The sequence below is a fragment of the Pollicipes pollicipes genome, unplaced genomic scaffold (genome assembly GCF_011947565.3).
Source record: "Pollicipes pollicipes isolate AB1234 unplaced genomic scaffold, Ppol_2.1 Scaffold_4219;HRSCAF=4965_pilon_pilon_pilon, whole genome shotgun sequence".
NCBI classification, from domain to species: domain Eukaryota; kingdom Metazoa; phylum Arthropoda; class Thecostraca; order Pollicipedomorpha; family Pollicipedidae; genus Pollicipes; species Pollicipes pollicipes.
The window spans coordinates 14,157,391-14,227,404 of record NW_023596448.1 but is presented as its reverse complement, the minus strand read 5'-3'; the positions used below and the strand labels follow the sequence as shown (position 1 = coordinate 14,227,404).

At 56.8% G+C, this 70,014-nt stretch overlaps 4 protein-coding genes across 9 annotated transcripts; 2 read left to right on the top strand and 2 right to left on the bottom strand.

Moving 5' to 3' along the window:
* Nucleotides 1-13,074: 13,074 nt before the first annotated feature.
* On the bottom strand, nt 13,075-48,757 carry LOC119095864 (CBP80/20-dependent translation initiation factor). Of its 6 annotated transcripts, XM_037218721.1 has the most exons (13): nt 48,613-48,757; nt 45,902-46,022; nt 42,506-42,574; nt 37,374-37,466; nt 23,343-23,421; nt 22,578-22,852; nt 19,920-19,988; nt 18,759-19,005; nt 18,117-18,283; nt 17,617-17,739; nt 16,106-16,234; nt 15,603-15,749; nt 13,075-13,444 (listed from the first exon to the last, which is right to left on the bottom strand). In XM_037218721.1, the coding sequence occupies exons 2-13, from the start codon at nt 45,977-45,979 to the stop codon at nt 13,367-13,369; spliced, it is 1,554 nt and encodes a 517-aa protein (XP_037074616.1). In that variant the 5' UTR covers nt 45,980-46,022; nt 48,613-48,757; the 3' UTR covers nt 13,075-13,366. The 6 variants fall into 6 exon arrangements, with proteins under 6 accessions (XP_037074616.1, XP_037074618.1, XP_037074619.1 ...); XM_037218723.1 differs by lacking the exon at nt 19,920-19,988; XM_037218724.1 differs by lacking the exon at nt 37,374-37,466.
* Nucleotides 38,167-40,098, bottom strand: LOC119095866 (uncharacterized). Its single transcript, XM_037218728.1, has 3 exons — nt 39,330-40,098; nt 39,030-39,092; nt 38,167-38,615 (listed from the first exon to the last, which is right to left on the bottom strand). Exons 1-3 carry the CDS (start codon nt 39,912-39,914, stop codon nt 38,505-38,507), a joined length of 759 nt encoding a protein of 252 aa, XP_037074623.1. The 5' UTR covers nt 39,915-40,098; the 3' UTR covers nt 38,167-38,504.
* Nucleotides 48,758-51,807: 3,050 nt separating the features above from the next.
* Nucleotides 51,808-56,331, top strand: LOC119095863 (zinc finger protein 160). Its single transcript, XM_037218720.1, has 4 exons — nt 51,808-51,860; nt 53,163-53,249; nt 53,799-53,988; nt 54,681-56,331. The coding sequence occupies exons 2-4, from the start codon at nt 53,184-53,186 to the stop codon at nt 55,628-55,630; spliced, it is 1,206 nt and encodes a 401-aa protein (XP_037074615.1). The 5' UTR covers nt 51,808-51,860; nt 53,163-53,183; the 3' UTR covers nt 55,631-56,331.
* Nucleotides 56,332-59,380: 3,049 nt separating this feature from the next.
* On the top strand, nt 59,381-67,490 carry LOC119095862 (cytochrome P450 3A13). The gene is made up of 2 exons (XM_037218719.1): nt 59,381-59,470; nt 65,020-67,490. The coding sequence occupies exon 2, from the start codon at nt 65,126-65,128 to the stop codon at nt 66,587-66,589; it is 1,464 nt and encodes a 487-aa protein (XP_037074614.1). The 5' UTR covers nt 59,381-59,470; nt 65,020-65,125; the 3' UTR covers nt 66,590-67,490.
* The last annotated feature ends 2,524 nt before the right edge of the window (nt 67,491-70,014 follow it).

The following is a 70,014-nucleotide window of genomic DNA, read 5'->3' as shown; positions in this document are numbered from 1 at the left end:
ACTAAAAATAGGTTTCTTCCGAGTTGCCGAACTTTCCTCTCAGCGTAATGGAGTTCGATTTTCACCCAATTGAATAGGAATAGGAAACCACAGGACTGCTCTGATACGTTTCCTCGCTCTGGCTCGGCAAAACATATTGCCGTTGGCATCATTGCCATTTTGACTGGCGTCGGTCTTTGAAACCAGGTTTTGGCAATCGACGCGGAGTCGATGTTATCTGGCTTCGAAGGTTGCTGGACGTTTGCGATTTTGGGAGTGAAGAGCGCAGGTTTATAAGCGCGGCTATTAGAACCTGTCACGGAAACCTCCGGCTGGTGGCCGTCAGGCGGGCTGTTAGGCAGGCTCGACACGGCTAGCCATGTCTTGGTGGCCACTGTCGGCTGGTGGCCGTCAGGCGGGCTGTTAGGCAGGCTCGACACGGCTAGCCATGTCTTGGTGGCCACTGTCGGCTGGTGGCCGTCAGGCGGGCTGTCAGGCAGGCTCGACACGACTAGCCATATCTTGGTGGCCACTGTCGGCTGGTGGCCGTCAGGCGGGCTGTTAGGCAGGCTTGACACGGCTAGCTATGTCTTGGTGGCCACTGTCGGCTGGTGGCCGTCAGGCGGGCTGTTAGGCGAGCCCGACACGGCTAGCCATGTCTTGGTGATCACTGTCGGCTGGTGGCCGTCAGGCGGGCTGTTAGGCAGGCTCGACACGGCTAGCCATGTCTTAGTGGTCACTGTCGGCTGGTGGCCGTCAGGCGGGCTGTTAGGCAGGCTCGACACGGCTAGCCATGTCTTGGTGGTCACTGTCGGACGACTGCCGCTATAGTCGGCCAGTGTCGATCGCTGAGTTTTGAAAACTGTACCATCGAATATTCACGTCGAGTTGGGGGTTGGCGCATTTCAATGGTTCTTTCGAAGGACGCCGGCTAAAAATTTGTTCACGTTTTGGGTGCCAACATTTGATCGTTTTTTTAAATTTCCAATAAGACATCGTATTGTATCTTGTAGAATTAAAGGAGCTTGTTGCGGTCTGCGAATCTTAAAATATCATTGAATGATGCCAAAACACACAGACAATAGCACAAAGATGTCAATATTAGCAAAGCGTAATGATCGTGTAACTAAAAGCGTGCATCATGCAAGAAAAGAAAACAGAAAACTACTCAAGTGAACACTGTACGAACGCGGAGGTTTTACAGCATGAATAGCTGAGTCATCTGCACTCAACTGAACATGAAATCGCAGTTTTCATTTTCTTTGCTCCCTTTACCTATGAAAGAAATGGTGGAAACCTTTAAACAAATCGATACCAGTGACGAGCGGTATGTCCCATCACGGAAGCGCGAGCGTGAGTCAGACATCATGCTACAGGCAAGTTGAGGAGTTGATCTAGAAACTTTAAGATCTCTTCAGTAGATGAGACAGCGCAAAATGCGTTCGCTGCGTTCTCTTATTATTATAATTTGTTATCTTATTATGATAGAGAGAACGCCAGCTGCGTTGGCGCCTGGTGCTCGACGCAGACAGCTGACGTCAGTTTCTTCCTGTGGCTGAGCCGGTCGAGCCCAGAGACCTCGAGCACCATTTCCCAGCTCAGCCACAGAGCTGAGCACCATTTCCCAGCTCAGCCACAGAACTGAATATTATTTCCCAGCTCACAGACAGCTGGGTGCGCTCATCGCGCATCAGAGCCTCCGTTCGCTACCGGAACTGGCAATTAACCGGCCGGAAAAGTAATGTGAGGGTACTGCGTAAAGTAATAACCTGTGCCTTCAAGTGGGATGGAAAACTCCACGGACGCGGCGCGTGGAAAAACGCATTTCTGTAGACAGATGGCGGAAGCGAGTTACGCGCCGAGTTGCCGAGCAAACGAGTGCAAACTGAAACCGGCGTATCCTGTGACCTGTGTAGGGATAGACCCAGACCTCGACCTAGACCCGCCTCCCCTTACGCCGTCCCTGGGGCAGAAGCACGGAAATCACTACACACGGAGAACTCGTAGCTCTTCGGTGGAGGATGGTACGATGGCCGTACTCTTATAACGGATCTACTCACAACAGTCGGTGAATCGTCTTACCGGGCCCCAACCCCAAAGCAGAGCTGGAGTCGGGCCTCCTGGCGCAGGGGCTGAGTATAATCAACATTAATTACTTCCGTGGATTCAGCTGCCACTGCCGCTCGCCAACGGTAGGTCGGAAAGCAGTGTGGACACAGTCATACTTCACTTCACGGATTGAACTTTCAGAACCTGGTCCGTTTTGATGCAGCCCTGTGGGATTACATTCACCTGCAGGCTCTTTGAACTTGCTTTCTTAATCCAAGCCGGTCTGGTCTGGCTTAAAAATATACTTTATATAAACGCAACCCAATGCGTATACAAACATTTGCTTCCGGCACCATACACGAGCAAATATGGTACATAAAAGTGTTGTCAGTTGCTTTCCTTTAACCATCCTATGTAATCATCCTGACTGGTTACCACAAAAACCGGCAACCAATAGGTCAGTTTGAAGCATTATGACTGGTCGCAAGAATCAGCTGCTGCCATTTGATGTGCTTCATTGTTAACCTGGCTTTCATGGAACTATACTGCAGCGTATGTTTATTTGGGACACTAACCATACATACTAAATTCTGCATTCATTTTTATGACTGCATTCCCCAGCACAATGAAGGGTTAATGAATAGCATTTCATGTTTCCTGTAATTGAACTACATCTGGCAGTTCATAAGCATTCGTGGCATTTAAATGTGCTGCGATATATTAAATAGTTCTGGTAACAAGTACCTGTGCAAGCTCTTAGGATATCTTTGAATGTTGCACGTCCTGAGAGCATGGAGCCACAGGCAATTCGCTTATCATGCCTTGATTCCTATCGTTGTAATGCCATTGGGGTAAGTAATACAATTTTTCATTAACAAATGGGAACTTAAGATATCTGCCCCTCTCCTTCCCACCCATTCACCACCGTCCCTGGAAATTAAGACCGATATCAGGGGCAGGAACATAGGCACCTTGTTCATCAGAGACGGGAGCCTTGCAGGGGTCTCTATTAGGAACATGGATCCATCACTGTTTCAGAAACCCCAACCCATTTAAATCACGGGCCCCAACCTTGTCCCTGCTTAGGAAACTGGTGCCCAGGGCTCAGACCGACGCGGAACTAATTGTTCGGTGTTGTTGGTTTCTGGACCAAAATAGAGGCTCTCATCATCTCAGGAGGCCCCCAATCAGCGTTTAGGGCCCTCACACTGGCATTTGAGGGCCCGGGCCCCTTAATGTGACCTCTAGCCAGCCCTTCTGGCCCATCGGTCCTCACTTTGAGCCCTGAGCCGCCGGTCCCGAAGAGCAGGTCCCCTCAAGACCTAAGCGGTGGAAGGGGGCCGCGGGGGGGGGGGGGGGTACGGCGGGCGCACGAGACCCCGAGTTCTCTGCTTGCGCCCACTTCAGTCATGAAAATGGGCTAGAATGCCCGAGGCATTTGACTCAAAATGTTTGCATGTTTTTACAATCTCTTCAGGCAATGCAGCTAATGTCCCAGTTATGTTCAGCACATCAATAACCGAAGAAGTAGCTAATGGTTGGCCGTAATCGAAACCGCGCAGATCGGTAGCTGATGCGAGAGCTCCAGGCACATTTGCATTGGTAAGGGAACGAGGGGCTTTTCTTGATGTGCAGGATGCATTGTGATTTGTATTTGCTGACCGTCTGAGTTGCTAAATCTCACGAATCCATTACCCGGGCAGTCCATTGCTGCCTGGTGGATTCAACGTAGCACTGAGTCGAACGAAGCATGCCATGGAGTGCAACAAAAACCAGACTTTGGGTTCTGTTTTGAACTTCCGCGACCAAACGCCGGGCTTAAGCTCATCTTTCATATGACCTTGGGTGACCCGCTACCGCCGAAGTTCTCATGTCCAGGCGTTCTCTTATATGACTGCTGTGGGGACCCAATGTGACTGTTCGCGCCTGGGCTGCCACTGTGGTCCAGGCCAGTCGGGGAATGGACCGGGGCCGTGCTCCCCCAGCCCCGGACCGGCCGCCCGGCCGCCTCATGACACTGAGGTGAAAGCCATCCATTCGTCTGCGGACCCAATGTCAGGCTCCTTGTCAGTGTCAGAGGGCTCAGTGTCAGTCATACCAGTGCGCCGATAGACTATCTTCACTGTAGATAAACGCTCGCTGTGGCCTGGGTGGGCTTTAAAACAGATCCGTTCGAGACCGGACGGCGTCATGATATGGAGGCAGCTCGCCCATGCACAATCAGCCATGTCATGGTTGTGGCAGTTGTCGCTTATTTGGAGTTGCGACCATCACCGGACAGGGGCTTTTTATTCACGCCGTCGGCAGAGGGTAAGCATTCCCTCGCCATACGACCCCAAACTAGACCAAGGTCACGAAACAAAAACCAACAAAGGCTTTGCGCTGGAGGAAGCTAGCGATATCGGCTTCACGCGCTCAGGTTAGCTGATGACCCTCCAGCTGAGGTCAACCCAAAGCTTCAGCACATGTCGCAGAACAAAACATACGCAGCTTAGAGCGTCGCTCTCGAGCGAAATACGCACATCATCGTGCTCTAGATCAGGTTAAATGAAAATAAGTGATTTGAGACCGATGAAGTCATGCAATGTCGTCATAGGACACTGGCATCGGCTGTCCATGGACAGGTCACCAAACTTTAAAAAATGACCTGAACGCCTCCATCATTTCATTTTTTTTTAACATCTTCTTTGTCACCAATCAACAGTAAAAAAGCATCCTCGGTCGTGGAAATGACTGCATATTGGTTCATTACGCGGGCCCGCTTTAACCAGCCGGAGGCGCCTTCGGGACGTGGCGAACCCCGTGGCGAACCAGATCCAGGGCGGGCAGCCTCCCATGCGTTGCCCTGTGCGTGACCCGAAATGGACCCGACCGGCGGTGGCTGCCGTCACCAGCACGCGCCGGCTCCCACCGCCGCCCGCGGCCACCCACCTCCGAGACGTTTACGAGCGCCGCGAACGCTGGCCGACAGAGCGCTTGCCGGTCCGACGGCGGGCTGTAATGGCGAGCCCGCTCCGCAGCCGTGCGGGGGTCAATCGTGATCGCCGGGCAGGCAGGGTTAATTTGTTTGTTTGTTGGACGTTTCTGACGAATAAATGACGGCAATTAGAGCATGGCTGTGCATGCGTGTTGTTTGACTGCGGCCGACGGATGGGGTAGATCAGCTGGGAGAGCGTCCGACTGCGACTGTGGGCCGTCATGTGGGCGGGCTTCAATGTAGTTGCCACCAAAGAGTTTCGTCATGTTCGTAGAAATCGGCGATGTCGGCGCCTTGTGTGAGAGATGTCTGCGCTCCATAAACATATGGTCAGATGTGCCTTAAAGTAGCCCTAAATAGCACTGCATTTGCTAGCTTGACCTACATTTATACCGACACCTATGATAAGCGCCTAAAAGAATCAGTGACTTACGTCGGAACGGAGGCATCGGAAGAAAGTTTGTCTCATAGCAGAGAAACATGACACACACACAAACTGCATCTGAACGAGAGGTGACATGCAAACAGTATCCAGTTTTTTCCAGTACAAACCCCTTCCGTTGGAGTAATCGCACAGCTTGTCTTCCCTTCCTGCAGGCGCTTCCTGCAGGCGCTTCCTGCAGGCACTTCCTGCGGGGCCCGAGCAAGACATCCTTAACTTACGGCCGATCCCGGTGCACCAGTGTTCACTTCGGCATCCCCTGCTTGCTGCATCGGTTGCAAACAGGAATGCAAACACTCTCAAGGGCCTACACCATGAGGCTACGGTTATGAGGCCATGACGACTGGCGTGCCATAGCAGGCTGGGCGTCGGTGCCGGACAAAATGAACATTCTCGTCGGCTGTAGGAATTATCAGTATGCTTTGGACCTCATAGCTCTTTCGGAGGCCGATAATGGGTCTTTCACGGAATTCATTATCATGTTTGCGTCATAGGAACACGGTGAAATCTAACGTGTTTCGTGCAAGATCAGTAGCTGAAAGTTCACTACTATCAGAAAGGTGGTCAGTTTGCTAGCCGTACTTGCATGGTCTCAGACCGCTAAAAAACACAGACACAACACGCATAACTCGACTAGCTCATGCACGCTTCGGACGGTAAGCCGTTTTTTTTTGGGGGGGGGAGGCAGCTTCCAAAGCATGGCGACAATTAAGCTCTTTCCCACTCCAGGTATGACCAGTTTCGCTGCCCCGCTTCTCCAACATTTCTTGCAGCCTCCTGCACCGCTGTTCTAATGGGCGTGATCGCTTTTTTGTCTACATATACACGTGACTGCGGCCATCCTGGAACAACGATCAAGGATATTAATATTTTGGTGGGTGGCTCATATATATGATAGTCCGACGTCCATGTATCGTATCCTCTTATGCTGATGTAACATGTGTGCATCTGTTTGCGTGAGGTTCAGCCGCACCATCCGCTCGTAAAACTCCGTGTCAACGGCCGAGTTTTGAGGTGAAAGTTTAATGTAGCGTGAGGCTCGATATGGTCCGTCCTACGCTCAGCGGCCGCTGCCACCGGCAGAAGGCTATGTCTGTCTTACCTCCAGCAGCCGCTGACACGGGCAGAAGGCTATGTCTGTCTTACCTCCAGCAGCCGCTGACACGGGCAGAAGGCTATGTCTGTCTTACCTCCAGCAGCCGCTGACACGGGCAGAAGGCTATGTCTGTCTTACAACCAGCAGCCGCTGCCACCGGCAGAAGGCTATGTCTGTCTTACCTCCAGCGGCCGCTGCCACCGGCGGAAGGCTATCCCTGCCAGTGGCAAGTATCGAGCGCTTAAACCGACCAGAACTTGTCCCGACATTGGTGAATGAATCGAAAGGCATTCGGGGCACGGACATCACCCAAACATATTAATGATTGATGAAGCCTTCATTCATAAATCTTAGCAAAACTAAAGTAGCTAGAGTATAGTAAGTTGTCCTGCTTATCACTTACAAACTCCTGTTACGTGGAGGCTTATGATTGCGTTTTTTTGCGGATAGGAAGGCTGCTCCCCACATGCAACAAAGGCGAAACGAACACCGGTCCTACCGGGTTTTGGTTGCATTTCCCGGGATTGTCCGCGGCCGGTGGCGGCGGCCGCGCTAAAGGTCAGGTGACATCGGTGTGTAGGGACATACCTTGGCCATCCACGAGCGGGTATGGGGAGAGGAGGAGGGGGGGGGGGGGCTGACTTACGCAACAACCACCCCGCAGCGTGGAGATTGGTTCCAGAAATGCATTCAATCAAAAGGATTCGGAGGATATCGGAGGATTCCGAATCCTCCGAATCAAAAGAATTCGGAGGATTCAGAGGTCCTGCCCTTCTTAAGACCGAAGCCACTCTAGTTTCTGAGCTACACGCCCGCAAAAACGGGGAAGGTATATCGAGGAGAGTATTTTAAAGTCACCTTGACATTCATGACATCATAATGGCATCATTTAAATCCTGACATTCCATAAACATGCGGCGATGAAGACCAAGAAAACTGCAATTGTCGAGGCATTCATATCTGGCTTTTATGAGCGCGGTTTCCAGATATAACGGCCGTCAATTGGCTCTCAATCAATAATGTACAAGGTGAAATCATGCAATCAAACCGTGATGCGTTCAGGAGCATATTTACTAAACAGAGAATTTTGTTATCTATAGCAGTCTTTTCCACCTTAAAGTATAACAATATTTATGCCTGAGGCTGTTATCTGATATCTGATGCTTGCTTCAATCCATTCAAATGTGAACCATTGAATTTTGAACCTAAAACCCTCTAGGCTCCTAGCTGCACGTCCCGCGAAGATGACCAGACTATTTCGTGTATACAATGACGCGATAGCAACGTCTTTCAAATCCTGCCACCTCATAGCTCATGTGGTGTTTAATAATAATCACATTTTTGTAGAGACATTCAGATCTGGCGTCCGTTAGCACGCTTTCCAATCCTAATCGACGTAATCTAAGAAATTGGACATGGCTATCATTTTTTCACGGAAATGAGACTTAAAATCAAGTGGCTTAAGAAAAGCGCCATAATCGAGTATGTAAATGCAACTAAACTTCTTGAGCTCACAGCTAAATGTGCGAGAACACCACGAGAAAGGACCAAAACGCAAGCGCATGACGGTATTTGACTCAGCGAGCATTTCCAGCACCGCTATTGCCATCTTTCGGCGAGTTGAGGTACCACATATGAGTGCTGCGGTGGAAATCTGGCACGGCTAGCTCAACAGCAATAACGCAGTCAAGCAATGACACGCTAAAAAGCGCATTTACTGAATTTATAAATTTTGTGATCTAGAATAAGCTGATGCGCGCGACTAGTAAAGGTCGCCACGGCAACTCCCGGCTGGTAGCCATAAGGCGGGCTGCAGCGTGCAGCGCAGCACCCGTGTCAGGCATGTTCGACACGGCTACTTCTCTTTTGGTGGTTGCTGTCGGACGACTGCCCCCATCGGTTTAGTCGGCTGGTGTCGATCGTCAACTTTTTGTAACTGGTCCATCGAATATTCACGTCGAGTTGGAGGACGGTACATTTCAACGATTCTTCCGAACGTTACCGGATTAAAATTTGTTAACGTTTTGGGAGTCAACCTTCGGTTTGTTTTCAGGTTTTAATTTGACATCGTGTCGTATCGTCACAAAAATAGCGCAACTTGCCGCAGACCGTGAGTTTTAAGACATCACTGAATAATGCCAAAACACTCATACAATACCATAAAACTTTATCAAAGTCAATAAGACACATCCATCGTATACGCTTTTATCCGCCTTTTCGTTAGGCGGACAACCTCGCCCAGTCAAATTACTCAGGACATCCACCTTATTACACGCACAAGATGTTTGTGACTCAAGTGTTTTAGTTATCACGGCGTACACCTTTTCGGAATGCGTTTATTTTACATAGCCTGGGCCTCCGGGAATGACAAACGACGTGTCACTTCCAATGCAACAATTTCTGTTCTAAGCAGCTTTGAGCGGAACGCGAAGCCGCATCTTGTGTACGCGAGCCGGGCACTGGCGTTCCTCACCCCTGTAGTCCTTTGCAGTGTAGTCTGGAGGCGAACAATACCCGCAGGCGGCGCATCTTTGACATCGATCCCTGGTGTGTCCGAACTTCTAACACGAGAAACATTTAAAGGATTTTAAATCTAGGGACCAATACTATTTCAGCATGTCGGGCATATTAAACGGGAGGACGAAGCTATCCGCCTGGTCTTCGGTTCCGGCGCGTCCAAGTACGATCCACCCTGCTCGTGCGACGCCTTAGAAGACTAACACTGCGGTCACCTCCTCATTGGTCACCGCCTGTAGTGCTCGGCAGAACACGAAATCTTTCCCCTGGCTCAGGGTGTGGTGGGGTTTGCCAGAGCTGAGCATATCAACGTTTTTTCCTTGCGCGCGGTAACAAGAGTTAATTTGACATGGTTGTTTGATGCCAATCTCCTCGTGGTACCCTACTAGCAAAAATCCATCGCGTTGACGAGTGGCGTTTCTTGGCTTGCCGGACAATGAGAGAAGTCCATGGAGGCGACGGAACGGATTCAAGCCTGTGAACCTTCTGCTCGCTCCTCACGATCAGAGAGTAAGGCACGGTCTGAGGTTGAAGACTCGGTCCCTGCTGGAGGGACCGGACGCCACACCCATGGGACGGGAGCCGGTTGTGGTGTTCCATAGGTGTTTGTTTTTAGGTTCAGCGCGCAGGCTGCCCACCCACCAGACCGAAGCCCTATAGAGACGGTGCACCGAGCAATTACTGTGCCGCCAGGGACTACCTATGCGCCATATGCGGGTCAGTGCACGAAGAGCGCCGCTGCGGACGTCGCCAGTCACGGGTCTGCAGGAGTCAGTGCGACAGGAGTGCCGCTGCGGATGCCTCCAGCCGCGGGTCTGTGGGAGTTAATGCGATAGGAGTGCCGCTGCGGACGTCGCCAGTCGCGGGTCTGCGGGAGTAAATGCGACAGGAGTACCGCTGTGGATGCCTCCAGCCGCGGGCTCTGCGGGAGTTAATGCGACAGGAGTGCCGCTGCGGATGCCTCCAGCCGCGGGTCTGCGGGAGTTAATGCGATAGGAGTGCCGCTGCGGACGTCTCCAGTCGCGAGTCTGCGGGGGTCAGTGCGCCAGGAGAACCGCTGCGGACGTCTCCAGTCGCGGGTCTGCGGGAGTCAGTGCGCCAAGAGAACCGCTGCGGACGTCTCCAGTCGCGGGTCTGCGGGAGTCAGTGCGCCAAGAGAACCGCTGCGGACGTCTCCAGTCGCGAGTCTGCGGGGGTCAGTGCGCCAAGAGAACCGCTGCGGACGTCTCCAGCCGCGGGTCTGCGGGAGTCAGTGCGCCAGGAGAACCGCTGCGGACGTCCCCAGCCGCGGGTCTGCGGGAGTCAGTGCGCCAAGAGAACCGCTGCGGACGTCTCCAGCCGCGGGTCTGCGGGGGTCGGTGCGCCAAGAGAACCGCTGCGGACGCCACCAGACGCGAGGCTGCGGGAACCAGTGCGCCAGGAGTGCCGCTGCGGACGCTGCCAGACGCGAGGCTGCGGGAACCAGTGCGCCAGGAGTGCCGCTGCGGACGCTGCCGGACGCGAGGCTGCGGGAACCAGTGCGCCAGGAGTGCCGCTGCGGACGCCACCAGACGCGAGGCTGCGGGAACCAGTGCGCCAGGAGTGCCGCTGCGGACGCCGCCAGACGCGAGGCTGCGGGAACCAGTGCGCCAGGAGTGCCGCTGCGGACGCCGCCAGACGCGAGGCTGCGGGAACCAGTGCGCCAGGAGTGCCGCTGCGGACGCCACCAGACGCGAGTCTGTGGGAACCAGTGCTCCATCATGTCTACTCTGCATATTCCACGCCCCCACTAAACAAGCAAGGAAAACTTGATCTGTGAACCAACGGTCTCGCGGGTCTCGATGAGGTTTGTGTGGTGTATGGGGATATCTGATCGGGCAGCAAAACATAGTACTTTAAGTATTCATGTCATTTTCGTATGAAGTGATGGCTCACATTAACTGAACGCTAATACCCGGTTTAACTTCAAGGGATAAGCGACGGTTGTTTTCCATGATACGCTCGCGGCAGAAATAGCTCAATGCTTGAAGTGAAAAGCACCAGGAGCGCTCTCCTAACAATGGTTCATTATCCATGTTTCTAAACCATCAATAGGATTTCGACGTGAAAGCAACGCATTAAAAATCGCTTGATTGTTGTTCACTGGATTCCTGAATTTTATTGACTGTCAATTCGACGGTCATCAAGAGCGAGCGGTGCGGGACACCCTTTGTTCAGATAATTGTCTAGCGCTTTCTCTGCGATATGAGCGGAGCAAACAGACGAAACGAGCCTTGTACATTACGCCGGTAGGTGTCAGCTGTGGCAGAGTGAAATGCGCTGTGTCAAGTTTGTTGAAGCTCTTGTTTAGATCCGGCATGCGGGAGATCATCGTGCATTCTTTGAAAAGTTAAGTTTTAACCTTCACCCTTCGAGGGGCCTCCGTCACGTAAGGTCACGCTTATAAAAAAACTGACGTTTGTCACCAGGTTTAACCGTTTAAAGGTTGTGCGTCTTAAATCTCGTTGCCCCGTATCTCACGGCTTGGGAAAGTCTTGTAAAGAGTGCTTTCCCCATCGCTGTGGCTTCTTTAGTCCTTCACATATCAGGACGAGCCAAAACAAAATCGCGTCCACCTCTGACCTGACACATCTCACAGATCACGTGTGTTCACCTTCACTAGTGTCTGGTCAGTTAGCATGTTCAGCGAGTTATTTAACGCCGTCTTCCTCACTGTCGTAGCACGCTTATTTCCTGAGATAACAAGAGTGGTTTATTGAAGTGTAACCGGGGGAGGGAGCTGAAAAATTACTGGCAATGCGTAACGTAATTTGTGGACGGATGTATCGTCAGGGAAGGCACGGCACACCATGTGGTGTAATGACGTCATCGTTAAGTGAAATATGCGAAATATCAATGACCGTGACAGGGCAACCTTGCCTCACTGAGCCAACTGATGGAAAATGTGCGGGAAAAGGACAAACCAAGCTTTATTGTGATGCTCAGGACCAGCGCTATAAAACAATACGTTGGCAGTGGACTAAGGAGAATAAATTGCGGTATTAAGAGATAATCCCGGCCACTGCAGTGGCTGGAACGGAAGCTTCTGTTTATGCCCATGGATAACGTCATTTTACGTTTAGTTAACGTTTAATTTACGTAACGTTTAGTGAGAACATTGTTATCATGGCGGGCACACGGTTCGGCAATAGCCGCGCACTCTCTCCACACACGTGGCCCAATGAAACAAGCTGGAACCTGTGAGCCACTTTGTGAGAAAATGTTTATTTCGAACCGACTAGAGAGTTACACCAGTCCGTCAGCTGAAGGACAGAGTAGGGCCAAAGCACCGTGCAGGCCTCTGACAAGGCCGGCGGGCTCTTGCCGTCACCCAACAACAGGACCAGCAGCAAACGCTGCCTCTTGCTCAGGATTTGAATCAGCCGGACACGAGCGGCCGGACCTGCGGGGCTCACGGCCGGACCTGCGAGGTCCACGGCCGGACCTGCGAGGTCCATGGCCGGAGCAGCGAGGTCCACGGTCGGACTTGCGAGGCCCGCGGTCGGACTTGCGAGGCCAACGGCCAGAGCAGCGAGGTCCACGATCAGACCTGCGAGGTCCGCGGCCGGACCTACGAGGTCCACGGTCCGACCTGCGAGGTCCACAGCAGGACCGGCGAGGCCAACACTCGGACGGAAGGCCGAGTGCTCGTCCGCGGACGAGCGAGCGCCCCCTGACGGGAGACAGACCCCGGACACCAGAGCCAGTCTGACCCCTCTCCTCTCACAGAGACGGGCAGCGGCGCTCAGGCGAGACGAGGCACGTCGTCTCCGACGGCAGACGAGGCCCCACACACCACCGACCAGGCGGAGACCGGCCCTCCAGCTCCGAACACGGCTCAAGGCACTCACACACACACACACACGCACGTGCGTGCGCGCGCGCGGTCTGCCTGCCGTTGAGACCGCCGGCCGACGACAGTTCGTCGCGCGCGATCGCGCAGGGCGGACCGCATGACTAGCCAACAACTCATTCCATTCCGCCTTCCCGATCGCCATCAATCATCAGTTCATAAATACGGTAATTCAAATAGCAACAGAGTGAATACAATAGCGCGCGGGCGCGCGGTCGGCGGCGGCGTCGGCGCGGCGCGGCTCGTCGGTCTCGACGCGTCGGCCGACGCTCGGCTCGCGCCGGCGCTGAGATCGTCGCCAGGCTCGGCCGACGCCCGCGCCGCGCGGCGGCCAACGAGAAACGGCGCGGCAACGGCGCCAACGCCAACACGGAACACACACTCTCTCCCGGGCGGAACACAGGAGCGGCGATGGCGGCGGCCGGCGCGCGCCCGTCACTTGGCCGACATGGGGTAGTAGTACATGACGGTGGGCGCCGGCAGCTGCCAGCGGGCCGCCTGCAGCTCCACCAGCTGAAAGAGGGAGCAGTCGTCACCGGCGGCCAGCAGACGGGTGCCGCGTCCGACACACGACTTGTCGAGACACGCACATGTTTGATGGCACGCTACCACCCACACCACGCACGCAGGAGCGCTGCTGAAGGACACATATGATCACGAGAACAACTTAATATACATAGCACACTTAGCATTTGTGACGATCTTGGTCGTTTGTTGGAAGCTACGCATAGTGCACACCTCGTTTTCGGTTGTCGATATAGAATATTACCATAGGTCATGTTTTTTAACCGAAATTTTGCTTTTTGGCAACGTTTTAGTCAACTCGATGATAATTTCAAGACGAATTTTACATTACAAAGAAGCAGTCACGCACCGCACATATACAAAAGCTCGGTTTTCATTTGTGTCAAAAACACTCCCGAGGTATCTTCCAAAAAGTCACAATTGAAACGCCTAGTTCAAGGCACACTTCTGCACGGCCGAAAGCTGTCTTCCATTTTCGCCATATCAAGTCGGAGGATTACTGATCCGGCAGTTTTGCATTACGGAGGAGGAGATGGGTCCTCGGCAGTACACTCGAAACAGCAAACTATACTGGTCCGTTTTAACGTATCTCTGATTTGGTTGGCGCCATTTTTCATAACCAAAGAAGATGTTTTGGACTTCGGTAGCATATCATAAATCGTAGTTGTCTTCCGTTGATACGAAAGGACGAAGTGTTTGCGGACAATGCCACGTAATGCCTGCTCATCTGTAATCTAAAACGGCGTCATCGTACTTCTTATCAAAAAGTTTCAATGTCTCAGGAAACTTCCGAGGAACATTATTTTGTTCGCATCGTTTTAGATAGTCATCGAATAAATACTTCGCGACATTGTCAAAACCAGTTTTTATGTATTCGTCATTGATGACCGTTTGGCGTAGCCCGTCGCATCCCGTCTTCTTTTATTTAACGCATCCGGTTGAAAGCACTCCAGGGGAAAGAATGTTTCTTAAAAAATAAACTACATCTCCTGCAGACTGAAGCACGCAGGAGAATAGGTTGGAGAGGCCCTTGTACCCTGACGGCAGATCTGCAGCGTGCAGCGAGGGTGCTTTGTCTAAATAAAACGACAGTCGTAGTGCAGGAAGACAAGAGCTTAACTTTCGAGATGCCTGAGCAAAGATTAGTCCAGAAAGTGAGGGATGACTTGTCGGATGATCGCAAGCTTAAGCGGATTTATAGAGACCCAACTGCTTCCCTGAAAGCTTATCTTAACAAACTGATGGATGTGGTCAATGCCGAGGCTGATGGCGGCCATTCCCAGAAGGTCGTTGGGCAGCACGGTCAGGACTATTTGTACGGGAACATGAAAACCCGTAATAAAGGAAATCCCACCAGATCTACACTATCCTAAATTCCTGCTACGACATAGCAGACAGCCAAAAGGCTCAATGCCATACTTTCTCCATTTCTGCCATTGGAGTGCACACTTCGACCCACTGAAGAACTAGTAGCTATTCTTAACGCAAAAAACGACATGCTCCTTGTCATCACTAGACGTTGCAACTTTATTCGTGAAAGTCCCCGAAAACGATAGACATCATGCGGCGATATGTCTGTGATCATGAAGCCCCTTTCCCACCCCAGTTACCTCGAGCGGTCAAGGAGGGAATGCTACGCCCACGCATATCGGTCCAGACGCCATAAGGGCAACCTGTGCCTGCCGGTGGATGGGGTATCAGTCCGGCCTGAATTTCACCGTAAAATTTAGTGCGAACAATAAACTGCCACTTCTAGACTTCTGACTGACCCATCAAATGATGCATTTCAGACAGATCATTACAGAAAAGCCCCCAACTAGGTTATTTCCATCAATGGTAATGAAGACTGTCCAGATGCATACGAAAGGTCATTAAGGCTTGTATCCCCTGGCTTTGGAAAATTGTTCCTTGTGAAGTGCTTTCAACAGAGCTAAACGGCCGGCGTCAAATGTTACCCACAACGAATATGCAAATAATGGCTTTCACGACACAAAAAATATATACACAAACGCACACACACACACATTATATACATATATCCATGCATATATATATATATATATATATATATATATATATATATATATTTACAACACAGACAAAAATTCCTAACTCCTTGCTTAGCACCCAGCCCTGCCGCCCTCACCTGCAGCAGTGTTTTGCTGACGGCCGAGATCAGGCTGCTGTTGATGAGCGCATCGCGCACGGCGGCCATGATCCGTTCCAGGTGTGACGGCGACTCCTGTTCCAGGTCGCGGCCGATCGACGTCAGGATCAGGAACACACACTCTGTCTGTGGAGCCAGCCGCCAGCCGTCAGCCGTCAGCTGTCCCCACAGACGCCGGCCACCACACGAAGGACAGCCGTACGGCGCGGCACGGGCCGTCGGCTCCGTCCGCAGCCCCTGCAGACGGAGCCGACGGAGCAGCCCGGCTCCGGGAGCTCCGGGAACGCGGCGACCGCGGCACGCCGTGTCCGAGCGCAGACAGCGCTGAGGCTGGTGGCGCCACCTGGACCCCACCATCCTGCCCACATAGACCCCGTCGCGCTGCGGCGCTTGGTGCGGCCCTTCAGACATCGGGGGCCACCAAGTCGGCCCCCGCCCCGAGTGAGGCCGCTCCTCCGTCCCCATCTGCCGGCGGCGCCTACCTCTGCCAGACTGTTGACGCTGGGTGCGCGCAGAGTCACCTGGCAGCACTCGGCCAGCAGCTCGAGCAGCATCTGGACAGCCGAGCCGGAGCGGGGCCGCGGCCCGGTCGACACCTGGCGCCGCTTCAGCTGAGGACGGCACACGCTACAGTGGCAGGGCCGGTCAGCCCACCGGCCGGCCGACACACACCACACGGGCAGGGCCGGTCGGCCTACCGCCGGGCCGGCACACACCACACGGGCGGGGCCGGTCAGCCAACCGGCCGGCCGGCACACACCACACGGGCGAGGCCGGTCGGCCTACCGGCCGGCCGGCACACACCACACGGGCAGGGCCGGTCAGCTCACCGGCCGACCGGCACACACCACACGGGCACGGCCGGTCAGCTCACCGGCCGACCGGCACACACCACACGGGCACGGCCGGTCAGCTCACCGGCCGACCGGCACACACCACACGGGCACGGCCGGTCAGCTCACCGGCCGGCCGGCACATACCACACGGGCGGGGCCGGTCAGCTCACCGGCCGGCCGGCACACACCACACGGGCGGGGCCGGTCAGCTCACCGGCCGGCCGGCACACACCACACGGGCAGGGCCGGTCAGCTCACCGGCCGGCCGGCACACACCACACGGGCAGGGCCGGTCAGCTCACCGGCCGGCCGGCACACACCACACGGGCGAGGCCGGTCGGCCTACCGGCCGGCCGGCACACACCACACGGGCACGGCCGGTCAGCTCACCGGCCGGCCGGCACACACCACACGGGCGGGGCCGGTCAGCTCACCGGCCGGCCGGCACACACCACACGGGCAGGGCCGGTCAGCTCACCGGCCGGCCGGCACACACCACACGGGCAGGGCCGGTCAGCTCACCGGCCGGCCGGCACACACCACACGGGCAGGGCCGGTCAGCTCACCGGCCGGCCGGCACACACCACACGGGCAGGGCCGGTCAGCTCACCGGCCGGCCGGCACACACCACACGGGCAGGGCCGGTCAGCCCACCCGCCGGCCGGCCTACACCACACAGGCGGGGCTAGTAAGCCCACTGCCCGGCCGGCACACACACCAGTCAGCCCACCGGCCGGCCGGCACACGCCGCCGACGCTGAGCCGCATACGCGTGCCACTATGACGACCGATCTCACTGTAGGCTTACCGTCAGAATAGCAATTTTAATTGAAACAGAACAAGTTTCTGTCTTTTTGGGTCAAGTTTCAGCGATTTCTGTCTGGGACAAACGGAAAAATAGCGTGCTACGACGGGCGCACAAAGCTCCGCAGCCAACCACGTTTCCTGTGAAACACTAATTGCAAAGATGACAACATTCCGTTTGCCACCGGCAGCAAAGAAACAACTCGGCAACGCAGTACACAGCACGCAATGCAACTCACGCTCAACGCCATTTAAAGCCTTAAGTTACAAGTTGGCTCCTCCACCCGGGGAACACGCGAGCCACACACTGCCGTCCCGGGCCGGCGGGCCCTCGGCCCACCATGTAGCACTGACCAGGGCGTACAGCTCGTTGATGAAGGTGGTGAAGGCGATCCAGCGCGGCGAGGCCGGCACAAATCCGTTGCCGAAGGTGCTCTGGTGCGGCCGCAGCAGCCGGTCCCGCTGCTGGTACCACTCCTGCGAACACGGCCGCAACGGCGTCCATACGGCAACGAGGGCGGCGCTGACAAGGGCGCCGGCGTGCTCGCTACCGAGCCGGAGGATCACGCCATCAGTCCACGGGCGAGTGGCGGCGCTGACAAGGGCGCCGGCGTGCTCGCTACCGAGCCGAAGGATCACGTCATCAGTCCACGGGCGAGTGGCGGCGCTGACAAGGGCGCCGGCGTGCTCACTACCGAGCCGAAGGATCACGTCATCAGTCCACGGGCAAATGGCGGCGCTACTGCGGACGGTGTCCCCGCCATTGAAACGAGGGATGGTACAACTGCGTTACTGACTGCCACCCTGCCAGCAGGACGGCGCGTGTGACCTGCCACGGAACGCTGGCCAGGCACCTGGCACGTGTTGAGCAGTGTCTCGAGGAAGGTCTCGGTGCGCTCTCGCTCAATGACGGTGAGGCAGAGCCGGGCGGCCGGCTCGCCGTAGCGGGCCGCCTCCACCAGACGCGTGAAGATGTGCCGCACCAGGTCCATCATGTGCCGGCCGGTCAGCCGGTTCGGGTCTGTGGAGTGGTCGCACCGGCTCGTCACGCCCGCGCACAGCGGCCCAGCTGGCGCGCTCGCGCGAAACTAGCCGTGACGTACGCCAACATGAACCTCATCCGTTAAAAACAGATCAAGAGCAGGCGAATTCAAACAAAGCGAATAAACAACGGGGTGTGCACGCCAATTGAAATCGTAGCATTTGCTGACGTACTGCGTCTGACCAGTTATTTACTTGAGCGCTGGCCAACATCGCATCACTGGCTCCGACGCCTATGTTCACGGTGGCGGGTCCCAAAATCGAGGTCCCAGTCCGTCCCGTTATTTACCGACATATTCAGCAACTGACACGCATTCGACCTCCTCGACCCAGCCCCGCCAACCTCACCCCCTCCCCCGACCCTCGTCCCAATATCCGGAGCAATGTCGCCCTCACTAGTGCTGTCCGGCGCGGCGGCTCAGCCGCGCCTGACCCGACCCGACCTGACCACTCACCCTGCACGGCCAGCGCCATGAGCGCCTGCACGTCAGGACTGAAGTGACCCAGCTCGGCGGCGGCGCCCAACTCGGCGTGCGCCGCCGCCGGCGCCGGCGCCGTCAGCTCGGCGCCCAGGCTGCGGGAGCGCTTCAGGCCGCCGGCCAGCGGCGCCAGTGGCGCCACCTCGTCCGGTCGTTTGTCGTAGTTCGTCGCGTCGTCGCTGGGGGCGGGAGCGTCGCCGGCGCCACCCGAACGGAACGTCACCTGCGGCCGGGAGGGGCGTGACGGCGCGGGCTGCCATCTGCCGGCGCCGGTCCGAACCGGTGATGCGCGCAGCGGCCGTGGGCGACACTACCTGCGCCGGGCCCGAATTAGACTGGGTGGTGTCACGGGTGACACGCAACAGCGGGTCATCGCAACACGACCGGGTCTGCGGGAGCACCGGCCGCCTGGATACTGATCAGCTTCAGAGCTAATGGCCGGGGGGTGGGGGGGATCCAGAGACTGACAAGGAAAGCAAGCACAGTGCGCAAACGAACAGGATGTGGGCGATTGGTGGTGTTCACAGCTATCTAGAGCACGGTCATAAAGCGGCGTGAGGCGAATACGTCCTCTACGTACGAATGTGGTGATGTATGTGGCGCACTGACGTTACCCACTGAAGGGTCACTGGTTTGATGCCACTAAATAATGAAACATTGGCTTAAGATTGTCAGATGCCGGTTCTGGGAGTTATTCCCCAAGAAAAAAATATAAGCACAACTTGCCGTGCAGAACACAGCATAGTGTAAGCCGACACACACACACACACACACACACACACACACACACACACACACACACACACACACACACACACACACACGCGCGGCATGCCTTTACAATACCACCCAAATTCTGGCACGACACTCCAAGGGGATCGGCCAGTCTCCAGTGCCTCCGACTACCATCCGCATTCTGACAAACAAATCACCGCGCGCCTGCAAAATACAGATGGCCCGCCTACACGCGGACACGGGTCGAGTACAGCCAGGTGGCTCCGCCGGGCGCCGTTTAGTCCGTCAGCTTCGGCCGGCTCCTGACCTGTTGGACGGTTAGTGTCCGCCACTGCCACCCCACTCGGCACACAGGGTTAGTATCAGGCCAGCTGCAGAGGCAGCACGGCACGGCGCCCTGACCTTGAAGATCCGGCCGTCCTTGGAGCTCTTGGAGCGAACCAAGGTGCCCGGCACTGCTGACTTGTTACCCTAGGACCAACGGCAGCGGTTACAGGGAGAAGTGGTGCCCTGGGATCTAGCGGGACAGTACTTCGCTCGCGACAAACGTTTGAAGTCAGGAAGCGAGAACGGGGGGTTACAGCCACCACCTTCGTTGCTCATGTGTGTATTCGCCCGCAGGGCTTGGTCGCTCGTTTGATGTCTCAATATCCCCGGCGTTCGTTTAATGCACTGCACGGGCCACGACAGGTGGCTCACATTGGCTATAATGAATAGCCCCCGCTCACGAAACTCACCCTTACTGTCGCGACCCCAAACGATCAGTTTCCATTGCCGCTGAACCACACGTCAATCCCCAACCTTTAGAACGGTGGCACACTCCCCGTTCGCTGGGCTGAACACGAAATTTGTCCTCCCTCCAGTGGCTGACCTAAAAGCGAGAAAACTGCCAGGGGCCATCCCACCAAAACAAGCGAAGCTGTCCGTCTCAATCTCAGCTGGTTATGGCGTCTGCCTTACAGCTAACGCAACCGATTGCAGCAGATCTGCAATGAAATCCGCAACGATGTCACTGTTGGGTACCATCGCAAACAACGCCATCGCTATTGCAACGCTACTGCAACGCACATATCATTAACAACCCCAAACTTTGATGAAGCCTGCTGACGCACTTTGGATATACGACGCGTCAATCAGAAAGCGTACCACCAATTTCTGCTACCTAATCACTACAATGTGGAAGCCTGTTTTAATCACGAATGGAGCCAACAGAAGTGCGCTTAGATTTGGACAAGTGCAATAATTTCCTTTCAATCATTTTGTCGGTTACAAAGCTTGGAACAAACCTCCTACTCCGTTGTCAAACCAAATATGAGAAAAATGAAACATTGCCTCTAACCAGACCGCAGTTAAACGCCAGCAACGACCTTACAAACTGCACATGGCGTATTACGCTGTCTATCTCAGCTCGTGGCGCATTGAACCGGACAGTGAGGTCACCACCCGCTGGGGGAGATGACGCCAGCTGCACTGCACGGGTCGAAGAGGCGTCAACTGTGACCTCACTAGCGGTGGGAGCTGTCGGTGATGTAATCTCAGACGCAAACACGGCACACCGGTTAAGGCTGATAAGGGCGGCGCCTCGACATTGCTTAGCACGTAATCGAACAACAGCTGCTTCGGGAATCGCAGCTGCGCTGGACTTGCAATCGCTAGCGCTTGGGCTGCCAGCGACCAGTTCGTGTTCCTTTCCCTCGAAAACTCTTGGTGACCCTTCTCATGGGGATGTTATTGTCGTGACTTCACTTGCACCGTGTGAAAGCGACCGCACCGAATAAGGACGAGGAAAGGTGCAGGCGGCCAGCGCCCACGCCAGTAAGGTTGCGCCAAAGCCGACATCGGTGCACGTCCAGAGGTGGGCCGCCGACTGACGCACCCTCTCGGTCTCGGTCTCGGTCTCGGTCCCGCTCTCTGTCCCGGAGCTGCGGCGCCAGCTCCAATCGCACGGCGCAGCGGCCGAACAGGTCCATCACAGCATGGCGCGGGGCCTCACGCTCAAACCACGTCCATCCGCGATCAGACGCTGCCGCCATTACTTCACGACGGCACTCACGGGCGTCGCGCGGGTCATCCCGGACTGGAGAGCACGCTGCTACGAAACGTCAGCAATGTGGTGTCTCGGCGCGGGCAGTGGCCACGTCACTGGGCTGTTGGCCGCAATCCCCTGACGCGCCAGTACGTCCCGCGCTCGATCTCACCGGCATAAACGCCAGTACGTCCCGCGCTCCATCTCACCGGCATAAACGCCAGTACGTCCCGCGCTCCATCTCACCGGCATAAACATGCCTCAATCTGACGTCACCGTTTTGCATGTTGAAACAAGCCCGTACGCCCCACTAAGGGACTACTTCCGAGTGCTTTTCCTGGCCCCGATTTCTGACACGCACGACTTCGCGTGAGATCCTGTGCCACGTTCGCCAGCGATTCGTGTCCTAGGGGCAGAAACGTGTCAGCAAACCGGAATGTACCCGTGCCACCATCACTGCGACCCAGCCGTATATTTGTTTCCTCTGCCGGTACCAGACGCCGGGCGGCGTTACCGACCAGCCCACCGCCCCGGCCGGGCACGGCGGCGGCGGCCGCCGCCGCCGTGTGGCGGAGGCGGTGCGTGGCGAGCCGCGGGAGCCGGCCTCCCCTGGGAGTGGCCCGGCCCGTCACCTGCCGCCAGCTGTCCGCCGTCTGATCGGCCTGGTCAGCGGCCGTGCTCAGTCCGATCCATCCGCCCGGGCGGGGGAGGCCGGCCGGCGGCGCTGCCCACGGTGCGCCCACCAGCCCCTGTCCATCCATCAGCCACGCGTGACGTCGGAGGCCCTAGCGACAGCCTGTCGACAGCCGCCTCCTCAAACAGCGCCACTGATCGCAATTTGGACGTCGTTCAGCTTCCGGCAGCGCCGCATTCCACGCGCCCCGCCACTTGGCAGACGGTTGTTGGCTGTCAAATTGTGTCACGCGCTATGCCTTTGAACGTAACGGGCTTATTGCTACCGCCGCAGAGCCCAGCCACCCTGCCAGCGTCCTGGACCAGCCCCACGCTCATCTCCCGCGCGCGCAGACCCCCACCTTAAGCGAGCGGGCGTCCTTGGAGCTCTTGGAGCGCAGCAGGGCGGATGGCGGCTGCTGCTGCTGCTGTTGTTTGGCGGGCGAGGCGCCGCCGACGCCACCGGCGGCGCTGCCGTCGACGTCGCCGCCGTTGATGACCGGCTGGAACTCCTTGGCGTTGATGTTGAGCGCCGTGGAGACGGCCGACGGGCTGCGGTCGGGCGAGCCGCCGCCGCCGCCGCCGTTGTAGCCGTTCACGGCCGGGCAGGCGGCCATGAAGCCGGGCGAGCGCATTGCTGCGGGACACGCGTCGGCTCAGCAGGGCTGGCCGGCGTGTCGGGCCGGCGCCGGCTCGGCGGCGCTGCAGCGTCACCGAGCCAGCTCGGGCGGGGCCGGCAGCCAGCTCACCGCGTCTGCCGACGGCATCGCAGCCGCCGGGGAGTGGCACCGACAACAGCGACCGGTCCAGCTACACCGAACACGCCCGTGACAGCCAGCACTCCCCGACCGCATCTGGCGAGGTAGGTGGGTCTACCCACATGCAATTGGCAGAGCTTAACGAGAAGAACATCTCAGCTCTTACAGACGCCTCTAGCTCCTTCAAAAATTGGAGCGCAGTTTTTCTCCATTCCGAGTTAGCTAACATCGTGAGCACGTGGGGTTGTGACCACAAAACAGCATGTGAGCTGCCTCGCAGCGTTTGCGATTACGGATGGCAGCACAGTTCCGCTGCGCCGTGTCCAGAGACGAGGCGGGGCTTCCGACCCGCTGTCGGCGTCCACTCACTGGGGGGTCGGTAGAGCTCCATGGCCGGCTTGGCCCGCAGTGCCGGCATGGCGCTGCGCCGCCTCGGGTCACGACCGCCCTGGGGGCACACAGGTCACCGTAATGTCAGTTTCACCGACAGGTCAGCGACGCGGTCCGGTCAGCGGTAAGCTCAGCTTGGGAACAGTCAGCTCAGCGATGCCGTCAAGTCAGCACAAAACCCAGGACATCGTTGCCGTCCAACGAACGTTACAGTATGGTCAGGCCCACTGCAACACAGGCCGGTCCAGGCGGGCGTGCGTCGGGGACAGCATGCCGTCAGGGACGGGGTCAGATCAGAGAGAGGGGCATGTCCGCGCAGCGTCAGGTCAGGTCACCAGGTCGGACCGCTCTCAGGTCAGGGACGGCGCCAGTCCGGCGCCTGGCCGCGCCTCCGCGACACACCCGCCCGGCGCCCGCTGAGTGGCATTGAGTCGCGCTTGTCATGCGTCGGGCGAGGCGACCCCGGCCGGGCGCTGCCTCTCCGCGGCCGCCAGCGCTACCGCGAAGCTCAGCAGTCAGCCCGGAGAGCACGGAGAACGCTGTCGGCGGCTGCCCGGCCGGGCTCGGGGCTGCCCCGCCCTCAGGAGAGGGACACGGGAGCCAGCAGCTCGCCCCGTGCAAAACAGCGAACATGAGCAGTCCCTCAGCCAGTCCCCACTGGGATAAGAAGCGATCACACACGCCGGCGGCAACGCTGAAGTATTGATGTGGGTCAGCAACAGCGCTGGAGCTAGACCGCGACAAACGGTGCTTGGAGTTCATAACAGACCGGACGAACTGAAATCGTTTGCAGTGTTGATACACAAACACATCGGGCCACTTGCAATCTCATCTAACGGCCTAGTACCGTTCAGCGAGCTGGGACACCAGCCCACCGCCCCGTCGGAGTCGGCTGGCTATGGCAGCAGGCCCGTGCTGCCCGCTGATGGCGCTACTGGCCGCCACGGCGCAGCGGCCGGGAGGCGCCGGCCAGCTCTGGCCATTCCGGCCGCAGCGCAGCACGGCACGCCCGCCGGCCGTGGCCGGGCCGCCGGGCGGGTGCCGCCACCTGCCGACTGGAGCCGGCCCGGCCGCGCCCGGCCCCCGACCGTGGCCGGGCCGCCAGCCGGGTGCCGCCATCTGCCGACTGGAGCCGGCCCGGCCGCGCCCGGCCCAAACCAAACAGCCGCGCGCCGGCGACCGGCGCCACTGCCAAGGCGGACGTTGCAGGCGCTCCATTCAGAGTCGCTCAGCTCATTGCCGCCTGGGCGGCGCTCCGAGCCATGACTCCAACTCCATGGAGCGTCACTGCCGCTGGCGGGCTGACCAGAGATGACGGCACGGGTCCCGACCTCGAATGCGCGGCGTCTCCTTTCCACCGCCGCCGCCGCCGCCCTCGGCGCCGCGCAGGTGCCGAGCCAGGCGTCACATGACCGCGCCAGACATGGGCCGAGTGAAGCCGAGTTAAGCTCCGACTGGTCACATCGCACTGATGCCCCTGATGTCGACAGAGAGAGGCGAGTGTGACGCTCCGCCACTGACCCGGCAGCATCTCCCAGCCGTGGGCGACCCCAGCCGCCGCGCCCGCCCCGCCCATCCGCGTCCCACTCATGTGCGTCGGCCGATCAGCCGGAAGCGAGACCGAGCAGCTCAGTTTCACGGCTCCGCGCCGACGAACCGGCCCGCTTCGCACGGCCGCAGTCGGAGCCGGAGCCGCTGCCGTGCGGGGCGCGCCAGCCGCGGCCGAAGCCACGGCCGCCGGCCGACGCGTCGGACACGGAGAGCTCGTCCGGCCGACGCTGCCACCGCACCGCCGTTCGCCACCGTCGGCAAAAACATTCACAAACTTACGGTCCGATTGCCTTTCACTGGCGTCAACGACCTGGCGCGTGCGGGGAAACGCGACCGGCGGCGGCGGCGGCGGCGGAAGAGAAACCCCTGCCGCCGGCGCCGCCGTGACGCCAGGCGGCCTGGCCCGGACATCGGACACACGGGACACTGGACACACGAGACACCGGACAAACTGCTCACCGCATTCAAGGCGGAGCACTGGACGGGCGAACCAGCGCGGCAGGACGACCCACTGACCGGGCAACGACCCAGCTGGGGATGGGTAACGGGGAACAGACGGCGGCCGCCGACGGACGCTGACAGTGTGCGGTCCGGGTCCAGCGGTACCGGTCAGCTGGGTCGAGTCCGCGGCAGACGCGGCCCGGCTCCTGCCCGCAGCGACAGGTTACACGACGGCCCACCGCCGCCCACGCCAGCAGCCGTTCCAAGCCCGGTGGGAGGCGCTGCCCGGCCGCCTTACAGAGCAGCACCACAGCCACGTCTGGCGACGGACCGTCGGGCCAACGTACAGTGCCTGCTTTACCAGTGGTGTCGGCGGTGACAGCGGCACCAGCACGTGCCCACAATCACCGAATCGAGCCGCAACAATCGGGCAATGCAGTCCGGGAAAGCATGGCGCGCTGCTCTATAGCGCGGCGGACCCGCCGACAGCGTTCCCCGGGGCACCACAGGTCAAGGCAGGCTCATGAGCCGCCCTGTTTATGACACAATGACCATCATATGCGCGCTTACGAACTCTCGTCATCCCCGTGCGGCGGTCCGGCTAACCCGATCCTGGCCGATTCCCCCACCCCCCTCCCCCACCTCGTCAACAGCAGCGCGCGGAGGCAAGTCCCCGGGGTACATGGAAGACCATTGGCAGATAGCGTGAGCCTCGAGAACACCGCTGGTTTGCTGAGCGGCACGTACGTCACTGTCACTGCGCACGGTACGACTGCGGACCGCAGAGGTATCTAGGGAGACTGGGCCATTCGCCTCTGATAAAATGACATGAAAATAGGATTGACCCGCGTCCAATTAGCTTAGGAACTCAGATAGACTACATGCAAGGCTGCATCCCTGGTGAACAGCAGGCGCGCTCTGTCGGGATCTAACACACTCAATTCGCGGTTTTTCTGGTCCGAATTATCAACAACAAAAACTTCAAATCCGCTATAAAATCATCGTCGCCCCAGCTACCACGTCATCTAAGCCCATATACCTCGCCCCTTCATGACCTCTCCAGATCTCGCCAGGTGCATCACGTTAACACGGTTATCGTAATTTTCTGAGATCGTTTAAAGTGATCAACGTACGCATGAAATCATTAAGAGAATTACCCTTGCAAACGGCGACCACTGACGTCGGTTTACGCGTCTGGGAGAGAAGATGAGCGTCGCATCAGCACCGCCCTCGATAATGAACCGCTCACCGCCCCTTTCCAGCACGATGCGGTCACACCGCATCCCGTCGCCGAGGCCTCTAGCCGCGCTGGCCGCGGTGACATGACCAGCAACGTCAGCCCGGCCACGGCGCGATCCCGCCCGCGCCGCTCCATCATGCAAGCCCGGCGCTGGGGGCTCCAACAAGGCTCGGTGCCGGCACAACGCTGGCGCGGCCGGTGACGCAGGGCGAGCTGAGAGCGGCGCGGCCTGGCGCCCGTCACGTGCCGCCCGGCCCCGGCCGGGCCGGCCGTGAGAGCGGGCCGGGGCAAAAACCCCGGCCGGCCCGACGGGCCGCAGAGGGGTCACGGCATCGGTAGAAAGTGAGAGTCGGACTGGGGCGAGGCCAGATGAGCGCCACCGTCATACAGAGACATCGCATAGCGGCGAGGCAGAGCGTTCCTCGCACATACAGCGGCGTCAGAGCCGACGCTCCGCCCAGGTCACAGCAGCCGCCGCCACCAGAGACGCCGCATGGCGCGGCGACAGAGGACCACGCGCGGAGCAGAGCCAGAGCTGCAGCTTCAGTGGGCGATCGGGCACGAACTTTATACAAGCATCATTTATGATCAGCTGAGCCCTTAAGCGCTGCAACCTCATTGAACTGCAGAGCTGCAACTCTGAAGCCATTCCCAATGTTTGAGCTAATCGCTCAGACGACGAGCAGGACGCGCCATTGCCAGGCCTGCCGGCAGCCACGTGCAGCCTACCGGGTGGCGGGTCGCTGACCGGCCGCCACGCGTGCCGGCCCGACACCATCGGGCATTCAGCGGCGCGACGGCTCCTCCAATATTTTAGTGGTATCAAGCGAGCCATTTGGTCTCCTTGGCGATAATGTACTGAGGACTGAGGCCCGCGGGCAGCGGCAGGACGAAGTTGTGGTGTGCTGTGCGTGTAACGCGAGGGAAACAAAAGAAAACAGCAGCCGTGCGAGATGTTTTTCACAATTTTGCCGGTACCGTAGTCGACTGGCCCTGGTTTGTGAAACATCACAGATCACGGCTTCAGTTCAATCATCGAAGAAGCAAGGCAGACGGCTTGCCTACATAAACACTACGCAACACATATCTGATGTTGCAACGAAGAACTTCCCATAGCCGGGTGAAAGATCATCCCGAAAAACGGCTATTTAAACGAAGTAAATATCACCAGGGCCAACCCAAATAACCACTTAAATGCCGTGCTTATTCGGCGAGCCCTGACACCGTAACACTGGGCCAAGGGTCGAATAGAGCCGCCGCCCGCCGCCCCTCCGACGGCCGGCCTTGGCGACGCATGTGAGCCCGTCAGAGCACGGCCCGGCCTCGGCGTAGAGCACGCGCAGCAGCCGACAGGCGGTGCCGGACTGCTCCACACCCCCGCCGCGCCCGGCACACCGCCCACAACACGGCCACCGCCGAACCACGAGCCGGCCGCCACCGATGCGCGGCAGAGTGCCCAAGGCCGCGGCCGCGCTCCGGCGTTACCCGGGGTGTAAACAGGAGCCGCCCAGAAGCCGACCGACGAGCCGCCGTCTGTCCGGACTGACCGCCCCGCCGCCGGCTGACCCGTGTGTACGCGCCACTGTCCTCGTCCGCAGCCGACGACAGGCCTGGATCGGCTGTCGCCTGTCGACGACGACGATATGACCGCCAGCCAGACGCCGCGTCACTACACAGTCCGAGCTCCGAGTCACTCGCGCACGCCGGCACGTGTCACATCTCAGCAAAACTCGCAGGCTCCGGGCGCGGACAATAGCCTAATAATAGCTCCAAATCCCGCCTGACCAACAGGTTTCCAGCTTGATTTTTCCTGACGAGTGGCCCAATATTTACGAAAAACATCTTTTCAGAACATGAAGCTGCCGCACATGCAGAACAACGGACGCATTAGCACCCTTGTGCCCTTTGTTCACCGGAACACACCGTAACGGCACGGCCCGAAGTACTATCACATTTCGCACTGCATCATGGGCTACCCGTATCCCACATGACCTGGTGTTAAAACCAAGCCATCACAGTCTGCTACTCCTCAATAATAAAACCACGCCGGGGAAAAAAGGCAACATGTGGATCATGACCCGCTGCAGCTTCTAACACTTTCAACTCATGAATTTTGGTTGGCTAAGCCCATGACCTAAAACCTGTACCGAGACTGAAGACCCTAAACCCCAGAAGACATTGCGTTCCGGCCTTCTCGGTCGTTACCTTCGCCACTGTTCCAAGGTATCAAACGGCGCAAGACAGCTCGCAGTCTCATTGAGGTTCTACAGGCTTACCGACATGTGACAGCTTGACGCAAGGTCCAGGTCAGGTAACTTCAGGACGGGTCTTCAGGTCCTAGCTCTCCGACATAATTATTTCAGAGTTCTGATGTTGAGTTATCCGCCTTTCGTTTAACAGGAGATACCGGTTAAGCGGCGTTGTAGAACAAACATTCGTTATGCCGCCAGTGCACGCGGTTCAAGTCGTGCTTACGAGACACGTCGAGTCCTGTCAATATAAGCAATGTTTGTTCTGCGTCATTTGGCCCCTACCACGTGGTATCTCGAAGGTCGTTAACTCAACATAAGAGCTCTAAACTTCTAACGTATGTCAACATTTCTTAAATTTCAGACCATGTCTGTAGCCCAAGTTCTGTTCAGTTCCAAGATTATACGGCCCCATGCCATGTCTATACTGGATCACAAATTTATTTCGTCATTCGCTGTTTTGGCGTTAGCGGAAGTCCTGGCTGCAACATGTGATGATGCATTAATCAGCGATCGGGTAAGCGGGCCATTCAGAACTCGACAGCGCCCCGACGGAGCGGGGGCGGGGGCGGAGGCGGGGAGGGGGGGGGGGGACGGTCCGGGTCTCCGCCGCCGCCAGCCAGTCGGGCGGCGGACGGTCGGCTCGATACGGCGCCGGTGGCGACGGAGGGGACGGGCGACGTGAGCGTGCCGCCGAGCCTGGGCAGACCGACGGCACGCCGCGAGACGGGAGGCGGCCAGTCTCGCACGAGGCCGGGCCTGACGTCCGCACAAGGCGCCGCCTAACACCAACGGGCGCAGTCGGCGCCCCGCAGTCTACACACGTACTCAGGCAGGGGAGGGGATGGGGTCGGGGACGTCCGGAGACGACACACTTCCCGGCCGGGTGGTGATCAATGGTGATCTAATTGATCGCATATCAATGCCAAACCCAGGTGATGTCGGCGCCGTGCTGTCTGCTGTCGCCAGCAGCATCACTGTAACCGCCCGACAGTGCTGCCGCACGGACTGGATACTGGCCAGGCTCCTGCTGCTTTCTCAGCCCCAGCCCCAGCCTCAGCCTCAGCTGGGCCGAGCAGCGCCGCCGGCTGGGGGCGGGCGCCGCTCAGCAGTCACGCACGGCCGCCGGCTAATTACCCGAACCATAACTGGGTCGGGCGGCGTCTCCGGCGCCACTCGTCGCCGGGGGCCCGGGGTCGGCCGCCGCAGATCGGGGCCGGTCGACGGCCGATAAGCAACACTGGCGGGCGCCGGGGCCGGAGACGGCAGCTGCCGCTGCGTGACAGCGCCCAGCTGAGGGTCGAGCCTCGCTGACGACAACAGCTGGGTGCGGCCGACCCAGTGCGAGAGGCAAGCAAACGGAGCTCACACGCGCCCCAGAGGAATGACAGCCCAGGAAGCCTCAGAATTTGGGTGATGAACGAGGGTGAGGACGGCACCTGACGGAAAGCCGTGCCATTTCTACCACAGCTCCACTCGCTCGGACACCGCAACCAATGTGAAAATAATCTTCTAATTAGCGGGAAGTGATGAAGCCCCGGAGCGATCACGTCATCTGTACAACTCCGCATGGTTTACAGGCTGGTGTCCGAGCGACGCGTAAAATACGCAGCGCACGTGGTGCCATTTATACGTGAATGGTTAAATGAACACCACGAGGGTTCACGGGTAAGTCAATGCCTTGCTATCTTTCCAGGACGGTCGTGCCTGTGCCGTACTTTCAATTGTCCGAAGAAGGTTTACCGCAGAAGTTATCAGATACATCGGAAACGCACGCAGCTTATTGGAAACAGCTATATCTACCGTTCCGAAATTCACCGTACGCTCCGACTGAAAGGATCTTGACAGAAAGTGCTGGCTGGCACGCTAGCTGAAACGTTCCAAAACTCCATGCTTTCCAACATTTGTGACATCCTTACGCCGTAAATGTTCATCACTGAAGCCAGCCGCCTTGCCAACCACCCACATCCGTGCGTTCCCCCACAGCGCCAGGTGTACGTGCCTGGTGCCCAGCCACTGTGGACAAGCAGGCCCAGCACCAGCAGCTGAACATCCAGATGGACACCTGGACTGCTCATGGATTCGAAGCGTCTGCCATTTGGTGGCCGCCAGATTTGGCCACCATCCAACGACGCATGTTTGCTGTTTCGCCGCGCGTTTGCTGCATCATGGCGCGCCAGCACGCGTCTCGAGCCGCGGAGACGCGTCAGACCAATACGACATGACGCCACGCCAACAGCCTGCGGACACATGGAGCAGTACCGCACTCGTGTAGTGCGTGCATCACGAGCGCGACTCCCGCCTCCTGCACACTCACTGCGTGCGGACACATGGAGCAGTACCGCACTCGTGTAGTGCGTGCATCACGAGCGCGACTCCCGCCTCCTGCACACTCACTGCGCACCATAACCGGCCTCTGGGAAACCAGAGGTACGGGGTTCGATTCCCCGCGGCGCCCGCCCTTCCTGCCAAGGTGAGAGGCAGGCGACGCCATATAGCCTCAGCAGCTGAGTGCGTCGTAAAGCCCAATGACACACACACATACGCACACTCACACACCATAACCAGCTTGTAATGCACCTCACGGACGGTGCACCCGCCAGATTCACGTACATGGTCGGGAGCTGTCCCCACCGCGCTGTTGCCTGGCAGGTGGCGCCATGCTGCCCAATTCGGGGGATACACGATGGAGCTCATTGTTGGCGGTGCAGAGTTTGGATGTCCCATTGTTTGCGCGGTGATCGTGACGACCTGCATGGCGCCGCGTGACTGGGTGGCATGCTCTTACTTGACCCATTTAAGAATGACGTATGGCATGTTAAGCGAAAGCTTTCACCTAAATCTGGCATGGACGAACACACACACATTTATGGTAACTTCATGGGTGAATAGAATCCACCTAGCCGCGCCCAGAACTGAACGTCCAGAACGAACAGCTGCTGTGAGCTAATGGGGTAGGTATAATGCGGGCGTCCATATTCGGAGATGGACGGGGAGGGGGTGGGGGAAGTGACGCGAGTCGGTGACGTACAACACGGACACAGACTGACGTGCACAGGGGGACAGATGCTTGAGCGCGCCGTGCGTCTGCACGCACGTGACGGTGGTCAGCACGGGACGGCGGACGGCGGAACAGCTCCGGCAGACGGCGGGGAGAACGGAGCACACACGGAGCGAACAGACGTGACGCCCGGCCCCTCCAGACCCAGCCATCGCCGGGAGCAGTCGCCGGCAGGTCGGCACCCAGGCTCGGCCCGGGCCCCATCGGCGAGGACGGCGCAGGCGGCACAGCTGTATTGATCTCAGCCTACACTCGTCACCCCCGTCCCAATCATGCCGTGCCCAACCCGGCTCGTTCCGCCGCTCGCCACGGGCTCGGAACCCCGCGGCGCCGCCGGGAGAACCTCCTCAGCGCGGCGCGCGGCGTGGCTGCAGGCTAGCGGCGGCGACGCGTCGCCCGGCACAGACCCGGCCGGCGCACACGGCAGTTGTCCCGTCCAACTGCTGTCAGCGAATCCGACAGCTCTCGTCGACAGACGCCAGCACGGCTCGTTCAACGCCAGCGTTCTTACAACCGACGTACTCATTTAGCCGCTCGTCGCGATCGCACAAATTAGCTACGCCCGCTGCGAAAGAATGTCGGAAACGTCTGATTACCCATCAGCACACTAGGTCGGCGGTGCACGTCTGGTGACCTGACCTGACCTGCTACCAGGTCAGCGGCACGGCGCCCGGTGACCTGACTCCACCAGATCAGCGATGCACCGGACCATGAGGTCAGCCGACCACCGGCGCACCGTCCGCCGACCGGACCTGAACCCCGCCCGGTCAGGCCGGTCTGACGTGGGCAGGTCAGGTGGGCGTCCCTGCGCCCGTGCGCCGACCGCACCTCGTGCAAGGCCAGCCAGCCGCCCGGGAGCCGGCGGCCGCCCACAACCCGGCTCCGCCAGAGCCGGCGGCCGCCCGGGAGCCGGCGCCGCCGGAGCCGGCGGCCGCCCCGGAGCCTGCGCCGCCGGAGCCGGCGGCCGCCCACAAGCCGGCGGCGCAGAATCGATCACGCCGCGTCGAGCCGCCAATTTTGACCAACACGGGCCGACGGCGAGTGAGTGAGGACAACAGGTGTGGATTCGGCTGGCGCCGGTGGCCAGTCCGCCACGAGAGTCGCGTCGGCTCTGACCACACCCGACTCTGACGGCTGGCCTTCGCCGACGCCCACCGCCAGCTGTGCATCAGCCCGCCGCCGCACCCGAGGCTCCCGGCTGCGCAGCCAACTGTCTCAAGTGACATGAGACGACGGATAAGCGCTCGTACGTCACGCACTTCTTCTGACTGCACGCATGGGCGCGAAATAAACTGGTCTTCCTGCGTTGTACCTTTTGCATTAATAGCACACGTCATCGTGTTGTGGCTCTAATAGCTCCCTTCGCGATGTTCCCACGCACAAATCGAATTAACTTTACGAATCACGGTTTGTTCGGCGCCGTGCCGGACATGTTTGACGGACACGCCAGCACACGCTGCATCATCACGCGAGCTCCCTGACGGCGGCGCCACACGGTCAGCAGGGCCGCCGACACGGCCGGCGAGGCCGCGCCCCGGCGACGGTCGCTGCAGGCCCGCCTGCCGGCCGACAGGGCCGCGGCACTGCCAGGACGGCCGCCGCCCCACAGCTGCCGGGAGGCGCCGACCAACAGTGAGATGTCGCCGCTCCGAAAGCCTCCGACGTATGCCGATGGCCTGTCGGACTGACAGCCGACCGTGCTCGGTTTCGCGGCGTGCCGACGAGTGACGGCACATGATACGCCGCGGCGGTCTCCAATTACCCGCACAGTGCGGGCGGCGGTATGACTTCCGAGGCCAGGCTAGGATGGCACACGCAGAGCGCCATGTGCGTCTGCTCCCGGGAATGACATAGACGTACTGGAACACCAAGCGAGCTACATAGTCGAACCATCGCGGGCAAAATCTAATGCACAACAAAAACAGCACCCAAATAACAAAGTCCACATCGCCCAAAACGCACGCCATACGTCGGCTAGCGTGCGTGACCTGCATGCACGTCACAGCGGCGGCAGCGGACGGCGGAAGGGGCGCGGCCCGTGCTCTCGGGCCCCAACCCGGCCACATGTGGCGCGGCCGGTGCTTGGCGCTCGGCAGCGGCGACCCAGTGACCTTTCCATCACAGCCCGGGTGACACGCGAACGGTGGGTGTGGCTGACCGCCGGACCGCAGGACCACAGAACCGTCCGACCGCCGGACCGCCGGCTCGACCGGTCGCTGCTCTCCGCTGACCAGTGATGGGGTGTGAGTCTCCTTAATCGGCGCCCCCGCTCACGCTAACTATAACTGCCGATCGTCATCACGTAACGATCGCCCCGCCGTCGGCCGGTCTCGCAGGTCTCCAGCGTTAGGGACATTCCCGTATTAGTCAAAGTGATGCAACTAGCCAACACCGGCGGATACGTGGCCGGGACTGAACAGGTCACCTGCAGGGCTTGGGTCCGCTAGCGGCCGGCTGTTTGGCGGCCAGGATCCACGGAGCTTGGCCCGCTCAGAATACACCGTCGCGCGACGAGGACCACAGGGAGTGCCTGAGCCCCGCGGAGAACTGTCACTGGAGGGTGCACCGGCGACTGGCGGCGGGTTATTCAGCGGACCGGTCGCCGACCGAGGGCCCCTCGGAGCGCGCGGCTCCCTGACGGAGGCTACGGCTGGGAGGGCGCCGGCGCTGACGTCAGCAGCCCGGCGCCGGCTGAGCGGGGCGCCGAGCGTCTCCGGCAGCCGGCCGGGTTGGGCCGTGACCGGTCACCACGGCCGGTCACGGGGCGGGGTCACGGGCGCCGAGGGCGGGGTCAGCTGCGCCGGCCTCACCTGCGCTACCTCCCCGCAGAGCATGTTGCCGCCGCCGGCCGGCCGCTGCGGCGCCGCGGTGCTGTGCGGCCGGTGTGACTGACGCTAGCACACCCACCCACACACACAACCCGCCACCGCACGAGTGAGGCGCGCGTGCCGCCGCCGACCGCCGCCGCCGCCCGTCGTCGAATGCGACGTCATGGCAGGCGGCGGCCCGCCCTGCCAGCCGACGAGCCGCGCACGGGCCGGCGCCAACCCTCCCAGACCCGGCCGCCGCCGCCGCTCTCTCCACCCTCGTTTGCCGGGGCTCGCCAGTGAGAGTGACAGGCCGACAACCGACCGCCCGACAAACGGACCGACCTGCCCCATGGTGCCACCAACCGCTGGCATCAGCGAGTTGTCAGGGGTGGGTCGTTATAGGGTGTCGTTTGGGGTAGCGCGGGGCTCTGACGAGCCTCTGATGACTTGCGACCGCCTGACTCATTCATCAGCCCCATGAACGTGCCAACGTTCTCGTGCGTCGCTCACCACCGGGCAAGCGGCCGAAGTTTGGCAAAACGGGGTGCTAACAGCGTGATTTTCTTGCTGTTTGGAAGTGGCTAAAGATGACACTTTCCAAAATCCAAGCAAATGCCATGTGCATAAACGGAAGCGAAGCATCCATTCCCGAACATTAACAGCGTCATCATCTGGTCGGAATGACGGAGGGCTCCTTGTGGGACCCTCGGGGTCCATACGCCTTTTAAACATCTTCTCAGGGACCTCTGCCACATCCTACGGAAACCTGCGAACTCGGAGCATGACAATTTCTCTTCCTCTTGTAAATACTGAACGGCTTCAGTGAAATCAGCTTGTTGACGAATGCTCGTTTTCACTCCCCGAAAAGGTTCGCGAACACGCCGTGAAACTGTGCGCGCTTTATGCTCGGATTCGTTTCCAAACCACACAGGAGACGCGCTGCACGTGGGAGCTCGTGGTAGAAAACTGGATGCCACACATCCAGCGCGGCACCAGCAGCACTTTAACTCAGTGGACCAGCAATCTTGCCTGCTGCGAACATGATGCCACGGACGAACATACGGCATAGAGTGCGGCTGGAGACGACACTTGGTTCATACCACTATGTCGCTGAGATCCACAGCTCATGCAGATGTAATGGACACATGCTAGCCGGGGTCCACACCTGTCACCAAGACCACGAGCCAGCGCTGACGGTGGACGCCTGAGGGAAGGTCAGGGAGCGATCTGCGCCACTCAGCGCGAGCACAGCGAGTACGGCCCGGAGCGACACGACGCTGATGAGGACAGCTTTGGCAGCACCTCAGTGGACTGGCCGACTCTCAGCCCGCGTCGACATCGGGCTGAACAGGACGGCGATCGCCGACGCTGCCGCCGCCGGCCCGGTGACGGATGACAGACGCCGACCCGTCCGTCACCGCCCCGGCGCCCGTCACGGCCACCGCCGCGCCGAACATCCGTCACGCCGGGCGCCGGTCACCGGCCGACGGCGCCAACTGACCAATCGCCCGAGGCGGAGCTGACCGACGGCCAATCAGCACGTCCCGACCCGGCGAGCGTCAGCACCAGCCAGCAGCGGCACAAAGGCGGGGTGAAGACGTCTGTTGACGCCGGTCATCCGCCCGGTCCCAGCGCCCCCTGCTCTTTCAAAAGCCAACACCAAAGCCTGCCCATCATCGCGTTGGGCTTGTTTTACCACGTAAAATAAGCCAACAACCAACTTGTGCTTAATTCCGCCGAAGTCTATGAAATCAACAGTCACGGGGAACCGTGCCGCAGCTGTTTTTTTTTTTTTTTTTTTTTTAGAAGCCAAAGCACCCCGGTGGTTGAATTCAGCAAGCTACCACTGGGTTGAGCCGACCGCCAAGCAGCTGCCCGGTGAGTTGAACAACAAGTAGGAGAACATGCATATGGCCTTCAGGGAGCATGACGCGCTGCGGCGCAAGCCCAAGCGAAACTACTCAGCCAAGCGGCGTCAGTCGGGACAAGCAATGCCAAAGGACAGACACTTTCAGTTCAAAACGACGTCGTGAAAGCGCGGTGATTAATTCTGCCTGCCACTGCCTAACAATGCTCTCGCGGACAACGTCATAGAACAGTTCCGAGGAACAAGATAGGTTATGTTTCAAAAGACGACCTGTGAGAACAAGTCGGATTACAATCGCAAATGACAGCCCTCTCCGTTGTGGCAAGGCACCACGGGCGGTCACGCGACACAAAATGCTTCTTCAAGGTTGGAAGACTACTGGAAATTGGCCCCGCAAGTCAGGAAATGCAGCTTGGTGTCATACGACGAAGTTAAATTACGCGCAACCTACACCAAGCATCAATCTAGCCGCCTCAGTTTAAAACCCCGCGAGCTCCGACTTCTCCTGCCTATTTCCTTCACCCAGCAGTGCAACTGGAGCCGGAAGCTGAATGGCCTTTGGTACACTGTTCGGCTGAAGCCAGCCCATCCAGCATGACGATATCAAGCTCACAACGCAAACAAACTCCCGAAATAAGCACTGCAGCAACGGAGCCGGTGACCGTAGCATAGCAGGCCGCTCGGCACAAGCGTCCAGCCTCAGCCGAGCCGAGCGCCACGCGGCGCGGACCAGCGCGGGCCGACTGCACGCTCGCGGCCGCTGCCATCTGGCGGCGCGACGGAGCACTGACCAGCAGCATGTACTCGTACTCGAGCTCCTCCCAGTACAGCGCGTCCTCCAGCTCCCAGTCAAAATAGGGGTTGTACAGGGCACGTCCGAACGGCTGCAACGCAGGAGGGGAGGTGGTCAGGAGAGGGCGTTCAGGAGAGGGCGATCAGGAGAGGCGGCGGTCAGGAGAGCGGATGTCATGAGAGGGCGGTCAGGAGAGGGCGGTCAGGAGAGGGCGGTCAGGAGAGGCGGCGGTCTGGAGATGGCGAGAGGAGGCGGTCAGGAGGGCGGGCGGTCAGGAGAGGGCGGGCAGGAGGGAGCGCGGGCAGGAGAGAGAGTGGCGAGGAGAGGGGCGCTCAGGAGAGGGGGAGGTCAGGAGAGGGGGAGGTCAGGAGAGGGGGAGGTCAGGAGAGGGGGTGGTCAGGAGAGGGGAGGTCAGGAGAGGGCGGTCAGGAGAGGGGGTGGTCAGGAGAGGGGGTGGTCACGAGAGGGGGTGGTCAGGAGAGGGGAGGTCAGGAGAGGGCGGTCAGGAGAGGGCGGTCAGGAGAGGGGGTGGTCACGAGAGGGGGTTGTCACGAGAGGGGCAGTCAGGCGTCAGGCGAGCGGGCCAGCGCAGCGCGTCGGCCGCTGGGCCCCTTGACCGCACGCGCCGGGAGAGGACAGGCCGTTGATGCGCCCACTGTAGGAATGTAACGGTCGCAACGGGAAACCGCAAAGGGCGTCGAAAACATGGTGTCAAACGACGCCATATAACAGCAACTACCATGAGGAGCGACAATTTCACGCATGTTACTGCAGGTACATGAAGCGCGTGTCATCGGAGAACACGAAACAAGCGAGAACATTCGTGTTCAACTTACCTTGGAACGAAGAGAGGGCGATACGTTTGGCGCGCCACTTACCATACGTTTCGGGAGAAATCGAAATGCACCAAAAAAGACCCACCTTGAGGATGGTGACCACAAGGTGATTGGTAGTCCCCATAGCTTGCTCCCTATTCACGGTCCCACCCCAATTGCGTGCAAATGACACACCTAGTCGCCGAGCTCGGGTAGTGCGCTCAGCACACTCAACAGCTACCAGAGATGTGCATCACCAAGCCGAACAGAACTCGCGCCCTAAACCAATCAAGACACGTCCAAGAGATGCCATATCACCACAGCGTCCCGCCGGCGTCTAAGACTACCGCGAACACTCGGGGGAACATTAGCAGGTGCGTGCTTCGCATGCCGATAAACCAATGCCGTCCGTGCGTCGCTTTGTCCTGGAAAAGAACGAAGGAACAATTACGGGAGAAAGAGAAACGCAGCACGAATGGTGCGACGCCCGCGACCAGGCATGACCACATGCACGTTCGCGGTGGGCAGCCACTAGCCGGTGTGATGCGGTGCATTTCTAGGGGTCTCCTACGGCAGTCACACTGCGCCAAAACAATCATCAGGTATATATTCATAGCATCAACGGGATGCCGACCTGCGCAAGTGAACATGTATTCCTCAGCCAGTCGTGGCATGAGCGAGCGTATTATTTCCTCAGTTTTCAACATCCTCCCTCTCACTGGCGAGCTTTCAACACGCACGGGAGCCAGCGAGCAAACAAAAGGTGTCTATTTCGGACTTTTAGACAAAGCAGGACCGTTGACGCTAGTGGCGGGCATGCCGTTCGTGCTCCAACTTACCCAGAGCTCAAAAGCCCATTTTCCGCCGCTGTTGATGTTCGTTGAACCGTCTCTCACAGCCACCTGCAAACAAGACCGGCTTAATAACCGAAAGCCACAGCAATGGCGTCATTACTTTGCTCTGTCGAAAACGCACGGTCAAACGGCAGTGCAGTATTCCGACCAGCCTTCTGCTGAGAACTCCATTCGCACTCCGGCCCGTCGCCATGACAACCGTCGCATGCCACCGCATCCAACACCAGCCGCAGCCAGGGCGACACACCTCCGTGCCCGGACACCGCCCCCAGACGGGAGACTCACCGGTCCGGCTGATCTGCAGCTCAGACTTGGGGTCTTCGTCGAGCCCGGGCAGCCCCGCACGCTCAGACCGGCCGACAGCGACCGGCGAGCTCGGACGCTGCCGCCGCTGGTCACGCCCGTCACGGTGGCCGGCTCCGAGACTTCTCCACCGCCAGCCACGTCCGTCTTGGCCGGCTCCGAGACTTCTCCACCGCCAGCCACGTCCGCCTTGGCCGGCTCCGAGACTTCTCTACCGCCAGCCACGTCCGTCTTGGCCGGCTCCGAGACTTCTCCACCGCCAGCCACGTCCGTCTTGGCCGGCTCCGAGACTTCTCCACCGCCAGCCACGTCCGTCTTGGCCGGCTCCGAGACTTCTCCACCGCCAGCCACGTCCGTCTTGGCCGGCTCCGAGACTTCTCCACCGCCAGCCACGTCCGTCTTGGCCGGCTCCGAGACTTCTCCACCGCCAGCCACGTCCGTCTTGGCCGGCTCCGAGACTTCTCCACCGCCAGCCACGTCCGTCTTGGCCGGCTCTGAGGCTTGCCCGCCGCCAGCCACGCCCGCCTCGGCTGGCTTCGAGGCCTGCCCACGACCGGCCACGTCCATCTTGGCCGCCTGGAAGACCTCCGCTGCGGGTGGCAGCGCTGGGGAGCGGGCCCGGCCAGGCGTCGTCTGCGTCACGGCAGAGCAGGATCTGAGCTGCCGCTGGCCGCGCGAAACTGCGGCCCCCTGCCCACCGCCCGAGGAGACCACCTCCGAGAAGCTGCGCTGTCGGCCGCTCAGACAGCTGACCGGCCTACACCGCTCCTCGGGGGAAAGAGTATCCTGCAACAGTGGAGGCGCACTTCAGGCGGAGCACATTCGCTATCTATGTTTCATATTGCTGCTCTACAACCACTACGTACGGACAAGGTAGTGTCTCTAGGACAAAGCTTTAAATTCTCATCGTATTTCTCATCAAATTCTCACAAAAAGATGTCTACCAATAGCTACCAGTCTCGCTGCCTGTCCACTGCACAAAAGGAAGCAGCGAGCCCTTGCCTGTTCTGCGTCTGTCCTGGCCGCGGCTGTCGTTCGGCCGGTCACCGCCAGGTGGCTGGCGGCGCGCCGTAGCGGCGCGGGAGCCGGCTGCGCTCCGCGGCTCCTGCTGCTGCCGGGAGCCGCGGACGGAGCCGGAGCCCGGACGGCACCTGCCGAGGCAGTCACTGCCACGGACGCCACGCGTGTGCCGCCGCTGACGGCCGGTGGCGGAAGCTGAGGTGTGCGCTGGGCCCCACAGGCGACGGTAGCAGTATTCGTGCCGGGCGCTCTTCGCCCAGGGACAGCTCGGACTCCGCCAGGCGGCACTGGTCTCTGCGAACAGCAGTGTGTGATGTGCGTCAGATACTGATCAGGTGTTCATTCACCATCAACGACGTCACCGGATCTACGCACTAGTGCCTTACGGCGTGATTGGACGCATATTGCACACATATGCGCAGTTGGAAGGAAATCTTGCATCTTGTGCCTGTTCAGCACGGGAGTTTCGGTAACCCATGCCGCATGGGTTGCCGAAACTGCAGCCATGACAGGCTGCAACGCTTCGAGGTCTGACAACAAAACCCAATCCCTGGCATACCATAACCAAGTGTCCCCTTATTCAACTTTCGCGTGATTTGGTTAGCCACTATGTTTCTGACAGAAGCCAGAGCTGTACCAGCGGCAAACGCAGCGCCAGCTCGGCCACGTCGGCAGTACGAGGCAGCGGGAGGCCGCCTCCGCCTACCTGCGGCACCGGTGGCCTGGCGTCGCCGGCCGCCGGCGGGTACGAGCCGACCACGGGCCGCTGATGAGGGCCGGCCGCCGGCGCGCGCACCACCTCCGAGAAACTGCGCTGCCGCACGGGGCCGGCCGGCGGTGCCGCCGCCACCGTCGGCGGCGTCGGCACCGCGCCCGCCGGCCGGGCGCCGCGGCCCGACAGACCCGTGTCCTGCGGCGCGTCAGGTCTGGAGGTTAGTGGGAGCAGCTGGCTGCCGCGCGCTGAGGCCGGGCGTGAACTGCAAGCGCGGCGACAGAGCTCGATGCCGACTGAACGCGGCGAGGGCGGCAAAGGTCAGGGCAACATGTTTAAAGACGAAGAATCAGAGCCTTGCTGTCACTGCGACTCACATGGGAAACTCAACAGAATGTATACGACCAAACTGCCGAATATCGTGAAGTCCTGCGCACCGCGTTCTTGTATAAATTGAGTCATCGATCTCGCCCGGGGCTCTGCATCGGGAACTGGACTGCCGACAAGCACCTTCCCACCAGACCAGACCTGCGCATTAGCCAGGAGCAGGGCCACTCACCACTTTGGCAGAGACGTTGGCGTACGCCTGCGACCGTGTCCGCAGCGAGGCCGACCTCACGTCGGGGGGTGGCGGCAGCCGCCGCTGTTGAGCAGCACCACTCTGCAACTCCGCACTCTGTGCCACTGCACCCGACACTCCGCACTCCGCGACACCACACCGGGCACCCCGTGACACTGCACTCGACACTCCACGCTCCGCGACACCTTTATCGAGAACTCTACACTGTAACTCAGCACTAACACTACACTTTGCAACTTCGCCTGCAGAGTCCGCACTTTCTGGCCTTGCATACTATTACATAATAGACCAATTCGGTAGGCTATCAATACCAAACTGCTTGACCTGGCTGCACCCAGCATCTCGCAACGCACACGTGCCGCCGCGCCCGTGACTTATGGCACCACACTCTGGGCCGCTCTGTCCGCCACAGCCTGCCGCCCTTCTCTCCCTCTTTCTCTCCCTCTGAGACGCGGCGGGCACTGCCGTCGCTGCGATGGCAATGATGACGGGCCGACGCACAACAGCCGCGCACGATAATACAATCGGTAGCATCGGTCTGTTTGACATGCGCTATTTGGACGACCAGTAGCTGACGGAAGCGTACCTGGCACCATAACACGCCCTACATCGGTGCCGCCCCCTCCCCCCCCCCCCCAAACACAGACACACCGGCCGGGAGCCAGGTTCGGCCGCGCATCCGCGGATCTATCCCTGACGCACAGCAGATATCTCGCGTTACTGTCGTGCACCATTCACCAGCGCCCACCTTACCACCTGTAGCTGACCTCGCTGCCGCCTCGCCGACCGATTTACCAGCTGAGAACGAACGAACTGCCAGCTTCCAGCGGCCGACTCAAAACTCACCACGTGGAACGGAGGCGCCGGGTTTGCGAAGCTCCGCTCGCGGCGCAGGGCAGCAAAGTTGGCGGCCTCCTAGCGGCGGGAACGTGAGGCGGTGGTTAGAGCGGCGCTCAGGGCGCGTCGCTAGCGGTGATCGCAGCGTCGCGGCATTCCACGCCGGCCGACGCTGATGTCAGAGACAGCGAAGCAATGCCATTAGTCAACGAGAGCGCAGGGGACGCGGGATAGCGGTCAGACGTGAGGGTTGTCGCAGTCCGCTCCACGTCAGCCGGGGAACATGAGCACAGTGACGCCACCAGGCACGTGGCAGGCCGCATATAGCATCTTATATGTAAGACATATAAGAAAGATATCCCTGCTTCCAGCAAAACTCGCTGCTTCACACACCATGCAATAAAAAAAACAGCTGCAAGACACAGCTGCCCCTCCGTCCTTTCCACGCAGCATTCTGCACCGTTGCAAGTCTTCTCGAACCGTGATTTCGCCGCAGCCGCTCATCGGATGGAATGGTCCAATGCTGCCGCGGCCGCCAGTTCGCACCCCATGATCGGCAGGGCTCACCGAATATAACGGTGGAGCTCCTCCGGGGTGAGGCTGGAGGTCCGCAGTTATGGCACGATTAAAGCGTCACCCCCGTGATATGTCTGTCATTAATTCATCGGCTTCGAACGTTATGTTCGCTTACAGGCCTAAAGGTCCTTGTTTAAGCTAACACAAGCAAACCAAAGCACGTCAGCTGATATTAGGATGAAGCTGCCGCTGAGGAGCTGTCACAAGGTGATGCTGTGGCGGGTGTTGCCTTCTCTTCACCTTAGCCTCTGCAGGCCTGTCGCACCATCACAATCAGCCGCTCACGGTCACGTGGGCTATTTGTGGCGCCGAGCCCCCGCTGCACATTGCGTCACCGGGCCGTCGGCGGTCTGCCCGCCCAACAAGGCCGTCCCTCATGGCCTGGGCTCGGCCCACGTCAGCCGTGCAGCCGTCCCGTCCGAGCGTAACACGGCCGTCACGTGCGCGCCACCAGTTCCACCCCCGCCCAACCCGCAGCCACGCCCAGCTCCCACACGGACGCTGCATGTACCGCGGGAAGCCGCTGGAATGTGCCGCCGCCCCACACGGCAGCCGCGAATTTCAGCCGCGCCGCCACGCCGGGGGCGGGGTGGCACGCGCCAGCAACAACGGACTGAGGGGGGGGGGGGGGGCCGCAGCGGCGCGCCGTCGTCGCGTACGCAGCGGCATCCAGCGGCCGCATACCACCCGACCCGGCGACCCGACGCTGGGAGCGGCGATCCGGAGCAGCCGGCTGGGACCCCGGGCCGACGACCGTCGTCACCGACCGGCTGGGAGGGGGGCAACGGCGGCGCTTGCGGCGGCTGCTATGCATGGAAGTGTGGCTCAACGTCAATTGGAACCGAGCTGAAGACAGGGATACAGGTGCAGTTAGGCTTCTACCCTTCAAGACGGAATTTACCAGTCGCACGAAGCAGACGCGTTGCGCGGTGCGGGGTGGATGAAGCGATGACAGTTTTCGACGCACCACTTGTCATCATGGAGATGCTGCTCCAAAAGTAAGCTGAGGGAGTCAGCCACATTTGGCAGCTTTCAACAATGTGTAGGATCTTTGTGGTGGAGAGCCCGCAAATGACAAATGGCAAATGATGCTTAGCCAATTGGCAAATGATGCTTAGCGCATAGTGTGAAAGGGAATGAAGAACACACCAGCAAAATATAGTTCATGATAAGCCTCCAGGACCGTGGCACCAGCAGTGCAATGCTAACTGGTTGATGGGAATGGGTAAGAAAATATTTTGAAGAAATAGGGCAAATCAAATGTGCTAACACGACGAATACAAGTCACGACATACACCTTGTTCGATGACCTCATTTCTCTGTCTCGGCCAGTTGCCTTCGTTTCCATAGCATTGTTACTGAGAATGGCCAGCCTGCAAATGACTAGACCCAGGGGCTGCTGCAGCGAGCCGGTAGCCGGCGGGTGCAGCGATAACACACAACATTCTGAAGCCCGAACGACGCAGAACAGGTGACGTAAATTGGGAGGCATGTGAGGTATGTTAAATTCGTCCGACATGGCCACTGCAGGTAGGGGTGGGATTGGCGTAAGGGGTAGATACTTTAGCCACCAGTAAGATAGGAAATTGGGGTGCCAAAGTACTGACTCTGCCTGTAACGTGTTGAAATGAAAAAAAACTGCCTCAAGTGGCTCGTTTTAAACGTCCGCTCTCTCCACATGTGCATAATTCAGGCAGTCACATTGTGCATAAAGTTTCACTTTTCAGATGAAATCAGATGAAATGATGAAATGTCCGGGAGGCAGTAGGTATTCAATGCGGAACATTATCTCGAGCGGCACACTAAGCAGATGCAGAATATGTGGGCCCTGAACCGGAAAGAACCAAGCAGCACATCCAAACGGTTATCCATAAGGCTAAGCTGCTGATGTTCCGTAAGTTCCGTACAGAACCTGTCTGCGAGCCTCCGCACAGCAGCCAGGAAACTGAACTTGGTGCAGACTTATATGATCTCCCACTCAAAAGATGGTGCCGCGAGCGTGTGTCCGAAAACCCGTATGGAAAGCGCAGAAAAACAGACTTATCACGGAAGATACTAGAAATTTTAAAGAAATTTACAATTTTATGAAATAGCCGTGCGTAGCACCCAATGTAACTACTGATTTGGAAATGACTACAAAAACTTCTCGCATGACCTGCCCTTACCTAAAATCACCATGCACATGATCGCACACGCATATGCGCAAGCAAACACGTGCGCACACGCACCAACACGAAGAGCGCATACACACAAAGACGTAAATAGGACAACGGTCGACATCTAGGGCCGTGTGTCATCCTCTCTCTCCTTCAGTCATCAATCCCAAACTACCGTCAGACCCTAACTAACGGACATTCCTAGCACCGGGCCGCGTCTTCGAAGCCATCAACGTCTGGCTCCCAGCCAAGTTTCCAATCATGATATTGATACAACAGACACAACAAAGACGGGACCGCCACGCCACCGTGACGCTCGTATTCTCGGCGAAGCCAGCACGACGCCAAGAGCGAATCGACCATTTTGGAGCTTTTTTGTCGATAGATGCGGACTTGACGCAGATCGCATGTCATCAGGAGCCTGTTACATTGCCGTTCAACAGCGAAGCAAAGTTTACCCATTCAGCTAGTGGCAGATGCTCCAAAGCCGGCCAAAAACGTCATGAATATTGAGCACCCTGATAACGCACATCCCCACAAATCCTTTTGAAGAGGCCGCCATCTGCAGCTGTCATTATACTGGATGTAGTCAGCACTAGTAGCAGCCAAGCCAAGGACAATGGCATACGGGGACGGAGAGTTGATCCACACTCCGATCTAATGATGTACTCACCGATCTGCTGGGATGCACGTGGAAACTCCGTTCCCTCCGCATAGGGTAGCCCTGCTGTTCTTTCTTGTTTGCTTCCATAATTACAGCACACGATTGCGATTGGGCCAGGTCCACAGGTTTGCTGGAAAGGTTAACGCGCGTGAGCCCTTGGATCAGGCGAGATATCCGCATACACGCCACTTCTCTTACGGTGGTATGCCGGTGGTACGTATGTCGTCCTGTTTTACACTGGCGTCATCCCCGCATCAAGGCAGCAATGTTGCATTTTAGGCTTCGAATCCTGGATTGGAGTGGTAAATACCGCATAGGCCCTGCGTGATTAGTGAAACTCTGATTTCCCAAACTGCTAAGATAGATGCCTATTGGTTCACTGCTGCTAACATGCCGTAATGCCTATTGAAGACTGCGGCATGCCGAGTTGAACAAAGGCTTTAGCTGTCGAATAAAGAAACTTACGCAATTGCTACCAGATTTAGCCGTACACGTCGCACGTTACAAGGTGTGATGGTTTGAGGCAGTGGAGCGGAATGAGCCTTTCCTGGTTGATAATGCTCCCCAGGGGATATTTTCCAACAGTCCTGGACAAGTATGGATGGGTTCAGGATTACCTTAGTTAGCAACGCTGGACTTGATTGACTTTGCTATTGGCCCATGATGGAAGTGATAGTATTTAACACAGTAGTGCAGTGAGGGATAGCATGCAGCGAAGTACGCTAATCGCAAAATTGGTGCGACGACAGTTGGCGAATCCCATGTTTTGATATACGGAGACCAGCATTAGCTGTTTAAAAATGTGTTTTTGGAGGGGGAAGAGACCGCCCTTTCACATATAGGGGCGGCGCAGCAGGGGAGGGAGGGGGGGGGGGGGAGCAGAGAGGGCAGCTGCGCCCATGCCGACAGTCAGGGGGCACAAGCATGCTTTCTCCCACATAAATTTTGAAAAGCCCTTTTCCCACAACGAAGGCCCAGTAACTGCCCGTAGATAGCAAAAATTCAGATCAAGGTGCCCCTATAACTAATAAAGAGTAACAAATCCGGCTCAGAAGACTCTTTTCTACATTGAGAGGCCCGTTTTTCTGGCTCATGAGGATACCTTTGCGAATAAAGTAGGACATGCTCCAGATTGGGAGGCGCAAGGTTGTGCTCAGGAGGCCCCTTGCTTGCCCGGGAGACCACCGTTATGAACTAAGAGGCCCTGGTCTGGGTAAAGAGGCACGCTCTGTGTCAAGGAGGACCCATTTCAGGAAAAAGGGTCCCATTCTATGCATTAGATAGCCGTGGTTCCGAATCAGAATGCCCTGCTTTGCGATACCAAAGACCCTCGGCTAGATTTAGAGCCCCATTTGTCCATGGAAAGCATCCTGTTCTGGACTAGGAGACCCCTCCTTACATCAGGCGGCCCTGTTTTAGGTTACTGACACTCTGATGGGTAATGGAAGTACCACGTTATTGTTGTTTTTTTATTATGTGCATTTATTTGCTTGGATATGACGCATGAAACAGTGTGATAAAGGAGCACATACTCTTGGTACCGCCCCCCCCCCTTGAATACGACTCTGGTCAAGAAGTATCCTTGCGAGCAGTCACCATTTTGTCCAACAGCCCTCCCCCCTGCCCCCCACCAAAAATCCCTGCCACCACCCCGTTTATAAAGGGAACCAGGCACTCTCACGCATGAACGGAACCACCTCTGGGATGTTACTGGCTCAATGGTACATAGGCAAAGCACACTAACAATCAAGTCTGTTCACAAGTGGGAACTCACGCGAAGAACTGAAACTCATGCGACTCCAAAGGTCGTTACGCCCACGAGGCCCACGTCAAACATGCTGCGATCTCTGACTGTAGCTATTAATCAAGGGTGCAGCTTCTTAAAATGAATTGGGGGCCTGAGCAGTGAAAAACGAGACAGCCCACCCCAAATATACCCCATCAAACGGGCCCCTTTCGAATTCGGCCCCCTTTCTTCTAAAAGCTGTGATGGGGGAGGGGGGGTTCAAGCCCCATCCAACTGAATAGGACACTACACCCCTACATCAGCTCGTTATAGTGGCACTACCTCCTCGCCATTTGCTTGCTATGAAAAACATGCATTTTGTATTTGATCTCTACCCTTTACTTGCCTGCAGTATTGAGCCCAGATTTAACATGCGTCATGCCTACAGATCCAAAGGGCAATGGCCTTCCACTCAGACAACAGGTTTATACGAAACTGAGTCATTTTGCAGGAATTCGTCTCAACTTGCGAGGCTTGGAAAAAATCAACATTTGATCACGCTGAGGACAATTCTGGACATGCATCGGCCGTTACTATGGTTGTGCGGATGTACTCTGTCAGCACATGCCTGTGCAACTACGCACAAAATCGAAGCAGAAAGCAAACGAAAGCCAGCGAACAAGTGTGTGTGCTGCGCCCCCCCCCCCCCCCCCCCCCCCCCCCACCCCCGTGTGCCGGCTCCGACGCGGTTTGCTGACATAAAGCGTTAATGGATGGAAGAGAACGTATAGTTAAATTCAGCCGGAATGAGATGGGGCAGTAAGAATCCATCGCACACGATCACATGTGAGCTTCCCAGAAGTCTCCAGGAATCGCAAAGCTTAAAAATAGAACAGACCCGCCCTCCCATGGCTCGTTGCCAATAAATGCCGTACGACGCAGACGAAATGCCCACAGAGTAAGATTCTGTAAGCGTAAAAAAGATGCTACTCACCTTTTACAAGGACAGCCAATATCGTTCGAATTATTTTCGAATCCACCAGATTCGAGCTTCTTTCGTCCACCTTTCGTCTGCACCCAACATCCGCTAGCGCAACTCGCACCCGTCGCCCCTCATCGTTGTCGTCCTGGTAACGCCGCCAAAGTCGGCCAATAGATGGCGGGGTGGCCGCGCAGCAGAACCCGGCAACGGATGAAACAGCAAATATTACTATCACTGTACAAGAAGTTTCTAAGTAAAATTTAACAGGCACCTTCAATTAAACATCAACCAGAAAGAATGTGCATTGTAGCACCAATGACTCCTGTAAGGATGTAGGGACCGAAGGGCGTGAAGAAAGGTTGGAATACAAGGCTCCTAAATTTGGCTTCGTGTTGTATCTGATTGTGATTGATGAGATCAAGCATAAAGTGTTACGGGAAAGAGCATTGAAGGATGGGTTAGACAGCGGATAATTCAGAATATCTAAAATGAAGGGAGGACACCCTGTTAAATTATGTTTTTAGGTCCAAGTACGCATCGTGAGTGTATGTTTGTAGCAGATGCGCTGTATTAGCGTCATCATTAGTTTGTTTACAATTTTGCATTTTTCCAAAGCGTGACCGTTGTGTATTGCAGGGTACGTAGGGCATTGCGCTAAAGGAAAAAGGCAGCGTGATCTTCGGCCAACTGCAGTCTACATCAGATGTAATTCCTGCTTTTGCTCGTTTTCTTTAGCGGAGATGGATAATAATTTCACGCTTATTCCTGTTCTGTGCGCGATGTAGTGTGGTGCGGTCAAATGTTAAGAAACTTTTTGAAATCCGTCGGGAGGCTGCAATACCATGTTGAACTTTTGCAGTAACATACAAACTGTGTAAAATGTGCTCTGCTCTGCATTGAAATCATGTCACAATGGTTGATCACAAACCTGGATATAATCCTTGTTATTTGCAGCAACATGAGATAAGTACTTGTCACCCTTTCTCAGTTGCCACACACTTTTTGTCACAGCACTGGAAAATAACCAATTTCAACACATTGATGTTCCCCTGATAGCTCCCTCTGATTTCAGGCACAGAAAATGTCACTGTTTGAAATGTATGAAGCCTCACCATGTGAAGATGATCAATTTGGTGATGTGTATTGCCCCAAAGAGGATCCACTCTACCTTGGAGGGTCACCTATCCCCATGCCTGGTACATCATATTGGCAAAGCTATGATTGTTTGTTTTCTCTTTGATGATCTGCACTGCAATCCATGTATTCATTTACCAGTAGCAATCAGCAGAAGACATACTGTCACACTCACTGGTTAAATTTTGTTATTTATGATGCGTTTGTTGAGGGATGCATTGAAATGTGGTTTAACTTGAGTGCTTCCATTTTCCCTCGAAGTTCAGTCCACTATTATGTATTTTGTACTGGGAATTTACTCCACTTTGAAGAAATCTTTAACATTACAATATTTTGATCATTTGTGACAAAGAATAAGCGTGAATGGCAGAAAATGTCTGGCACAACTGCCATACTCCCATATGATGTTCAAGAGGGAAAGCAACAGTCATTTTCAAGGGCACAGCTCCTTTGCAGACAGCAGTGTCCTGAAATTTTTGGATTTTCTGTCATATAACAGTGAATTGTGTACATCTCCCAAGCATATTCTTGAGTTATTTCTCTCTCTGTGGCCATATCAGGCTGCATGCCCAATTTCTGTACATGTTTTAGAAATATGTAGTTTATAATAGCATTTTGTCACAAAATTCACTTTTTCTCGTTTAGTAGTTCTGCCTGGTGGCGGTGGGACGAAAGTTATCAGTGTTAAAACTGACCGGTAGATGGCACAACCTGGGGGATTCCGCCGCCGGCCAGCTTGCCGCTGACAATAAAGTTGGGAGTGGCGGATTTGCCATCGCCGCAGCCGAGCCCCTCTCGGGCTTCGGCTCGGCTGCCAACACCGTCCTCGTCGCCACCGTCGCCACCAGTTCCTGAACAGGTAGACTTTCAACGTCGTTGCTCTATCCGTGGGATTAAAGACGCTGCTGGGCCGAGTCTGCTAATTGTAGTGTCGCGCACGTACACAATATGCAGACTAATACATAAGCATGCCAGCAATTGAATTTGCGCTAAGTTCTGCAAGTTTAACCTAATGGAGTGTGCCGTCTCTGGAGGCTATCGCAAATTTGGGAGAAACGCCAGTTGGCAGTTTCCATTACAATTTTACTGAAAAGTGCGAATGGTGGTCACATTTTGGAGAAGCGTAAGGGGCGATACGAGCTGCGAAAAACATGTTGTCTGTCTGTACTAGAATTTCATTCGATACTATTAGGACCATCGGTATCAAGCCAAAGCCGTTTTAAATCCCAGACCCAAATCTTCAAATATGATGTCTTTCGAAAGGCATGCTGATAGACATATAAATATTATCCAGTCGCGTGTAACTAACCTTTCTTGTCGTACACGCGAGGCGCTTGTGGCAGTTGAAAGGAACCCCGAGAGAACTAAAAACTTAAAATGAAAGCTTCGCTTCACAAGACACGTTTTAGAAAACCTTGTTCACAGCGTGTGGGTCGACCACGCCTATTTCCCCCGTACGTGTACAAATTTTGACCTAGCTTGTGGAACTGTCCGTTTGATGCATACGAAGAAAGCTGCGAGTATCGGTCAGTGTCATGTCTGTCAGCCGTGATCCGATGTGCTCACCACTGCCGTCTTCCGGCCGGCAGCAGCCACGAGCGTCATGTTCAATACCGGGCGAGGAGTGGCGCGCGCGGCTGCGGCAGTACGCGGCGAGCGGCCGTTGGCCCGTGAATCGTGGACGCCGGCCCGGCCCCCAGCACGGTCACTGGAGGGAGGAGCTGCTCAGGGTACGGTCGGCGGTGGGTGGAAGGGAGGGGGTGGTGACACTGAAGCATGGACGCCGGCCCGGCCCCCAGCACGGTCACTGGAGAGAGGAGCTGCTCAGGGTACGGTCGGCGATGGGTGGAAGGGAGGGGGTGGTGACACTGAAGCATGGACGCCGGCCCGGCCCCCAGCACGGTCACTGGAGAGAGGAGCTGCTCAGGGTACGGTCGGCGATGGGTGGAAGGGAGGGGGTGGTGACACTGAAGCATGGACGCCGGCCCGGCCCCCAGCACGGTCACTGGAGAGAGGAGCTGCTCAAGGTACGGCCGGCGATGGGTGGAAGGGAGGGGGTGGTGACACTGAAGCATGGACGCCGGCCCGGCCCCCAGCACGGTCACTGGAGGGAGGAGCTGCTCAGGGTACGGCCGGCGATGGGTGGAAGGGAGGGGGTGGTGACACTGAAGCATGGACGCCGGCCCGGCCCCCAGCACGGTCACTGGAGGGAGGAGGCTGTCAGGGTACGGCCGGCGATGGGTGGAAGGGAGGGGGTGGTGACACTGACTGCTAAGGGTACGGTCGGCGATGGGTGGAAGGGAGGGGGTGGTTGACACTGAAGCATGGACGCCGGACCCGGCCCCCCAGCACGGGTCACTGGAGGGAGGAGCTGCTCAGGGTACGGTCGGCGCTGGGTGGAAGGGAGGGGGTGGTTGGACATGCACGACGCATGGACGGCCGGCCCGGACCCCAGCACGGTCACTGGATGGGAGGAGGCTGCTTCCGGGGTTAACGGTTCGGCGTATGTGAGTGGAAGGGAGGGGTGGTGACACTGAAGCATGACGCCGGCCCGGCCCCCAGCACGGTCACGGAGGGAGGAGCTGCTCAGGGTACGGTCGGCGATGGGTGGAAGGGGAGGGGGTGTGACACTGATGCATGGACCCGCCGCCGGCCCGGCCCCCAGCCACGGTCACTGGAGGGAGGAGCTGCTCAGGGTACGGCCGGCGATGGGTGGAAGGGAGGGGGTGGTGACACTGAAGCATGGACGCCGGCCCGGCCCCCAGCACGGTCGGCCGGCGATGGGTGGCTTACTACTGCACGCGACATGGCTGGCAGCGTAGAAGCGAAAACCTTGACGACAAAATGGAAATATCTTTGGCAGCGTTGCGCTCCCTTGGCTCGGACTGTATGCCTTAGTAAATCACACCCCAGTAGTGACCAGAATATTTACGTCTAAAAAAAGGGCAGGCTTTTGACTCAGGAGCGGGCGTGATACATGTATGCAGCCATTGATTGGTGCTACCAATGCGGCTTACACAATGTAGCACTATGTGACCGCTTGAGTTATCAGACGGTAACCAAGTATGAACGTTACGTACTGCGCAAACTGAAGACACTGTGAGTTAAGAGCTCTTAGGTTGAGTTACCAGCCTTCAGTATACCGGAGTGGCATGTTGAAGGTCGGAACTCAACATGAGAACTTTCAACTCGTAATGTCGAAAAACCCGGAGCTGAAGGCCTCTCTTTTTACATCAAGCGCAACTGAAATTACAGACTGTTTTCGCACCGCGCTCCCTTTCTTCATGAATTACACACACACACACAAATATATATATATATATATATATATATATATATATATATATATATATATATATATATATATATGAAGGAACGTCTGTTAACCTGCCGTGGCACTTCACTCAATCACCCGCAAACTATTTCAGGTGACCAAGTGTCCCAGGCATATGACTCGGTTAAGACAGGCACTGGGCTGCACAACAGAGGTGCCATGCGAATGCGGCTACCATGAGGTGAGTGGGACGCAGTTCTGATTCGTTGCGTATGGGTGGAATACCTGTATCATATGTATATCGTTTCTGGTACGTGTTGGGGGATACATCCGTGGCGACGCTGGTTGCTTGTCTATGAGCGGTTCAATATATCGCTTTCGGCGCTGCGTATTTCAACAATTACGGAAGATAGTGTGTCCATTTAGTGTTGTTTTGGGGACTGGTTTTTGCAACGGCTGCGTGTGCAATTTTTGTTTGTGTTTCCGTTTTGTCGCCGGAGCACTAGACTTGAAGATGTTTTTTTGGTTTGAACCGCGGTAGACAATGACTATCCGAGGGAATGGGCAAATCCACGGCCTCCATGGAAAAATTTTAGCGTTTGTTCAAAGCGTGTGACTGATTGGCTGCTCGAGGCTATACATTGATGGTAGCTTGCTGCGCAGAATACTGCACGCTGCTAGATGAGTTGTGTCCCACAATTGGGAAAGCATTGGGCATTTTGCCCGAACGTTGTTACAACACCTAAGTTTCCGCACGGACATTCTTCGTAAAGGCGTTGTCCATATGCAGGCGACGATCCAGAAGCGGTCGCTAGCGAGGCCTTCCGCTAGCGAGGAGGACCGCAGTCGTCCGGGGAGCCGACCCAGCGACGCTCGCTCAGAGGACGTCGAGGACGCCTCTTATGAGTGTGCCGGCGGCGGCGACGAGGCCACCCCGCTCGGTTCTGCAAAGCTGGAGGAAAAATCGCAGCTGTCGGCTGGTTAGTGTGGCTTTCTAGTAGGTCGCCAGCCAAGCCGGTATGCCACGTACCGTTGTAGTACATCACAAACAAGACTGGCTGTCGCGAGAACAGCGGGCGTGTCGCCAGGCGGGCCAGTGTGCTGCGGCTCGTGCGCATGAGCTACAGGGCGGGCCCGTTTTCTATAGCTCACGGGGCACCGCAGGGCTGGCGAAGGTCAAAAGTACATCGATTGGTTGGCAAAGTGCTGCACGAAGCAGAAATGCGTCAAATGAAGGAATTCTGAGGCAGAAAGTGCGGATTAACCCTTCACATACCGCTGTTAGGGACGTGCGGAGACTGGTCCTGTCGGGTAAGGACCTGTATCATAGTTTTCGTTCCAGAAAACTGCTTCGCTCCGTTTTTGTTGCACCGCAGTTGCATTTTTTGCAGTGAAATTGGTTGTCGCTGATAATGCAAGAATAGCCAAGAATAACTGGGCTGTTGCAAGGCCCCTGGCATTGGACCAAATGCCAGAAACCGATAGTTTTTGCCGACCTCGCAAAACGAACTTTGTTAAAGTAAGGAGAGGTTGGGGGGTTGAACCCTGCATTTGGGGTTCCGGTGGTATGAAATTATTATGTTAACTGCTAATGTTTTCTAACATTTCCTCCTTTCAGTTTTCTTTAATGTATATTTGAAGCCTAATTCACGGCTGATTCTGTCTGCTCCAGAAGCTGACCAGCACCATGAATTGCGGCAAGTTGATGTTGCGATACACTCGCCTAGTGTCAAGACTGAGCCCATGCCTGCCGAAGACGTCACAAGGCAGTACGCGGACCATGTCCCTCAGGGAGAGACGCTTCCATCGGAGAGACGCGACCCGGAACCGGTCCGAGCTGCGGAATATCCCCCCGCATATACCTCCGTCGTCCTGCTTCTCCTGCCTCCAGACGCCATGGCACCGTACCGCTGCCAGGTCTGCGGGGATTCGTTCTCCTCTCAGGCTTCACTCAGTGCCCACGGCCGCTCTCATACCCAAGCGCGCCGTCTGCCCGTATGCGACGTCTGTGGGAAGGTATTTGTCGACAGCGCGAGCGCCTCGCATCACCGCCTGTGGCATGCGAGGCAAATCAGGCCGCGTGATCGCTACATGTGCGATTATTGCGGCAAGTTGTACGCCTCCTGGGCGTCCCTCAGCGGTCACTACAGCAGGATGCATGCGACTGGTAACGCCCGGAGGCTGATCATGCCGAAGAAGTACAGATGTGAGAACTGCGGGCGGCGTTTTCGTACCGGGGACGACCTCGCCAGGCACCGTCGGTTCGAAGCAGGAGTGCTGTACGGGTGTGAGATATGCGGCAAGTCCTGTTCCGACGAGCTCGGCCTCGATCGCCACCGGCGCACCCACACCACCTGCGCTCCGTTTCCGTGCAGCGTGTGCAAGAAGCTGTTCGGTACTGTCGCGGACCTCTCGCAGCACTACCGCCAACATCCCGGCCCCAAGTCAATCGTGTGTGAGGTGTGCGGGGAGGCCTTCCTGGAGAAGTCACATCGCACAGAACACTATCGGATCCACATCGAGGACAGGCCGTTTAAGTGTGATGTGTGCGGGAAGGAGTTCCGGCTGAGGAAGCAGCGGACTCGACACATGGGCTCGCATGACGAGACAGCCTCGTGCTAGCACGGCACCGGGGATTCCACGTCAGTGGGTAGTGACGCAGCAGCCTCGTGCTAACACGGCAGCGTGAATTCCACGTCAGTGGAGTGATGACGCAGCAGCTTCGTGCTAACACGGCAGCGGGGATTCCGCGTCAGTGGAGTGATGACGCAGCAGCTTCGTGCTAACACGGCAGCGGGGATTCCACGTCAGTGGAGTGATGACGCAGCAGCCTCGCACTAACACGGCAGCGGGGATTCCACGTCAGTGGAGTGGCGACGCAACAGCCTCGTGCTACCACGGCAGCGTGGATTCCGCGTCAGTGGAGTGGATCAAGCCGGTGCTTTGCTTACCGGACGTCGCGTTGGCCCTTCCCATTGAGGGACGCAGTATGTTGTCTTTCATTTTAGAGTAAGCTGATTACCGACGGTTGTTTCTGTGCTACACGCCCCGCCCAGCAAATCTGCGTCAACTAACCTAGATAGAACTCCTGGTTATGAGTTCGTACTCGGTGCTCAAGCGAAGGCGTGATGTTTACGTTCTTCCACAGTTATGCTTTTTGCTGTGCATTTCGACATTTTCAACATTTCACTGTATAGCACAAAGGGACCGAATGGTAATTTAGTGTTTGCACTGTGCAATGTATGTGATATTACGTATATATTGATGTCAAAGTAGCTTTGTTGTTAATCTTCCCGCCTGCTATTTTTGTGACTTCCGTCGTAGGTTCCACAAATTAAACTCTTTAAAATTCAATTTTTCCAAACTACTGCAATTCCATTTGGAACCCGAAAACGCGCAAGTACGCGGCTGCAAATATTGCCAGCAGCGATGTGAGTTCGTGGGGCCAAGTGCGTGATAGGCTGGCGAGCCTTACCACATACAGTTAGGCCCAAAGCTGAAGCTCTATAGCGTGAATCCCCTTCACGTAGAAACATCAGACACTGCAAAACTGGAGGGACTTAGAACACGTTTGGGTTGGAAGACAACCTCTTCAGATGGTAGTAAATTTACCCTAGATTCATTGCTTCTGAGACATGCCGGAAGAATTCGTTCAAGATGGAGTATCACTGCGCAGGCTTACCGCGGCCCGTATATAGTGTTTTGCAATTAGACTGGTTGGTTCAGTCACTTGTCAGAGCACTAACTGGACCTCCGGATCAGCCTGCAGCCTGCTTTGCCCCGCCGATGGGGCAGGGTTCGGGACCCGGGTCAACAGACTTCGTCTGTCTCTGCTGCGGTGGAACAGCGCTGAGTGATGCGCTGTCCGAACGTCAGTCCCGGAGGATGGATGCTCCTGGCCGACAAACATGTCGCGGTGCCAGCTGGTAAGGAGTGACACGCTGTCTGGACGTCAGTCCCGGAGGATGGATGCCCCTGGCCGACAAACATGTCGCGGTGCCAGCTGCTAAGGAGTGACACGCTGTCCGGACGTCAGTCCCGGAGGATGGATGCCCCTGGCCGACAAACATGTCGCGGTGCCGGCTGGTAACCTCACATCACTGTGATCAAGCGCAAGGGGCTGCACTCGACGTGCACGATTTTCACTAGCATTTAAAAGGCTGCGTTATGTTTGCCAATACGCCCGCACCCGGCCGATCGCATTCAGTTGTGGGCAGCTGCGGCATCGAATCAACATCGCGGCTGCTTTTGGCCGATGGCCAGTTTCCAATAACAGGCCATAGCCCGGCCACATTGTTGTAATATGGGCACGGTCGCACCTTCCTGCCTACGAGAATGATCATGCTGTTCCGTTGAGGTGCTTTTCCAGATCTCTGGTCACTCCGGCCGCCGGCCTCTAGTGATCCGCTATCAGGCAGTCAACCCAACAAAACGGCTTCCCTCTGCCTACTGGCATGGTCCGGTGCCAGGCCATCATCTGACAACGGCGCTATCAAATGTGCTCGTGATTAATCTTTGCGTGATTGATTGTCAAAAACGTGCCTGTATGGTCGTCACCACGCTCCCGGCCGGTCGACAGTATACAACAATATGCTGACAGGGATATGTGAAGCTATCGGTATCGGTGTAGGCGATAATTAAATTATGTCCCCAATCGATATCCTCCCACAGTGCCATCATATGTAGCAGGTCGATTCTGCTGCAAACGACAATTATTTTGCTTTTTGGGGGTGAAGGGGGAGGGGGGCGCTGCCGTAATTTGAGAAATTAACGCTGGAGTCACACCGCCAGCATTAAGCAAAGCGCTGTCGTCTGCTCAATCAAGTGAAGTGGAGATCCGCGGTTGACAGGCACCTTACGGTTCTAGCTGCTGGCCCTGAGGCAGCGCAATCATAGGCTGACGATCATGCTCTCCGGGCGGGGGTAAAGGCACTTTTCAAAGGGTGTATGTTCACCTACGCTTACAGCTGGCCGGTCGCACCCAATAGTGCGACTTCAGTGGGACATAACCAAAATAGCTGCTGGTTGCCGAAAACCATGCGTTTTCAGTGGATACCCATCGCACCGTTCTACCATATGCGCCGGTTGCACCCGCTGCGCAAGACAAGAAATGTTTGTATTTGACTTCCGTGTAGTCGCAAAAGCTCATGAACCACGCCGCGGCAGGCCCGTCAGCAACAAGTTACCGCTGCCGGGGGTCTCCCAGTGACATGAGTACCACAGACGGCCGGATGACATCGTGTGCGCACGATCGCACCTTCCGCACACAACCATATGCGGCTTTAATTGGGGCAAGCAAATCTGCAAATCGTTGTTGCAACCCGACCAGCAGCATCGATTTATGCACTGCCAGGGGTTCAACCAATCAAGATGGGTGCCTGTCTCGGACAAGGACACTGCAGCGGTAGTTAATGGCTGTACGGCAGCGCAATGAAACGGCCGAGGTCGAGCTATTCGCAAGGAGTATGATTAGTTTTCCCAGGCCGCCGTCCGCTGGCTAATGCGCTACAGGCTATTTGGCAGCATTTAGTGCTGTGCCGTCAGGGAAAAAGCTATATCCGCTGATGGCCGATTTATATTGTCGGCCTATAGGGCTCCCACAATGACATCGTGTGCGCACTATCACTCAAGCCACGGAAGACAATAAATAGGTTATTTTCGTCCTTAAATACGGGCGTATTTTAAGTGTTATCAGTCTCCACTGCGGCCCGCCCGATAGTATTCAGCGCTGTCAGAGGTGAGCCGAACAGAATGGCTACTTCGATCAGACAAGTACGCGCAGCGCCAGCCAATCTCCCTACACCAACGCTATCGAATGTGCACGGCCGCTTTCTTCGCGCCCAACTAGACGCATTTATCCCTGGCGGCTGTATGCTGTTCATCGCGTTGCATCTAGTAATGCGCCGTTAATAGGTCCTAAGAAATCGTGATGCCAGCGATGACCGACCTTAACTTCTGGCTGAAAGTGCTCCCATTGGTGTCCATGGTATGACGTCTTGAGCATACGGTCGCACCCGCCGCGTACGCCAATTCGCATTGCAAGATGGACTCCGTAACGCTGCCAACATCTGCGGCCTGGCCGCCAACATCGAGTGCTGCGCTGTCAGAAGAGAAAAACACAAATGGACGCCTTCATCTGACAAATGTGCTGCAGAGGAGGCCATAACAGCGGTAACGACTGACTTGGTTGTACTCCTCGCGCTGTGGTGCGTGACTCGTGGTCGCTCAGCGTGCCCCTGGTGTTAGAAGCCCGGGTGGGGTGCGAGACGCACCGGAAGTGTACCTTGGCCGCGCGCCGCGCATGCGCCGGCCCGGTAGCTCCGCCCCATTTTCTTGGCAGACCTCTGCACCGACGCTCCGTTAGCAGAACACCAATAAACCAGATTCATACTTCGTCTACTGGCCTTTGCACCCATACCCAGGCTCCGATTTTTCGCTACATTTAGGGATAGCGTTGTTCTGGTAAGTCCCAAATCTGTGTTTGTAACTTGTTCTTTTGTAACTGTCATGCTTTCTACACATCAATCTGCGGCCCCTTCCACGTAGCGAACTTAACAATCCATTCGTTTTCTTCTTTTGTGCCTTTATGTTATAGTTCCTACCTTATCAAAGTTATTACCCAGGAGATTCGAAGGGCATGTGCACTCACAACGTGGCCGGGTGTCATTACTTTAAAAGTTACCAAATTTGAATTAGGTGGACATGCGGAACAACTGGTCCACAACCTTCGCAATTTAAACCATGCACCTTCCTTGAACATTTTTGCGATTTGCTACGCACTTTCTACTGACCGGCCCGTGTCTTCTCGATTGCACGACTTGATGACGTGCGCACAACACCCCCCCAAGTTAGTGGACGCTTAAGCGCATCAGATTGGCAACGAAGTAAGATCCGTAACCGAGTGGGACGCTACACTTCAAACCCAAAATTTTAAGAACCGCGCAGTGGCTGCTGCTTTTGTCAAAAGCCTAAAGCCATCCATCTGTCATTTGGCATTCCTAAGAATCCTTCACATTTTGATTCTACAGTTACTCTGACTCGCACCCAGCACTTCTTCCCTCTCCTGTTCGGACTGAGACACCGGTCGTTTCGCCTTCTGAGCTAACCATGCATGACATGCAACGCAGAGCTGTTCGTCGGGAGCTACCGGGAGCTCAAGCTCCAAATCCTGGTCAAAATTCAAACCGGGATCGTGACAAATTTAGCCAGCGAAGAGGTTACCAAGAGCACGGTTTCACCCCCTCCGCCCTTCTAACTTCTTTCTGCCGCCAGAAATCCGTCCTATGACCGACGTACATCCATCCCCAGCCCACCGTTTCGTTTGCCCGGCCCGACCGGCGTCAGTCAGACCGGTACCGACGTCACCAGAGCCCAAACACGTACCGCCCACAGCGCTAGATGAGACGCCAGCGTTTGTGAACATGGCTTCAGAGAGATCGAAACGTTTCCTGTTCCTCCCATTTTGCACGTCACCACCGCTCCTTAAAGAGGTTTGGTTTTTAATGCTGCTGGATTTATCGTCTGCCTGATTAGGAGCATTTTCTGGTGTCGAGCAACACACTGTTTCGCTCAAAGATTCACTTCTCCATTTAGGGTGTTGCTGGCCAGAAAATTGACATGTTGTGAAAAGCTGTTTTGCCAATTAGAATCGTTAATCGTAGCGTGAGCACAAATTTTACGTCTCATCCGAAAACCGGTAATTTGATTGTAATGCCATTCTTAACATCAATTTCGTCATTCGCCACCAAATTTTATTTCCGGCCAGCAACCGGGGTAGTATTTTGCTTTTATGTGTCTCGTCTTGTTTGAAAACTTTGTCAAAACAGTTGAGTCTGAAGCATCATAAGAAAAGTCGTTTTTTCCTCAAAATAGACAAAACTTCCTCGCAAAGTCATCTTTTCGACGACTTGTACACGGAGGACCAAAGCTCTGTTAGCAGAGCTTAGCGGAGCTTTTCTGTTAGCAGAGCAGAGCAAAGGCTCTGTTAGCAGAGTACCAGAAGGCGCGATTCAGACTCCCCCTGTCGGCCTCTCGACCAATGCCCCCGACTCCGATCCGATAGCGCGCGATGGTAAGAATATAGTTCTTGCTACCAAATACTCACATGAACAATAAAAGCGATGTCGAGCGGTAGCCGATTTACACTGCCGCCAGATAAAGCTCACACGATGACATTGTTTGCACATGGTCGCGCCCGCCGAGAACAGGAATGAGCAATTGATTGGACTCCGTAACTGTGCAAACAGCCGCTTCGGCCGGCCAGCCAACATTGAGTGTTGCGCTATCAGCTGGTCAACCAAAAAAACATAGACCCCTTGGTTGAACAGCGGTGTTGCGGCGGCAGCGGATAAAACCACTGTAGAGCTATCGATTGCACACGGCCCCACTCTTCACGTGCGATTATAAGTATTTTTCAAGTTTTGTCTTATGCTGGCTACCATGGTACAGGCCGCCCAGATAATATCCCCCCCCCCCGCATTTACTAATGCGCCTTCAGCGGATCATATCAGACTTCATCAGAAGAAAACGCGTGATGGCAGCCGACGGGAGATGTACATTGCCGTCTCACCGATGGCATCATGTACACGCGGTCGCACTGGCGGCGCATAATAATAGGCATATAAGACTGCATCCAAAGGCTGATAATCGCTAGTGAGGTCGGCCCGCCGGCATGGAGTCATGCGCTGTTTGGATTCAAGTGAATCGTGCATGCATGAGTACGTACATCCATGCATGGTATATTTACGCATGTACCCATGCATCCACTACATCCGCGTTACACGTTCTATGCGTGATACGTACCACATATAATATGGTTGCCATACTCAGAAAAGTGCATAGCAGTAGAAGATATTGGAGCCACAGCAAGCCTAACGGACGTACGGGATCGCTTTCTCCCCGCGTCACCCAGAGTATGCTTCCTGGACGACCGTCTCATGGCGACCACGCTGCGGTCCGACCGGCCGCGCTCGCGCCGTCATGTACCGTGCCATGTGAACATTAAAGATCATATCTGCTGATCTCCGATTCATATAGTGTCACCCGATAGTGTTCCCCACGTTGACACTGTGTGCACACGATCGCGCCCACTGCCATGAAGATGATTAAGTTAGTTGGATCCCGTAACTTTGTAAAGTACGGCTGTGGAGGAAATCGAAAGAAGAGTGATGCTCTTTCTTACGTTCAACCAAATAAAATGGATGCCTTTATCGGACCAATATGTAAAAGAAGCAGGCGACAACCATACAGCAGCGCTTTTAAACACACAGTGCCGCACTCTTGGCGCAACCACGCACCATCATAAACATTTTTACTGGGTCGCCGTATCATGTTCATCACGCTTCCAGCTGTATATAGCAATGAGTCAAGCGTGGGTAAGAACAAAAAAGGCGATGCCTGCCGAAGGCCGATTTTCAAAGCCGGTCGATAGTGCCCTCACAATGATATCGTATGCAAATGATCGCTCTCGCCGCACACTTGGCACACGTGGCCGCACATTTGGCACACGTGGCCGCACCTGCGGCCACGCACAAGTGAGTGATGCTCCGGCAACAGGTGGACCAATTAGAATGGATTAATTTACTTGATAAATTGATTAAGATGGATTAATTAACTGACCGATTAACTGACCGGACAAGCGAGCTGCAGTGCAGCTGATGGCACTGGGGCATCGCCATCGAATGCGGAGGGTCGCAGTCTTCGCGCGATTGGAAACCTTTGTCCTGGGCCGCCGAATGCTCGTCATCACTCACGCGCTGGCGGTCCACACTGAGCCCCCCGTGAGTGCCGTCGGGGGTCAAATCAAGGACAAAAGTGAAGTCGGACAATGACAGAATTCGTCGCTGACCGAAAGTCCTCCGCAATGATATTGTGCAGGCACGGTCTGGCCCGCCGCTCACGGAAGAAGTATGTCAAATCGGGCCCCGGAGCTTTGCAAAGCTTTGAGGGACCTCTGGGCATCATTGAGTGATACCCTGTTAGGACGTAAATCGATGCCTTGACTTGAAATGTGTACTGCAGTGGAGGCTGCTAGTCCCGAATCAGGCTATTGAATGCACACAGTCGAACTCTTCACGCACGGTATTTTGAGAAGTGTTTTTCTTTATAATATACCAAAATTTAGTATTGCACTAAAATTCATAGGCATTTTTCTGTGCTGCCGTATACTAAGTGAGCGTTATGGCACGCGCCAGTCGACCCCATCCACTTATGTGCCGTCAGGATAAACAAACATGGTGATGTTAACCGCTGGCCAATTTACATTGCCGCCTTATAGCGCCCCACAATGACATGGTATGAACGCGGTTGCAACCACCGCGAACAGGTGTGCAGTTTTTTTTATTGAACTCAGTAAATGTGCGATTTCCCGCCCGCACTTAATTTTGCAGGTTCATTTCGCACCTTTCCTCCCATTGATAGGGTCCATTTGGTGCCCACCGAAAGGCGTGTAGTTTCATGTCATGAAGAGTTCACATAAAATATTTGCCTGCAATAGACCATATAGACATGATAGCATTCCATGGGTTTCGTTACTGACCATCCTAGTTTTCATGCAATTCTGACTTGGTAGCAAGATCGCGGGCTTTTTAATCCCACCAGCCTGCAGAGGACCATTACGACCAATCTTCTGAAGTGTAGGCACGCGTGCAGCAGCGTGGCCTGGGCTCTGCCGAACCCCACACCCAGGTGACTTGCACGTGCACAGCGGCGCGCCTGTCGCCGGGAGGAGGGGGGGGGGGGGGGAGCTGACTCAGCAGATCCTGGGCCGGGTCACGTGATGTGGCCATCTGGCGTAGCAATAGCATCCGCCCAGCGCTCTGACCTTGGCCGGCCGCGGTACAAAGCTGCCGCCGTGGCAGCCAGGACGTAACGTCACCCCTGTTATGCTGAAAATGACGTGCCCAAAAACGCTGCAGTGTATTTGCCTTCAATGAGTTTCTTGCTGTAGGGGGAAAACCTTACAGAATTGGTAAAACACGCAAAGAAAAAACTGGCAAAGAAAAATATAAATATATGATGAGCGTGCCGAAAAAGGTAGGCTCGGATGTCATCTGCACAGTCTAACTCTGAAAGGAGTTAGGATTTTCAGTTTTTCTATCTTGATCTGAGCCAAGCTTGATTAAAATGCTTTATGATGTTTTTCGCCTCCCCTACCCAGTGCAGCGCGTGGGACTGGGACTGAAACTATTTGCGTGTGGGAGTGGTGCTCCAGAAGGGCGCAGCTGCAATTGATGACGGGGAGAGGTGTTACCGCGTCTTGCAACGGGGGGGGGGGGGGGGGTATGAGCGGGTCCCAGCCCCATTTACGGTACCTACGCTCTGGAAACCGACCAACAGACCCTTTACAGGCTGACATGCACCGTGCCCACCGGATAAATGAGCTATCAATGTTGTTTTGCCCTGTTGCCTTTAACAATTGATTCAGGTGCTTACCACACATCGTCACTCGGATATCCACCACCATTGTTGCTGAACCGCGTCTGTTGGACTGCACATGCTACTGTCCATACGAGTGCCCATGAGATTAAAACCAAAATAGTCTTGCTGATCATCGGGTTCTGGAATTATATTCAGCACTATCGAGGTGAAAGCTGTGCTTGAACCTTCCTGAAGATGGGAGCTGAAGATCCATGGCCCCCTCCCTTCGTCTGCGCCACTGTTGGCACTACTTATACCTATGAACTCAGCACTGTAGACTGATAGCACGGATATCCGATTTTTTATTTCACGTTCTCCGAGCTTATCAGCAGCCTTACCGTTGTTCAGCTCGGTCAGTTTTCCGTATCCTTAAATTTGTGCGTGTGATTGACCACGCATTTTGGAAGTGCGTCGGCTAACCTGTCACTGTGGGCTGGATCTGCTCTCAGTCAGTTGATACCGACTAAGGTCGCGGGCACAATCATCGCAGTGCATCACGCAGAATGTGGATTGGCTAAGACAGTGCTTGCCACATCAGCGGGCAGCCGTCCCCGCCCGGAACAGACGACAGACGTGAACGCCCCTGCCCGCAGCCCTGGGTCCGCCTCTGGTGGCGACCTTTGGCGGCTGTCTCGCCTCGGCCGGCGGGACCGACGCTGACAGTGCGCTCGAAGCCAGCGCTGCGTCCGACCCAGCGCAATGGGGTCCGCCATGCTGCTGCTGGCGCTGCTGGTCCTGCTTCTCTTCCTGCTGTACAAGTATTTCACACGCACGCACGGTACGTTGGAGCGGCTTGGCATCCCTACCATCAAGCCGTACCCCTTCGTCGGCTCCCTGGTGGCCGCGGACGGCGGGGAAGACGTGGCTAATGCCCGCCGCTTCGGCCGAGTGTGGGGCCAGTACGAGGGCATGATGCCGCAGATCTTCATCGGCGACCTCGAGCTGGCCAAGCGCGTGCTGATCACGGACTTTGACCACTTCACGGACCGACCCCTGCTGTTCGAGTTTGACATCGCCCGCGACATGCTCGACTTCCTGCAGGGGGAGCGCTGGAAGGTGGTGCGCTCCATACTGGCGCCGGCCATGACCTCGGGTACCAAGATCAAGGCCATGATGCCCACCATGAACGAGTGCCTTGAAGATGCGTTCCTGAGAGTGGACACCAAGCTGCGCAGCGGACCGCAGCTGCAGATCAAGGATGACCTGTTTGGCCCGCTGGTTCTTGACATCAGTGCGCGCTTCTCCTTCAGCATGAAAATTCCTAACCTCGACGATAAGAGCAGCACGTTCGTGAAGGCGGCGACGGCTTTCGGTCCGCTGTTCATTCCGAGCAGCTGGCTGGAGGGCGTGCTGCTGGCGTTTCCGGCCTACTTCAACTGGCGAGGCGCACGCCTCTTGCAACCGGCTCTGCGCTACCTGGTGCAGCTGCTGCGCCGTTCCATCAAGCAGCGACGGGCGGACGGCGTCACAAACACCGACCTCGTCAGCGCCATCACAGACGCCATCGACAACAGGGTGCCGACGCCCGAGTTCCGGCGGCTGGGCATCACAGAGGATGTCCTGCTGCTGCAGGGTGCCGAGCTGCTGATGGCCGCGTACGACACCACCGGCACCACGCTGGCCCTGGCGGCATTCCACCTGGTGCGCCATCCTGACGTATTGAGCCGCGCGGTGGAGGAGGTGGACGGCGCCGGCGAGCTGAGCTACGAAGCGCTGCAGCAGCTGCCGCTGCTGGAGGCCGTCGTGCAGGAGGCGCTGCGCCTCTCCAGCCTGATCACGCGTCACTTCCGGGTCTGCACGCGTGACTGGGAGTACGACGGCCTGCGCATTCCCGCCGGCACGGCCGTGCTCGTGCCGCTGCGCCCGTTCCACTTCGACCCGGAGCTGTTCCCGGAGCCGGAGCGGTTCCTGCCCGACCGTTGGCTGGGCGAGCAGGGCCGCCAGCTCGGCCAGTACAGCTGGATGCCGTTTGGCCTGGGGCCGCGCGCCTGCATGGGCCTGCGGCTAGCCATGGTGGAGTGTAAGTTTGTGCTGGCGCACCTCCTGCGTCGCTACACGATCGCGCCGCCGACCGGCGTGCGACCGGTGAAGGAAGGCGAGGCGGAGCCGAGCCCCGGCTACGATCCTGTCCTCATCAAGGTGGAGGAGAGATCAGACCGCTGAACACCGGCACGAACCGCGCTCTGTTAATCCTCACAGGACCGCGCTGTGGGAACCCTGACGGTGCTGAACTCTGGTAACCCGCACAGTGCTCAGATGCTGGCTTGCTTGGTGACGACAGTGTCTTGGAAGTGAATGGGATGAATAAGGAAGGTTGGCGGCCATGTGCTCATGGCGCCCCAAAGTCCAAACCCTTGGTAGATGCGACGCCGTTATATGGGGTGGCATATTAAAAACATTTGGTTAAAATGCTTCAACAAATAGCGGAGAGGGAACTGAACTGGGCTACAATTGTTCGCATGTTTGTTGTGCATTTGCGGAAATGCCTTCACCGGTCAAAATGTGGACTTTACAAAAGTAATGAATGCCAATGAGTGAATGTTAAAAACGTTACCCTTACCTTAAAAACCTCCGCCATTTCGATTCCGGACTAACAAACCATTCCCCTCTAAAGCTTCGTTAAGACCACCTGGCAGTGCGTCTTATGGCACCCCTGTCCATTTGAAACAGCTCCGCTCTCTCAAAATGCAAACCTAACAATGACACAACGTAGTCAGAACTGCTCTGATGTGTCCTCTTGTACCACTCGAGCAACGTTCGTCGAGCTGCTGCAGCTGCCGCGTGTCTCTGGACTGGGTTTGGGCGCTGTCCCTTTACGTTTCGCGCATCCAGCGAACGGAACTTAATACCTGCGGACGTGCGAGTGTCAGCAGTCGCGAGCAACGCGACCTTTATAGGCAATCTTGACCTTCTATCCGTCAATAGGCGAAATAAATTTTGCTGTGTAGTGTGCCGACTTCATCTGCCTTATCTGTTTTATGTACTGTGACTATTGCACGAGAGTCGACGTGGAAGCTGAAAAGCCCGCTTTGTGGAAGCTCCAAATACATACATTTCTACTCAGTTATCTAAGACAAATAATCAGAAACTATTGTGAGCAGTACCAAAAAAAAACCACAGCAACATTCAGTCATTCTGTCCTGCATCGCACTACGCCATCAGTCGCATGTCTGCTGCAGGGGCGGATCTAGCCTATAGTTTGTGTGTGGGGGGGGGGGGGGGGGGGGGCAACCGTTCGTCGCCAACTGGCTGGTGTGGGATCCGAGGTCCAGTGCATGGCGCCTCCCGCAAGTACCTAGTAGGGACACCATTCAAAACCGAAAAAAAACCAGAAAACTATCAAAACGTTGGCAATTAGATGAGCTGTGGCATACTTTTGTATCGACGCACTGAAAAAGGCAGGCATGCCGTATGACACTTCAAACGAATCCCTCTCTGACCCCAAAAGGACCGAGACCACGTACCACACTGCTTCCGCTGTGATCCCTACATGCTCCATATACAGTGCAGCCCATGCGTTACAAAGCACCTCGGCCGCAGCAGACTGAACACAGTCCGGTGCATTTGTCCCAAGATGGCTGCTGAGACCCCCAGCCGTTCACAGTTACGTGGTCCCGTCTATGCGTCATGAAGTGGTTGGCGGGATGCCCCTCCGCTGTAAGAGTAAAGCATCGGGAACCGAAATAGTGGCGTATCCGTCTTTCTTAGACCTAGCACGCTGCGCTGTTCAGGTACCTCGACGCCGTTAACGAGATGCAGCTCCTGCAGCACTGTGAGCGGCAAGCGTACCACCGTGGGCCTCCGTCATCCACGACTGCCCACGCCCGGGGGCGCGGCCAAGCAGAGGGAGCGGGGGATGGTGTCCCTCCCTTGGGCCCGCATTCTCCTTTTTCACCACAGATAGCTGCTGACAGACGGCTCAAAATTGGCGTGACGTGTTCTCGCCGAGCTCCTCCCCCCTCTAAGAAAATCCTGGCTGCGCCACGGCCCATGCCTCCTTAATCTTTATCCACGCCTCCGCGGCTCCTTAATCTTTATCCACGCCTCCGCGGCTCCTTAATCTTTATCCACGCCTCCGCGGCTCCTTAATCTTTATCCACGCCCCCGCGGCTCCTCAATCTTTATCCACGCCTCCGCGCCTCCCTAATCTTTATCCACGCCTCCGCGGCTCCTTAATCTTTATCCATGCCTCCGCGGCTCCTTAATCTTTATCCACGCCTCCGCGCCTCCTTAATCTTTATCCACGCCTCCGCGGCTCCACGCGCCCGTCAACAGGAGGATGGGCGCAGCGGCGCAGTTAACACCAGCGTGCCAGACTCGTGGCACTTCATACACGTTGAGTCCAGTGGCGCCAAGCGAACACAACGCACCAGCCCCGGCACCAGTGAACTGATGAAGACGGCGGTGGCGTTGGCTTCGTAACGAATGGGTCCCGCTCCCCTTCATCCCCATATCGCCGACGCGCATGTCGGAGCGGTATCGTGCTCGACGGATTTCAAGGTATCAACGTCACAGCTAACACCAGACGAACGAGATGTGGACGTTTGCTGGACATCAGCGCCCTTCATCACCAGCGTCAGGCGCCCACACACCTGAACTCCAGTCGCGCCATGCGTTCGTCGGTACCGGCCACACCAGCAACGGACGACAACGACGGTGACGAAGCCGCGTGTCTCGTTGAGTGGTTCGAATGGAGTTGCCGCATCCTTTCTCACTAAAGGGGCAACATCCGGTCGAGGAAACAGTCAGCTAAGCCCATCAGCGCACCCGAAACCCGCTCAATCGAGTCCGCTCACACCGTCCAGCTGCCACATCCGCCGGCGCATCCGTCGCGACCGTCGGAGGTCAGCGTCCCGCCGCTGAGGCACCGCCCATCGCCGGCAGCGCAGCAGGCCCACAGCTGGCACATGTAACGGCGCCGACGAGCCAGGCCAAGGCAGTGGGACGTCGGGTCCGCCGCCGTACAGGACTCCGGTACGTCAGTCATACCGCAGACACGGTGACACAGCTCACTCACATCGATGGCTCACAAGGTTTGCAGGTGCTGAGAGCTCTTTTTTCATCTATGTGGTGTGTACTGACACGGCGTTAGAATAGACACTCGCTGGATTTCGCCAATATTCGCAATAACAATAACAATAAGCTTAGACCGAGTTGTGCTCACTCCGCACGGAGACTGCAGTGCACGCCAGACTTGCAGCCAGTCAAGCCAACCAGCGTGTTTGAGCCCCGTCCGCTCCAGCCGACCAGCAGCGCACGCCACCCGGGCACGTCCAGTCACGAGCCCGCCAGGCACGGCCGGTGGAGCCTCGGAGCCGCCCAGGCGTCAGTCGTCATACTCAGCCTGGCAGGAGTGTGATGTCCGGTGTTCATGCAACACTATGAACCATGCGCGGGTAGTTTCGGCGGAATGTCTCGAAATTAGGACGCATTACGTTTTAGGAGTATTGCGTGATGTAGTAAGTGTTTGAAACATTTAGGTCGTGGAAATCAGTGTTGGGTGTTGTTGATCCCTAATGTCAACAGCGACAACCATTTTTTGACAGTGATGTGGATGCGAATAAGAATTTTTTGTGAAGAAAATGTAC

Bases quoted from the DNA above. Each gene is read 5' to 3' on its own strand.
- LOC119095863 (XM_037218720.1), top strand. From the start codon at position 53,184: ATGACTCGGTTAAGACAGGCACTGGGCTGCACAACAGAGGTGCCATGC. The intron at 53,250-53,798 runs GTGAGTGGGACG...GTCCATATGCAG, and splicing joins GCGAATGCGGCTACCATGAG to GCGACGATCCAGAAGCGGTC. The intron at 53,989-54,680 runs GTTAGTGTGGCT...TGTCTGCTCCAG, and splicing joins AAAATCGCAGCTGTCGGCTG to AAGCTGACCAGCACCATGAA.
- LOC119095866 (XM_037218728.1), bottom strand. From the start codon at position 39,914: ATGGACGTGGCCGGTCGTGGGCAGGCCTCGAAGCCAGCCGAGGCGGGC. The intron at 39,093-39,329 runs GTGAGTCTCCCG...TCTTGTTTGCAG, and splicing joins GCTGCAGATCAGCCGGACCG to GTGGCTGTGAGAGACGGTTC. The intron at 38,616-39,029 runs GTAAGTTGGAGC...GTTCTTTTCCAG, and splicing joins AATGGGCTTTTGAGCTCTGG to GACAAAGCGACGCACGGACG.
- LOC119095862 (XM_037218719.1), top strand. From the start codon at position 65,126: ATGGGGTCCGCCATGCTGCTGCTGGCGCTGCTGGTCCTGCTTCTCTTC.
- LOC119095864 (XM_037218721.1), bottom strand. From the start codon at position 45,979: ATGGAAGCAAACAAGAAAGAACAGCAGGGCTACCCTATGCGGAGGGAA. The intron at 19,989-22,577 runs GTGGGGGTCTGC...CGTTGGTCCTAG, and splicing joins AGGACGCCCGCTCGCTTAAG to GGTAACAAGTCAGCAGTGCC. The intron at 16,235-17,616 runs GTCAGTGCTACA...TGCCGTCCTCAG, and splicing joins TCAACGAGCTGTACGCCCTG to CTGAAGCGGCGCCAGGTGTC.